Source organism: Indicator indicator, chromosome 13, assembly GCF_027791375.1.
Source record: "Indicator indicator isolate 239-I01 chromosome 13, UM_Iind_1.1, whole genome shotgun sequence".
Taxonomy (NCBI): domain Eukaryota; kingdom Metazoa; phylum Chordata; class Aves; order Piciformes; family Indicatoridae; genus Indicator; species Indicator indicator.
The window spans coordinates 7,491,114-7,561,241 of NC_072022.1; the positions used below are offsets into that span (position 1 = coordinate 7,491,114).

The 70,128-nt window shown below is 43.7% G+C and overlaps 3 protein-coding genes across 5 annotated transcripts in view; all 3 read left to right on the forward strand.

Moving 5' to 3' along the window:
* Positions 1–5,253: 5,253 nt before the first annotated feature.
* ATP13A3 (ATPase 13A3) lies at positions 5,254–45,363 on the forward strand. 3 transcript variants are annotated; one of them, XM_054385700.1, is made up of 32 exons: positions 5,254–5,304; positions 6,804–6,977; positions 7,998–8,180; positions 9,030–9,100; positions 14,729–14,809; positions 16,280–16,349; positions 17,154–17,288; positions 17,988–18,060; positions 18,770–18,901; positions 20,203–20,382; positions 23,562–23,719; positions 24,593–24,781; positions 25,597–25,658; positions 26,238–26,388; positions 26,860–26,976; positions 27,879–27,896; positions 27,988–28,141; positions 28,229–28,349; positions 29,785–29,909; positions 31,272–31,450; positions 32,245–32,367; positions 32,451–32,530; positions 33,201–33,243; positions 33,340–33,449; positions 34,453–34,549; positions 35,504–35,576; positions 36,393–36,570; positions 37,139–37,326; positions 38,369–38,457; positions 39,326–39,406; positions 43,582–43,671; positions 45,166–45,363. In XM_054385700.1, exons 1-32 carry the CDS (start codon positions 5,254–5,256, stop codon positions 45,361–45,363), a joined length of 3,774 nt encoding a protein of 1,257 aa, XP_054241675.1. The 3 variants fall into 3 exon arrangements, with proteins under 3 accessions (XP_054241675.1, XP_054241677.1, XP_054241676.1); XM_054385702.1 differs by lacking the exon at positions 43,582–43,671; XM_054385701.1 differs by lacking the exon at positions 14,729–14,809.
* Positions 45,364–53,894: 8,531 nt separating this feature from the next.
* GP5 (glycoprotein V platelet) lies at positions 53,895–55,829 on the forward strand. The gene has a single exon (XM_054386237.1). It carries the CDS (start codon positions 53,910–53,912, stop codon positions 55,827–55,829), a length of 1,920 nt encoding a protein of 639 aa, XP_054242212.1. The 5' UTR covers positions 53,895–53,909.
* Positions 55,830–68,133: 12,304 nt separating this feature from the next.
* Positions 68,134–70,128, forward strand: part of LRRC15 (leucine rich repeat containing 15) — a 6,891-nt gene continuing 4,896 nt past the window's right edge. The window contains exon 1 of the mRNA XM_054386186.1: positions 68,134–69,695. Within this exon, the coding sequence (XP_054242161.1) occupies positions 68,134–69,695 (1,562 nt within the window). The remainder of the gene's footprint in view (positions 69,696–70,128) is intronic.

Sequence of the window (70,128 nt, forward strand, 5' to 3'; positions counted from 1 at the left end):
ATTTAATGCCAGTGATTATGTAGGGAGCTGAGGAAGATTGACTTCTATTAATGTCTGCACGGAAGTGGTTTTAAAATTGAGCCTGTCTCTCACTTTTTCTGCCTGCTTTGCTGGATCTTTTCATGAGCCCTTCGTGTTCTTACCAAAGCGGTGCCAGTTGATCCTTGTTTTGTACAGCAAAGGAACTTTTTTTCTGCATTGTTTGGGCAGTGACCAGTTTACCTGTTGCAGCTTTATAGCACTTGATCTCAAAGGCAGTATGCGGTTGCTCTGTGAGAAACTGTTAATTGCTGAGAGTGAAAGATGAAATTCTTACCTGCTGCCCTTTCTCATCCATAAGCTCCTCAAAGTCAGTGTCACTGTCTTCATTCACCACAGCTGTAAATACGAGGAAGGGTTTGGTCAGAAGGTTGTGTGGCAGATAGTATCAGAACTTGTGCATAGACCTGGAACTGTCTGCAGGCTCCTGGTGAGGCTTTTGGGGGTTGAATAGCAGGAGCTGGACCAGGCGGCTGATGCCTGGAAGCGCAGCCTCCGGCCAGCCCGGCCACAGTCCTGCAATTGTTTGGCCACACTGGAGGGAAGAGGGAAAAAAAAAAAAGGCATTCCAAGCAGTGCCAAATTTTCTTTGATATGTTAATCTTTTGATAACAGTTTGAAAAGCCCTTGGAGACTTTTTTTAGGTTTCAGACAAAATAGTTCATTTGTCAGGACTTCCCTTGTAGATAGGGTCTCAGTTATTAAGAACTGCCTCGCTAACTCATGATAACAAAAGCAAGTGCAGAGGACAGCTGCTGGACTGCTTGTTGGTAAGAGAAACTCTTTCAGTTATCTCAGGATTTTTACAAATCTGAAAAGAGTAAACCAGGGAATGTTTCATGCAGAAGTTTGTAAGTTTATTTACTTGGGTATTTTAAGCAGACAAAGAATGACAGGGCATAAGCATATATAACAACTTGCTGTTTTTAAAATGCATGAACATAGGTGAATTTTACTAAAGACTTGGGCTGTCAAATTTACATCTGAGAAACTTGGTGTCTAAATTACCCAGCGACTTCAGGAGGTATCAGAAGTTTTCTTCATTTGTAGCTGTAGTATTTCTAGACCTTGGAATTTTTCTCTTGAAATTATGAAACTTCAGTTCAAACTTAGAAAACTGGAAGAAGAGAGTAATGGCAACAATGTGTGCATGCTATAGCAGAATTACTTTGTAAGGGTTATGATGTAGTTGGGGGGAAAAAGTGCTGAGAACAGAGGGAAGTTTTCTCTGCTTCCCACCTCCAAAATCAAAATTAAAGGGTAAAATTTGTGCTGAAGTAGTGTGCTAATTACACAAGCTATTAGAAAACTGACTTCGGATGAGCTGGTAGTTGAGAAGTGAGGCTTGCAGAACTCTTCAGGCTTACTGTAGCTCTTTAACAACATTTTCCTTAGTAAATATGCTGTGGGTTCTCTTGCAGCTTTCATACCTTTGTTACAATTGTTTATTGCCTGTAAATATTTTGGTAGAACTGCTTGATATCCTCAGTCAGGATAGTTCAACAAGTAAATATTGTTGTAGTAATTCACAAAAGGTGCAACGTTTTCTTCACCTTGAAGAGGATGCTTGTCATTTTAAGGTCTGTAGACTGCTCTAATTTCTCCAGGGATCAAATTTGTGATCTACTTCAGCTCTAAAATAACGTCAGCTTGTATCTGAAACTGCAGGTGCTGTCCTACTGATAATAAACACTTCAGGACAGAAGCAAATAGCAAATGGAGTTTAACTTAATTTTAGGGGGGCAAAGTTTTAGATTTATTGTTTAAACTTGATTCAAATGTGTGTGTTTAGAGGGACACAAGTCCAGGCACTTCAGCATTTGGCTGCACTCTTTGTTAAATCTATACCTATGTTCTAAACTTTCGCAGGAGATTTCATTCTTAGTGGCAAAAAGCATTTCCTTTACAGACCCTTTTGATACTTTCTACCTTTATACCTCTAGAATATGCTTAGCTGTACAGCAGTAGTTTAATGAGTAAAAATACTTTTAAGTGGAGCAACAGTAACTTTCAGAATTTCCTTTGGTTTTGGCTCCTTTCTTTAAAAGGAACAAATAGTGCTTTTTGGTTGCTATGTTCAGTTATTTAAAGGAAGGAAAGGACTTTTCTAGCTATTCACTTGTGCTGGAGCAAGGCTGAGTAGCAGCCCTTGCATCAAAGGCACTTTGAGTATTTCTGAGTCCACGTTGCTTCTTGTGAGTGGGTTTCAACCTCACTTCCATCTGAGTACTAATAAAATGCCATACTCTATTGTAGGCTGAAAAGTCAAGGGTTGTATTTGAATATTATAGAAGGAAGTAAAGATCAAATGCAGATTGCTTAAAGTCTCTTCTGAATTGGTGAGAGGCTGTTTCTTTCCTTCAGTCTGACCCAGCAATCTGAAGTCACCTCCAAAGAGGGCAGCTGTAGAGACCATGGTAGTGGTGTTCAACCTCAACTTTCAGCAGGGCAGTGAGAAACAAACCCACAGCAGTTATGCATTTGAACTCTTGATAATGAACTTGGGCTGATGATGTGCCCAAAAGGAAAATATTGGAGAAAGAGTGCTGGTTTTTGTTGCTCAAGAGTAATGATTTTTCATGAACCATTGAATAAGAACAGTTCTCTAATATTTTCCGAGTTTAGAGATTTGAGTTTAATATGGAAAATTACAGGCAGCACATTGAAATCCTGAGAAATGTGTATGTGTGTTAGTTGAAGGTTGTTCAGTAAATGAATCTGTATAAAGTAATGCAGATGGAGCTAATGATTCGAGTCGAAAATAGTCATCCAGTGCTCCTCGTGTATTCCCCTTGTGATTCTACCCAGCTGTTCAAAGAACTCATTCAATCATAGGAATTATTGCTGGTGCTCTGTGCTGAGATTTCCCTTCATGCTTCTTCAGACCAACAGCTTGACACTCCTTCCCAGCAGTGCAACAACCCTACATTGAAGAATTGCTCTTCTTCCTCCCCCTGCTGCAGTGTCCCATAAGGTGCCTGTTCTGACCTGTTTGCCACGTGGAAATCTCAGTTGAGAATTTTACTGATCTTGAGGCTGGCTGCATTTGTTTTGCCTCCTGGTGCTTTGCAGTATCAAGTGCAGCTGTTTCTAGGTATGTTCATCAAGGTTGGAGTTTTGCCTCCAGGCACTGTTTTGGATGTTGCAGTATGCTGTAGTGGGGAGATGCAAGTTTGTTTGAGAGCAGGCTAGTTCAAGTATAATAAATCTAACAGTCCTCTCATGAGGCTGTGAACTCTTATTAGAAGTATAAATCTGTAAATGCACAAAACTTTTCCTGGCTGTATGATTCCTTGATTGAAAATAGGGTTTGTGTGGTGTACATAGAGTTGTTTGGTGTTAATAATTTGAAGATTGTTCTCAGGAGCTTTCTTAGCAATCCTGTGTAGCTTTAGGACAAATTATAAATTATATAAATATAAGAATAAACAATCACATGTGTATACACACACATATATATATATAAAAAAATATATGCAAATATAAATTTTCCCCCCCTCAGTATAAAAAGCTGTTTAGTGAAGAAAAGTAGCAATCCACATAAAAATATGTTTTAGAACTTGCATGACTTGTGGAACAGATAAGGCTTAATTCCCAAGTTCATCTACAGTAACAAAAGCATTCAAGCTTTCAAATGTGCTTCTTCCTCTAGGACATTATTCAGCAGTGGGAATAGCTTCCTGAGGAGACTCAGGTTTGGTCAGCAACAGAAATCTTCTCTGTTGAGTTTGTGCTTGATTTGTTGGCTTGGCTGGAAAGGAGGTGGTAGCTTGCAGAAAACACGTGAGGATGTGATGATGCTGATAAACTGCAGGAGTTGGGAGGAAGGACCTTTTGAAGTTGGCATTGCTGCTGAATATAAGTGCATGGATCCAGGGGCTGGCTTTGAGAGGAGCTGACTTGGAGTTTGGTGATTTGATTTGTAAAAATCTTGGGGAGTTAGACAGCAAAAAGCTTGGTAATGGTTTTGCTTTTATCATGAAGTATTTTAATTAGTGGCATCCTAGTCTTCAATGAATGGCTGAGTTGAAGTGGATATCACCTGTGTGGTTTTGGGTTTTATTCTTTTACCAGCTTTCTGTCTGAAAAATTGTAATTACAGTAACTGCTATGACAGCAAATACTTAATACTTGAGGACTTCTTATATGCTGTGGCAGTAAGTGCTGTCTCCTGAGAGATTTATAGGTGCAGTAAATAAAGTTAAAGGCTCTGTAATGTCAGTGCAGGGGAAGACAGTCAATCCATTTCTTGGCAGGCAAGTGCTGGCTATTCAATGGGTCCTCTGGAAATAAATTGTGAATAATTTATAATTAATGAAGGTTAGATGCAGTTCGAATTTCAAAAATGTAACTGTTTGACTTGGTGTCCTTTATTTTTCTTTGTTTATGTGATGTTGAAACTTCTAATGGAGCTCATAGTACATTGTAGCCTTTTGTTTGTAGTAATTCCCTATTGAAACAGACAGCTTGGTATTATTTCATGCCTCTTCCCATTCCTGTAACTTGTGATCATAATCTGTCCTCCAAGCACCTCTCAAAATTTGCAGCTGTGAGTGATTTATAGTAACAAACGAGTCCATTGTTGCAGATTGAATGGTGAAAGAATTAGAAAGAAAAAGCTAAGTGACTGTTAAACTGTCTTGATTTAGAAATATTAAACTGGGGACTAAACTTTTTTAGGATAAAGTTCTTTGCTCAGATGACAAATGCACTTTTCAGGGGTACAATGTGCTTCCTTTTGAAAGATAGCCTGGCTTCTGAAAGCATCTGGCTTGAGCTATTATGTATAGAATGGTAAAAATGTGCAATCTTGACCTGCTTTGAAACTTTTTTTACAGGTTTAATTTATGTTTCCATTGTGAAGTTTGTAGAGTGTACCAAAAAATGCTTGCTGCACATAGAATATAACCAAGTTAAATTGCTGCAAGCCCCTTTCCCTCCTTTAAAGCCTGCTGCCTCTGCAATATTTCACTTGTGTTCATGCAGTGTTCAGTCTTAAGGCTCTTCTAGAACAACTTGGGTTGTTCCTACTGGAAAGTGGTAACAGTGCTATTTTAAGATCTGTATTGTCAGTGTGTTTCTTCTTCTGTGAGTGCATACAGATAACTGAAACCAACCTAATACTCACATCAGTAAAGTTGCCTCAGTTTTCAATTCTTTTGTTCTTAAAGGTCTTCCATATCTCAAGTTGAGAAGCTCCATATCATACTAAAAATGGAGAAAGAAGAAAAGAAATTCGTCAATAAAGCTGAGGAAGATGAGATGGTAATGAGCACTGTTCATCTGTTTTTATACAGTGGAAAAAAAGCACATTTTCATGGTGTTGGGTTTTTTTTTTTTTCCCTCTAAATGGGACATACTACATCAGGAAGTGGACTTTCTCAGTTTAAAGCAATTTATCACTTTCATAAGGTTATCTTTGATAATATTTGGCATTAAGTGATCTGGTCTTGGGATAGGGAATGTTTTTGTTGAAAGCCTTTTCAAAGATGCTGGTTTGCCCCCAAAGAAGCACTAACTTCTCCCACTGTCTTTCATCCACCAGTTTTTATTGGTAAGGAGTGAATACTGGCTCCAGTGTTTTGGGGATAACAGAGAATGGGGTTTGTGTCTGCTTCTTGTCAGCTGAGAAGGCTGCAAAGCAAACTTGTTGACAAGCCTTTTCTTAGGAAAGGAGTTTAAACAGTTTCTTATACTGTTCAATGAAAAGCACAAAAAAAATTTGCAAGATGTTGATGTCAATATGAACAATGTGGGTGGGACTCAATGGGAAACTTCATTGCCATTTTGCAGCAGGAAATATAATCTAATGATGTAATGTGAAACTCAGGAATGTAACACACAATGTAGTAAGTCACTGAATTATTTTCTGTTCCTGGCTGTCATCAGGTTAAGTTGGTACTTGCCATTGACCAAGGGACATTTAACACTTTGTGGATTTTTTTTAATTGGAGAAGAGGATTTTTTTCCACCCAGTGCAAATTACAGAACCCTTGGCTATGTGGCTTGTGGTTTCTGATGTTTCACAGTAGCATTCTTGCTAAATGGCAGGCAAAATAAGTCATTTTCTCTACTAAAATGTAGTGTTTGATAAATGTATTTACAGGCTTGTTTAGAAAGCATGAATAGGCTGCCCAGGGGGGTGGTTGAGTCACCAACACTGGATGTGTTTAAAGGTCACTGAGATGTGGTGCTTTGGGATGTGATTTAAGGCTGAGCTTTGCAGAGTAGGGTTGGTGGTTGAGCTTGATGATCCCAAGGGTTTTTTCCAACCTGAGTGATTCTGTGATTTTGCTAGCATCAGTAATTCAAAACTATGCATGCTAGCTAATCAAATGCTAATGTGGCAAAATCAGCATGTGATAAACCCACATCTGCTTTTGCTCATCAATGCTGTGCTGTGTCACAGTCAAAAATTTGGGTGTTCACTGAGGATTAAGACAGGTTGTGTGGCAACCTCAGTTTGTAAGGATCAGTGCAGAGGGGAGGCAGGCCTTTCACTGAAGTGTTTTAAACAGTACAGATCTTCTGCCTTTGTCAGCCTTCTACTGATGTTTGTATTTCTGACTGAGCAAAGCCGTGCTCCTTTTTGTTGCCACTCTATCCTATGTTAAGTTTGTAAAATCTTCTCTTCCCTCAGAAAACAAAATTTGACATTTGATTAGCTTTAAAGGCCATACCTTGTGAAAAATGAATGTTGACTTCCTGAGCCAGAGTAATGAAGAATGTCATTGTTTGGAATTCGTTGCTTTGTTCCCACGCAGGAGATCTATGGCTATGATCTGTGCCGCTGGAAGTTGGTGCTAGTTACTGTGGGAGTGATCTGCTCTGGTGGCTTCCTCCTCCTCCTCCTCTACTGGATGCCTCAGTGGCGTGTGAAAGCAACATGCAAAAGGACTACGCTTAAAGACTGTGAAGTGGTTCTGCTGAGAACAACTGTAAGTCTGTGTGAGGATGTGCTGCTCACTTGGCAGTGGTGTCTCTTGCTGCTTGCTGAAATACACAAATCCTCGCCTGCAATGTAGACATGACTGATCTACAGCACTGTGGAGCTCTGCTCCTTGGTACTGCACACATGGGAAAGGTGACAGTGTTTGCAGAGGACATGGCATTTGCTTGTCAGGAGGACGGAGCCAGGCTCTTCTCAGAGATGCCCAGTGATAAGATAAGGAGCAATGGGTGCAAGCTGGAGCAGAGGAGCTCCGTTCCATGTGAATATAAGGAAGAACTTTTTCACTGTGAGGGTGACAAAACACTGGAATAGGCTGCTCAGGGAGGTTGTGGAGTCTCCTCTGGAGATGTTCAAAACCTGCCTGGATGTGTTCCTGTGTGACCTGCCCTGGCAGGGAAGGTTGGACTGGATGATCTTTGAGGTCCCTTCCAACCCTTAATGTTCTGTGCTTCTGCAAATTTTAAGAATTACATGAATGCTGTTGTCACCAAAAGTTACAGAACAAATACCTTGTTCAGACAACCTGAGAACATGGTTTTCAGGTTTTCTCTCCCTTGTCCAGCAAAGATGCATTTGTTGACTCAAGGTGTAACTGTGCACCCAACTGTAGTTCAATTTCAAGTGATTTTTCTTCTTCCACAATTGCTGTGTGCAGTCCCTGGTTATGATCTCCTAGTAATTAACTTGAAGTTGCAGAGTGGATGTAGCTGAATGCATAACAATCCCATAGTTCCTTCTAGTACATAACAGCTCTATTAAATTATGAAGGGCTGAAGATGGCAACATTCAGGAGCCAAGACTCATGGTTAAAAATCCCCCAGACTTCTAGTGCAAAAAATATGCCTTCAGAATGTATTCTTAAGGCAGCTGATAGTAACTTTTGGTATCTTTTGTAGCTGTGTGTGGGCTCTGCTACTCTGTTGTGAACACGTTTTACTAAAGCTTGTGAAATGCTGTTTCAGTGCTGTTTCAACCAACTAATTTTTTTTCGCCTCCCTTTTTAAAGGATGAATTTAAGATATGGTTTTGTGCAAAGGTTCGTGTTATGCCTTCTTTGGGAGCAAATCCATTGCAGAACCCTAACCCTGTTGGACACAAGGCTTCAAATGGCCATGCTGTTCATTTCTGTGAATCTGCTGCAGAAGAGAATAAAAATGATCTGAAAAAATATCTGCCTGTAAGTAAACCTGCTGATTGTCCCAAGTGTCTCAAGTAGTATCTGGAGTAAACACACACAATATGGTACATGTGAGCTGTTACTTTTGCCTCAAAGTCTTACTCATTTTTTGGGTGGAGCACAAATCTTTCCCTCAGTAACCTGTTACTGGAGACTGAGAAGTGCTTTTGTGATGGTTTTAAGACTGTCTTTTTAATTTTTCATCACAAAGTTCGAGCAGAGAAAGTGAAAGAATGTAAATAAGTCACTATTGGGTGTAAGAGAGCAAAATACTGATTATTCTAAACATGTCCATTGGAGAGATAGAAATGTTTAAGTATCTCTACTCAAAACAAGGTTGGGGAGTTGGGCAGTCTCAGCTTGCTCAGCTTCTGTCTGCTGCTTCTTTTCTGGCTGAAGATAACACACTGACCTTGACAAGCTAAGCTAACAGCCTCTCTGCTTCTTCACTCTCTGTCTTCTGCCAGGAGAGTCTGGGGGGGGGGAGTACTTCTGGCTGGGGGTGAGGTCCCTTGGGGGAAGCAAAGAGGGCTTGGTTGTGCTTTTCTGTTGATTGTACCTATTTGTGAATGTTGTGGCTAGTGTCTATTTGTACAGATTCATTGCATTTCATCACAGATTGTAGATCTGCTTGTAAATACAGCTTGCATTTGCTTCCAGACTGAGCCAGCCTGGTCATTGTTGGTGTGGGAGGGGGATTTCAGCTCTCACACTGTTACAGCTTTAAAGATGATTTTGAAAGAAAAGTGTTCGTTTTTGAGTCAAGTGGGTTTTTCTTCCTAAATTCACTTCCTTGCTGCTTGCAATGGAGTCAGAAGGGAGGTGTTAAGCTTTTACTCTCTCTGTCTGTTGACCTTGCAGATTCGTTATTTCACACATCACAGCGTGAAGTATTTCTGGAATGATTCACTTCAAAGTTTTGATGTTGTACGGTAAGGATAGATTTATTTTTTTCCTTCTTTTGTGTGATGCTTCAAACTGTATTTTTAAAGACAATAAAGCAGCAGACCTAAGAACATGGTGGAAATTGGTATCATTTTCTGACCATCTGTTTTCAGCTCATGGAGATTTTGTGTGAACTGCAGGGAGATTTTAATTCAGTCTGACTTTGGAAGGAAAGTATTTGTTTAATCTACCTTTAGCAAGTGTGCTTTGTGTAGGGTGACAGGTTGCAGGCCTCTGCAGGCTTTTTTTGCCTGTTCTTGGAGTGTTATTTGAGAATCAGAGCACCTGTTTATAGAGAATAGTTCTCCTATAAATGCTTAAACTTCTCAGGGAATAATTTAGGTTTTTTTGCGTTGCTGCTGAGCTAGACTCAAAAGGACTATCTAGGAAGAGGGGAATTCAGAGAGCATCTTATTGCTCACCTTGGTGTAGTTCTGCTGCTACATTGTACTACAGTTGAAATGAATTTAATTCCTTTTGTTACTTTTCAGTAACAAACCATTCTGTGATTTTAAGATCAGGTGTCTTGCATTGCCCTTGAGGCCAAGAAGGCCAGTGCTCTCCTGGGGTGTATTAGAAGGGGTGTGGTGAGTAGATCAAGAGAGGTTCTCCTTCCCCTCTACTCCGCCTTGGTGAGGCCACATCTGGAATATTGTGTCTTGTTCTGGGCCCATCAGTTTAAGAAGGACCTCAGGGAACTGCTTGAAAGAGTCCAGCATAGAGCCACAGAGATGCTGAAGGCAGTGGAACATCTCCCTGCTGAGGAAAGGCTGAGGGAGCTGGGGCTCTTTCGCTGGGAGCAGGGGAGCCTGAGGGGTGACCTCATTCATGGTTATAAATGTGAAGGGTGAGTGTCAGGAGGATGGAGCCAGGCTCTGCTCAGGGATGCTCAGTGATAGGACAAGGAGCAGTGGGTGCAAGCTGGAGTGGAGGAGTTTCTACATGAACATAAGGAAAAACATTTTTACTGTGAGGGTGACAGAGCCCTGGAGCAGGCTGCCCAGAGAGGTTGTGGGCTCTCCTTCTCTGCAGGCATTCCAAACCCAGATGGACACGTTCCTGTGTGACCTGCCCTAGGTGATGCTGCTCTGGCACGGGGGTTGGACTTGATCTCTCGAGGTCCCTTCCAAACCCTAACGTTCTGTGATTCTGTTTTTCAGAGGACAGTACTAGCTACACTTACAGAATGTGATGCTCTGTCTTATTCTTTAATCCAGCAGCACTGTTGCATGGTGTTAGGGTTGAAGAAAATTCTTTTTTTTTTTTTTTTTCTGATGCTACTGGTAAGGCCTAGAGCTAACAAGCTAAATGAATGCAAAGCTTCTCCGTTTTTGAAAACTGCTTGTCAAAATAAGAAGCTCAGATCAGAAACACAACCCCTTTTCAACTTACATCAGTGTTCATTACATTGAACCATCACGTGGAAAAGTCCAAGCACCACATATAAAAAAAAACAAAGAAAAATACTCAATTTCTCTAAGAGGAAAGATACTCTGCAAATGTTTCTTCTGTTTGCAGAAAATGTGTGTGCAAATGGAATGGGAAGTTACCAGCAATGACAACAATTTAAAGGAATGATCATAATAGAAGAAGGTAGAAAACTGAGCACTGCTTCACTGGGAGGTTGGAAGTGTCTCAGTTCATGTGTTAAATAATGAAAAGCTTTGTGTATGCATCTTTCCTGTTAAGCCTCCCATGAATTATAGGGATGCAGATAGCAAAGCTTGTCATTTTGTTTTACAGGGTTGTTTTCATGTCTATAGCCTTTCTAATTTAAATTGGTTAAAGGGAATCTTTTCCCCAGTTGAGATTAAAAAAACACTCAGGACTATACTTTTATGCTAAGAACAGGTATGGGAAAAAAAACATGGGACTCCGTGTGCTTAGGAAAGATGTTGTTCCTTAACATTTAAGCAGTAACTTGAAACTTGGCATTTGTTGGCTGTTTGACTGTGCCTTTTGATGTTCTTGTGATAACTCAGCCAATTGATAAGCCTTGGAAAAATCTCAGATATGCCTGTGAAGTTATGTGAGCATTTATTCAATCACATTCTTGCTGATATGCCAAACTTTCATTTGTTTGGTGTATTAGCAGTGACTGAGCCTGAGGGGGTTCTCCTCCCCGCTACTCTGCCCTGGTGAGACCTCACCTGGAATATTGTGTCCAGTTCTGGGCTCCCTGGTTCAGGAGGGATAGGGATCTACCTGAGAAAGCCAAATGGAGGGCTATGAGGATGATGAAGGGACTGGAGCACTGCCTTGTGAGGAGAGGCTGAGAGACCTGGGGCTGTCTAGTCTGGAGAAGAGAAGACTGAGAGAGAATCTAATAAATGTCTATAAATATCTGAGGGCTGGAGGTCAAGAGGGAGGGGGGACAGGCTCTGCTCAGTTGCACCCTGGGATAGGACAAGGGGTAATGGATAGAAACTACAGCACAGGAGTTTCCACCTCAACAGGAGAAGGAACTTCTTCATTGTAAGGGTCACAGAGCACTGGAACAGGCTGCGCAGAGAGATTGTGGAGTTGGAGACTTTCAAGCCCTGTCTGGATGTGTTCCTGTGTGACCTGTGCTGGATTCTATGGTCCTGCTCTATCAGGGGGATTGGACTTGATGATCTCCAGAGGTCCATTCCAACCCCTAACATCCTTTGATTCTGGGTGATCTGTGACCACTTGTTTGGTCAGGTACTGTGGCTGAGCTGGACACCTTTATTTAGCAATTGTATAACAGAGGAGAAACATCTGGATCTGACCCAATACTGGCAGAGTACTAAGTCACTTTTGCACAAGATCAAATAGAGACCTGAGTTTGCTCTAATATTTCTCCAAGGTGAATTAGGGATGATTATGTAGTGGACTGCTAAATACCACCTGCCAAATAAATAGCTGAACTTAAAAATGAGAAATAAGCCAAAAAGAAGTCTTTAAAAAATGGCCTTCATTTCTTAATCTACTCTTTGGTTTTTTGCAAAACCCAGGAATTGGTGTTACCTAATAACATGGTAGAGAACCAAGTTAATATTTGTAAAGAGTTGGTACAGGAGTCTGAGGGCTTGACAGTAAAATCCACCAGGCAAGCAGCCCAGCTGTAGTGATCCAAGCACTGTATTGTGAAGATAGGTTCACTCTGTGCAGGTTATTGGGAAAGATGGAACAGTTTGATCACATACACTTAGCATGACACAGAAGGGAGACAAATGAAGACATCTTGAGCAACTCCTTTGGTTGTGAGAGCCTGAGTTTCATATCATTGTTCTTTTTATAATAGCCTAATATTAAGATCACTGTTTAAACACAGGAAACACAAGTGTAATTATTCTTCAGCTAAATCAGACTTGGTCACACAGCCAGAGAGGATGCAACTTTGACCTTGTATGTCTGTTTTGTTTTAGCTAGTGTCAACTGAACCTCTGAGTGAGCTGATGAGTGCTTTATGTAATAAACTATGTGCACACAGGGGTTTTTAAATAATGCCCTGGGAATTCAGTGCTATAAAAAGCAGCCAACATCCTGCTGGAAGCTTTGCATGGACATTGCACACATAGATTTGTGTATTTGCATATGAGGCACTTAGTTTTAGAGACCCAATCTTAAACCCACTGTTACATTCCTTTTTGTGCAGGAAAAGAAAAAAGGAATAATTTGGGATAGAATGGGAGGAAAGGCACAGTTATTAACTTAAAGGATTTGTAGATGATCATACAGTTATTTTTAAATAAAAAAAAAGTTAGGGAAGCCTTGTAAGTGTGTGGCCAGATGAACATGTTAACACTTCCACCTGTTTTTTCACAGTTAGTTGGCAGAAACATGATTCTAGCCTTTGCATTAGTGGGGATGTTTAAAGCCTTCCCTATCCTCTAGAGAATAGAAATAATTGTTATATGCAAGTCGTGTGAGGAGCAGCTGAGGGGGAGCTGGGGTTGTTTAGCCTAGAGAAGAGGAGGCTGAGGGGAGACCTCATTGCTCTCTACAGCTCCCTGAAAGGAAGGTTGCAGCCACATGGGGGTTGGTCTCTTCTCCCAGGCAACCAGTGACAGAAGCAGAGGACACAGTCTCAAGCTGCACCATGGGAGGTTTAGGCTGATGTTAGGAAAAAATTCTTCACAGAAAAAGAGATTGGCCATTGGAATGGGCTGCCCAGGGAGGTGGTGGAGTCACCATTCCTGGAAGTGTTTAAAAAGAGGCTGGATGAGGCACTTAGTGCCATGGTTTAGTTGATTAGATGGTGTTGGGTGATAGGTTGGGCTTGATCTCGAAGGTCTTTTCCAGCCTGGTTGATTCTGTGATTCTGTGATATGCACAATAAAGAGTTTTTCTTCTTCAGTGGGACAACTCTGAATCCTTTTAGTAGATAACTTAATAGATATCCAATATAAAAAAAGATTTGTGTTTGAACAGTGCTGTTTGTCACGTCATCTCCGAAAGCTTTTTGGAAGGTGATGATATTTTCCTGTGTGTTTGCTAGAAAATGCCTAGATACTGGGCAGGATGTGTCTGATTTATTAGAGTTCAGTACTTGAGATGATCCCACAGCTGTAAACAGAAGGATGGTTCAGGTGTGCTTGCTTATCTGCAGATCTTCTAAATGACATCATTTGCTTTCACAGTGCATATGTGAGATGTGTCTTCCAGTAATAAGGAAGCACTTAAAATGTAGGCTGTACTTTACCGTGGATAAAAGTTTGATATCAAGATGCTGCAGAGTAGCTTCAGTATAGATTTGATAAATTGTTAGTTGTTTCTAAAATTCCCATTACTACTTAGAGACAAATGAAGGTGATTTGAAGAAATATTAACCATTTTGATCTTTTTCATATAATGTTCTATAAAACTTGCTGACCTTTCCTTTAGAGGGCTTCGAATACTACCCATGATAGTATTTGACTTAATTGTTTTAAGTATATCTTGATTTTGATTGAAATGGAGCATTTCCCTTATGAGGAGTGGACCATCTCCCTTGTGAGGAGAGACTGAGGGAGCTGGGTCTCTTTAGCTTGGAGAAGGGGAGACTAAGTGGTGACCTCATTCGTGTTTGGTGACCTCATTCGTGTTTGGTGACCTCATTCGTGTTTAGAAAGATGTGAAGGGTGAGTGCCTAGAGGATGGAGCCAGGCTCTTCTTGGTGATGCCCAATGACAGAGCAAGGGGCATTGGTGGAAGTTGAGGCATAGGAAGTTCCTTGGAAACATGAAGTAGAATTTTTTTCACAGTGAGGGTGACAGAACACTGGAACAGGCTGCCCAGGGCTGGTTGTGGAGTCTCCCTCTAAAAGCTGCCTGGTATGTTTCTGTGTGATCTGGTATAGGTGATCTTGCTCTTGCAGGGGTTGGACTGGATGAGCTTTAGAGGTCCCTTCCAACCCCTAACATTCTGTGATTCTGTGAAATAGATACAATTGTCCTGCAAAGCAAGACATGTTAACTAGGGGACTGCTTTTTCAGTATCTCATTGGTGTCTGTGGTTGTGACAACAGCTAGGACATAGGGAATCCATAGACTTTGTTCTTTTACAATGCAGAGTAACTCTTGGCAGAGACCTAGCTCTTGAGCTACTGAACACTTACTTAAGGAACCTGATTATTTAAAATTAACTCCCTGACTTTTCCCTTTACACAGAGGTCTAGATGAATCTACATTCTGCTCTTCAATCCATAATGAACACAGCACAGGACTGACAAAGGGAATGCATGATTACAGGTAATACTACAGCATGTGAGAGAAGATTTGGGTGTGTTCTGTTACCTGGGTTCAAATTGTTAACAAAACTAGAAGGTGATTTAGTGATTGGTGTTTACAGGCAGGCTCTTACACTTGCTTCAGAGAAGGCTGTTAGATGTATGAAATTCTTTGTTTGCCTATACTTGAATAGGAACTAGGCTCTGGTATGTTGTGGCTTACTTTTCTCAAACTTTATTGATCATGAGAATTGGAAATACAGCTTGGAGTAATTGGCAAATTTCTGATATCAGTTTTACTACTTAATTTTGAAATAAAATGAGCATACAAAAAGAATAGCAAGTAGTTAAAGGGAAATTTGGCAGCTGATGTAAAACAAAGTAGTTATTTTTCCCACTTAATAGACCTTTAAGTGACATCAATGTTACCAAAATGTAGTGTCATTGTTAGGGGGCCTGTATGGGTTCAGAGACAAATAGACTAATTCCCAGTGGAAAAAAACATCAGGAATTCTTTAGGTGTAAAGATGCTCCATTTGTCTCTAGCTGTAAATTGTTGAAGGCTTGATGGGAGCACTGTGGGTGATTTGCTGCTGCTTGTTTTCTTTCTCATCCTTGTCTGGTGGTCATTGTGAAAGAGGGGTTAGTGTAGAAGATGGCAAATATAGATTATTGCATGCCAAGAAGTAGCAAACCTGGCCTAAGCTGTAACTGATTTCTTGTTTTGGGAAGATCAGTCTGAGACTTTCCAGGTCTCAGGACATTAGCTTTAATTTTAAAGGTTAGTTAATGTTGTAGGTGTGTCCCATAGCTCACATGAATCCACCTCTGGGTGGTTGGGGTTAAATACATTCTTCACTTTTAATTCTGGTTGGCAAGAAATAGCTAGGGGAAAAAAACCAGTATTTTTTTAACATGCTATTTTAGACTAACAGTGTAATTTATGCTTCTCAGGGGACAGCTGAGCTACATAGGTAGAGAAAAACTTAGTCTAGAGAACACCTTTAACTTTAATGGTACATACTTCAGGGATTTTTTTGTTTTTAGTTCTCAAATGTGAACAAGAATCTTGAATATATATTGTGAAAATGTAGATAATGTACTTGGGTATTGGTGGTATGATTTTTTGATACATTAACTAAACTAGAATAATTAGGGTTCTGTTGCATTCTTGGCTATTGTTTTTCCCCCAAACATTCTTAAAGTTTAAATTATGGAATATATTCCTTAAGAAGATCTTTTAAGGGCTTCTTTATGTCAATGTCATTTAAACAGTTCAGGTCCCACCCAAGGTTAGTTTCTTCTCTCACCTTTCATGATTTGCCTTTCTTTGTGCTCAGAATAAGATACAGAACTATGATAAATATAAGGGGCCACAGATCCAATAGTGTTTTATACTTAGACATATTAAAGGAATTCTTTTGAAGTGAATAATGTTTCTAATAAACAAATTTACTTTCTTTTGAATTTTTTTTTATTTCTTTTAATGCAGAAAGGCATTCTATGGAGTGAATGAAATTGCTGTGAAAGTGCCTTCCATTTTTAAGCTTCTGATTAAGGAGGTAAGATGTTTTCTTTGACAAATGAAAAAAAAGAAAAAAATGAAAAAGTACTTTAAGTACAGTGACTATTGGACTGGTCTTCAAATATTAATGCAAACTGAAACCTGCCTTCAGAGCCCAGCACTGTCTAAAAATATGGACCTTTATTTTTGAGCTCCTTTAATTTGATAGAGGCCTTGGCTGTAAGCACTTCAGAACCTGGTACCTCAGCAAGGCCATTAGAAGTGTGTCAGGATTCTGTGAGAGGATGTGCATCTTACTTGTTTCTTGCTGCTGATTTCAAAGATAAAATGACTGATTGTGTCATTATCAGCCCAGGGATTATACATTGCAACATAGGCATTGAATCAAGCATGTTCTTGCATATACTTTTGTTGGATTTATTTCATTTGCTTTTTGAATAATGGCTTTGTTACCCATTTGCATGAAAGAAACTTCTGAACAAAGAAATGTGCCAACCTGAATGGAGCAAAAGCTTGAGGTTGCAATGCATTTATTAATAAACAGATAATAACACAAATGAATTTAAGAATTGTAACTTAAGGTCCATCAGATGTTCCTATGACTTTTGCCTTGATGTGCAGGGGAAAATACATCCAGTCTTAAGTATGTTTGTGTAATTTTTTGTGCTTTTGAGGGCTTGAGGAAGTAGTGAAAAAGAGGGTTGACTTGGGCAGAACAGACAAGAAACACAAATAAAGAACTGAAAAGTTTATCTCCTCCATGGAGGAGGAGGAAGATGTTTTTGCTGATAAACTGCATGTGACCTCTTGGTGTAACTTTAATGTTCTGTCACTCTTCTAGGTTCTCAACCCTTTTTACATTTTTCAGTTGTTCAGTGTGATATTGTGGATCACTGATGAATATCACTACTATGCATTAGCAATTGTGATCATGTCTGTAATATCCATTGTTAGCTCCCTCTACACCATTAGAAAGGTAAGTTGAAAGAACACAGATCCATCTTTTCAGATTTTTACTGATCGGTGTATTTTGATGTGGAATTGCCAATGGTTCTCTTTGAGACCCTTCTCTGCTGGCTTGCCATATAACAGAAACACTGAAACTCACTGAAATGAAACCCTGACACACAGACTTATGTCCCAAGTTGTGTTGACAGTAGTGATTCCATCTTGCAATGTTTCTTTGTTTGAAACAGAGTCCAGTGCAACTGAGCACCAGCCAAGTGGATTGATTGTTAAATTGGTGATGCATTTTTATCTGTAGCCTTGGCTGTAGCTCTTGAAAATCAAAATAGGAATTATCCTTAAATTGCAATCTCTGAGTTCAGACCAGAGACAGCCCCCTCGTCCCCTCCTTACCTTAATCCAAGTTCACACAAATACTGCAGTTTCTACTTCTGTATGTTAGCTTCCAAATGTTTTCATAACATTTTGTGTGACACTGTGTATCTGCTTCCAGAATGCTGTTAGAAGTAGGAACCTTTACAGGTCGATAAACTCAAACTTTATTTGCCCATTAGTTTCCTAAATTATGTTCAAGAGAAGGTTTTGAGTAACATTTTGTTGTAAAAGGATATTAGTGAAGAATCTCATTACTTGTAGAGATAGAATGTGCATTTAGAGGAAGACAAACTGTGCTTTTAAATAATGAAAAACTCTTTTCTCCCTTTTGCAGCAATATGTTATGTTACATGACATGGTAGCAGCTCACAGCATTGTCAGGGTTTCTGTCTGCAGAGGAAACCAAGGTAAATTTCATAGGCAATTGAAAAGAACAGTTTGAAGTTGATGTGTGTTTTTCTTTGATCAGCTTGAAACACTTGTATTTGTTAGCAAAACTGCATGACAAAAGAAGCTGCAAAGTGGAATTTAGATAGGATTGTCTTTCTAGATAGTATCAGGTTTGTTCTAGATTTGGTGCTTGTCCTATCCCTGTTTCCCATTGTGAACCACTCCACATATAACTCTTTCTTGGCTTAAAGACCTGCATGCCTTGGGTTTGCATTAGAATTGATACCCAGGGGCTGCAAATTCATTTTGGACTTGTGCTCATTTGGATACCACAGTAGTCAAAGGCTGTTAGATTGTGGTGTGTGATAGACTGTTTTGTAAAACAGGCATTTGTGTTGGACTTGGGTGTTTACACTAGAGTTGTACTGTAGTCAATTGTTGATAGCTTTTGCACAAGGTTGACTTCTTTCATTTGTTAAGATGAGCTGTGTCCATGTCCTCTAGAGTTCACTCTATGTCAATGTCCTCTCGAGTTCACTCTGTGATGGAATTCGGTTTTACCAGTGGGTTTTTCCTGTATCCTTCAAAACGCTTTTCATAATGCCACAAATAAAACGGAGTTTGATCTTAACTGTCGCCACCTGGAGCTTGGCTGTGAGGTTCTTTATCAGGTTTTGGAGGTGGTGGTTTATTTTCAGGTAAACTTGTCTGTGTTTAAACACTCAGAAATAGAAGAAATCCTTTCCACCGACCTTGTGCCTGGAGATATCATGCTGATTCCATCGAATGGGACAATTATGCCCTGTGATGCAGTACTTCTCAGTGGTACCTGCATTGTAAATGAAAGCATGCTAACAGGTAAAAGAAACTTCATGCAGTGTTCTGTGGCTAAAAATACTAGTTTATACCTGTGTACATGCTTAACTTGCAGAATGTTCTAGCAAGAGTGGCTATGATGAATTTTGCTTGAGATATGAATGTTCTTGCAATTACATCTGCTTCAAAGTACTTCTGTATTTGTGTCCTGGTTAGCTGCACAGCTATCTGGTACTGCTAGGCAACTCCAAAAATGAGTCATGGTTTCTTGTTTGAAAAACTTTCTTCTTGATAGTTTGTCTTCCTGCCTCTTGACTTTGGTGCTCTCAGTACAGATTGAGTTCTGCAGTACATTGCTTCTGAAGTTTTTTTTCATGAACTTTTTTAGCTTCTTCCAAGAATGAAGGTAGTGCACAGAATATTCTGCTGTATTTAAAATGGCCTTTTGGAAAAGGTTTGACATACTCATTGGACTGGGTGGGTGGTGAGGAACTGCTTAGTTCAGCAGAATTCAGGAATTATCTCAAGTTGTGCCTGCATACTTTGAAACCAGGGACCTGATGTATTTGGAGGATAGCTTCAGCAAGTGGGATGGACTTGTTGTTACTCCTAGAATACTCTGTCCAAACTGGCAGCATTTAGGAAGTTGCAGTTCAGAGATTGTTTTAATCATGTTCAATTCTTTGGATATTCTTCAGCCTCTTGCTGCTGCTAGTACCTGATAAAAATTGATTGCAGCCCTGGCTTGAGTGTACTCAATTACCAAAGGAGCTGAGGATAATTTTTTTGGTTTCTACTTTTTCCTGAGTGAAGATGGATGGAGAGGGTCCAGAGGAGGGCCATGAAAATGATCAGGAGGTTGGAGGACCTCTGCTACAAGGAAAGGCTGAGGGAGCTGGGGGTGTGCAGCCTGGAGAAGGGGAGGCTCCGGGGAGACCTAATAGCAGCCTGCCAGTACCTGAAGGGAGCTACAGGAAGGCTGGGGAGAGACTGTTTGCAAAGGCCTGCAGGGACAGGACCAGGGTCAGTGGCTTCAAACCAGAGAAGGGCAGATTCAGATTGAATATCAGGAAGAAGTTCTTCACTATGAGGATGGTGGAACACTGAACAGGTTGCCCAGGGAGGTGGTTGAGGCCCCTTCCCTGGAGATATTCAAGGTAAGACTTGACAAGGCCATGGGCAACCTGATCTAGTTGAGGATGTCCCTGCTGACTGCAGGGAGGTTGGACTGGATGACCTTTGGAGGTCTCTTCCAGCTTAGACCATTCTATGATTCTGTGCTGACAAGTGAGACTGTGGAGTAAAAACATGTCTTGGTGAGAAACTCTTTTTTTCCATTCAAGGTGAAAGTGTTCCTGTCACAAAGATAAATCTCCCAAATCCTTCAGAATATCCAAAAGCAGGGGGAGATGAAATATACAGCCCAGAGGTGCATAAACGGCATACTTTGTTCTGTGGAACCAACGTCATCCAAACCCGTTTTTATACTGGAGAATTGGTCAAAGCCCTAGTAGTGAGAACAGGTACCAATTAATTTTTTTTTTTTTAAATCACTTATTCACATGCTACTTGCTTTTGTAGATGTCATCTGATACTTTGGAGTATTGCATTGTATGTTGCTAAGCATGGTTCAATTGAGTATACCCCAAAGAATTTGATAAATGTCCTTAAGCATAATGGACCTGGATGGTGTCCTGGAGAGTAGCGGTTGGCAAGCAAGAATTGAATCAATTAACATCCATTTGAAACTTATCTGAATGTATTTTCAAGTCTTTTAGCTCTTGGTGGAACTGCATGCACCTACCTCTTGGAAAAGATTTGATGTCCCATTGGACTGGGTGGGTAGTATGGAACAGCTTAGTTAAGCAGAGTCGTTGGCAGTGTCATGTATTTGTCTTTGCCTGTGGTTTTATCAAAGCATGTCTTTGGTCAAGCCCCTTCTACAGAAGTGGTTATTCATAGTTAAGAGTTTGGTTTTAAATAACACAGATGTTCTGTTAAAAAAACATTGCTCAGAATGGCATAGGATGTATGGTAGTCTACACCAGTACACAGACTAATGTAGTTGTGGGATTCTGCTTGGCAAAGATGATCTTAAGAAAACCACCACAAAACAGATGAATGTAAGCTGGAGAGGAGAAGGCTCCCAGGAGACCTTCTTGTGGCCTTCAAGTATCTTAATGGGGGTCTACAAGAAAGCTGGTGGGGGACTTCTGAGGGTGTTGGGTAGTGAGAGGACTAGAGGAAATGGAGCAAAACTAGATGCGGGTACATTCAGATTGGATGTCAGGAAGAAGCTCTTCACCATGAGGGTGGTGAGAGACTGGAACAGGTTGCCCAAGGAAGTGATAGAAGCCTCATCCCTGGAGGTTTTTAAGGCCAGGCTGGATGTGGCTCTGAGCAACCTGATCTATTGTGAGGTGTCCCTGCCCATGGCAGGGACATTGGAACTAGATGATCTTTGAGGTCCCTTCCAACCCTGACAATTCTATGCTTCTATAAGCTATAATCCAAGCTATAGCAGAATTGAATAGAATAAATTTGACTACTTTTGACCAGAATACTATTTAAAGCAAGTTTTCCAACAAATATCTTCATCCAGTTTTCTCTTCACCTTGTGTTAGTCTGTTTTAACAGTAAATGTTCCTTTTTTTTATCAAATTGTTTTCCTAGTCTGTTTTTTTTTTTTTCCCGAAGAGAAAAATATTTCCCTTTCCTTGAACACATCCCCCCCTTCATTAGTATCCATCTCAAATTGTTTCTCTAATAAATTTTAAGTACCCAGCCTCACGTGTGCATACAGATGCATGGTTCAAAACAGCAACAGAAACAAACTGCTGAAGACTTATTTCTTCTTTATCTGCAGGCAAGATAATGTGGCACTTTTTTAGAGTCTGAAACTGTGGTTTGGAACTCTGACAAGAAGAATTGTAATTGTTTCCAACACACTTGAGTCTTACTGCCCTGACATCTGAAGCAATTTCTTTAATCTGCTCTTTGCCCATGACAGATCAGTTAGCTCCTATGTTGTAAACAGGATGAGTTTAACTCTGTGGACCTTGTTCAGTTTTTATGTATGGCCAAGTATGCTTTTCCTGCTGTGACTCTACATGAGACAGCAGCAGAAGGATCTAAAACCCTCTCTGTTCTCCTGCCTGCTTTACAGGGATGGCTTTTAGGCAAGTAGAGAATTTACCACTCCACAGAACTGGATAGATGTCACAGTGCTTGTAGCTTCTTGCTCCTAAGGTGTCCAGTAGTAAGAACTAAAGAAACTCTTATCCAGTGAGATCCAAGTGAAAATCCCTTTATCTGAGGGAGGGGGGTGCCACAAAATTGAAGATACTAGAGAATTTAGTCCTTAAAAGGATATGACTGGGGACTGTACCCACTGTACTCTTCAGGAGTTAAGCCTTTAACTTGCAATGTTTGTTATTGCAGTGGAAAAATGCATAACATACTGAGGAACTGAATGTATTCTTGTTTTCTGTTCCTGAAACTCAGTTCATAGACACATTAGTGTGTGTGTCATTGTGGTTCACATTATGATTGTAATAAATTAAAAAATGGTAGGTTTGTTTTTTTCAGAGGACAGAAGGTATCTGCACATCCAGTATGTTCTCAAGAAACCACAGGAGGTTTTCATGTACTCTTTAACCTTGGTGTGTCCTATGTGGCTGCAGAATCTTCAGCAAAGCCATTAAAAAATATTCAAAAGTAGTTTTTTGACTGCTGTGTTGAATTACAAAGCATTCATGACTCAAGTACATACTGACGTGCTGAACTTCTCAGAACAGGCCCATGGTTTGTATTCTGCAGTAGCACATTTAAAGCCTGGAGGCTTCGTGCCTTGTTCTTCTTGTGATGAACTCATCCTCTTTTAAGACTTGATGCAAGAGCTGCTTCGTTCTGATAGGGTCTTGTATGCCAAATGCCAGTGTGGAGGGCTTAGCTTTTGCTGGGAGGGCTTAGCCTTTGCTGTCATGACTTGTCCACTGAGGAACTGTCAGGGAACTGTCACTAATGCCTGCAGACCTGATGTGGACACTGAGACTCTGGTAACAGACTTTGAAGCCTAAACAGATACAAAATGTTTGAGCATACAAAACTGGGCACTGGTATTGCCCCTCTTCACACGTTAAAGCAAAGGTTCAAGGAGGATCTCAGGATATCTAGTGGTTGTTTGACTCCCAAGAGCCTTAGAAGAAGAATAAGCCTTAGAACTCTCCCTAGTTTAGGTGTCAAATTGCAGTCAAGAAGTTGGTTTCTTCAAACCCACTCTGTACACTGCAGGTTTTTCCTGAGTCTTTCTGCCTGGCAAGGGATCTTACAGAGACTTGCCACTGAAGTATTTAAGGTTGGACTCTATGAGTAACTTAATTTGGGTTTTGCAATGACTGTCTTAATTAGACAGCTAATAAATATAGCCACCATCTCTACACTGAGGGACAAAATGCAGTACAGCACTCCTCCAGGCCAAACCATTTGCATCAGCAGCACGTCCTTGCCATGGGAGAGAAGCATTTTATCTGATGTGCACTTACATTTTTTTGAAGCACCTTAATTACAGCATTGCAAAACATCTGTTACTGCATATTAAGAAACAGCCTTAATGAAATTAGTAGCTTAAGGGTTTCATTGAGGTTTTGTGGTATATTTGAATGTCTTACCTCTTTAAATAACTTACTCCTTTTAATTCTAGGCTTTAGTACTGCTAAAGGCCAGCTTGTTCGTTCCATACTGTATCCAAAGCCAACAGATTTTAAACTCTACAGAGATGCCTACTTGTTTCTCCTGTCTCTGGTAGTGGTGGCAGGCATTGGATTTCTTTACACGGTGGTCAATAGCATCTTAAACGAGGTATGTTTTCATTTCTGGTCCAGAACTGCCTTAAGAAAGAGTTGATGATGATTTCTGTCACACTTCAGGTTATGAGGATCAATTTAATTTGAAGTGACAATGTCTTTGCTTTATTTGTATGTCAGTGAAATGAGAGACACGAGCTTATTGAGGACAAAATTCATCAGAGAAACAGTTTAAATGTATGGTAGTGAAATTTGAGTTTACCTCTGTTTCTACTGACCCAATTACTACATTTTCATCTTCATTATATGTGAGATTACCATCTTAATCATATACAGGTGAAAGAACTAGGATACAGCATGGCTAAAGATTTTAGACTGGATGTTAGGAACAAGTTCTTTGCCATGAGGGTGATGGAACACTGGAACAGGTTGCCCAGGGAGGTGGTTGAGGCCCCAGCCTTGGGCATATCCAAGGTGAGGTTTGACAGGGCTCTGGGAAACCTGATCTAGTTGAGGATGTCCCTGCTTACTGTAGAGGGGGGCTGGACTAGATGACCTTTGGAGGTCCCTTCCATCCCAAACTATTCTATGATTCTAAAGCATATGCTGCATGCAAAAAATCCTTACCCAAGGAACTGATAACTGATAACCCATAAGTGTTTTTTTTCTCTCAAATTTGTGCATTATTCAATTATAGTCCTAAAGTAGTATATTTGCATGGGGAAAAGTGAAAACTTGAAGTTAGGGGTTGTGGATAATTTAGGGATGGCTGATGGTGGGGGCTAGGTTTATGGGCAGTCCACAACATGCACTAGTGGGGAAAGCAATGTGTAGATTTTGCTTTTGGTAACACTAATGTAACACTTAAATGGGGTAGTACATCTTTAAGTGGTGAGTTCTTGTTTGTTAGCTCTGACCTTTATTGCAGGTTCCAGCTCATACCATCATCATAGAGTCTCTTGACATCATCACCATCACGGTGCCTCCAGCGCTCCCTGCTGCCATGACTGCTGGCATCGTTTATGCACAGAGAAGGCTGAAAAAAATTGGCATTTTCTGCATCAGCCCACAAAGGATAAATATTTGTGGCCAGCTGAATCTTGTGTGTTTTGATAAGGTTAGATGAGTTTTGAGACTTTGTGTTGCCACAGGAATTTGTGCAGACTAGCAGCTATGGGCAAATTCATTACTTTCTTGTAAGTTAGATAATTTTTATCCTGTTAGCTTCCAGGTATTATGTGTTCCCCACCTGTTAACTCAATTTAGTCCCAGAAGCTGTTATAATACAGAGCTGCTTTCTTATCTCAAGACTCTCAAGTCCTAAGTTTTTACTGGTACCTTAGAAGTGTGAGAGTTGGGGTCTTTTAAGAGGTCTTAAGTTTTCTTTAAGAGAAACATGAGTGAAGGGCAGTAATGCCATTGGCCAGAATCCTTTGCTTTTAGCTAGTTTTTAGATTTTTTTTTTTCCCTCCTTAGACCTTTCTAAAAAATACTAAGTTCTAACTCTGAATTCATTATTTCCCTGGTAAATATATTGCAATAAGTTAGTGTTTGAGAAAGTAGTGCTAAGGGTTTAGTAGCTATTTTCTGTTACCCCCAACCCCTGAATATAGAGATGTTTGGTTTCTTTAAACTACTTGGATTTTAAGGGTCTGTTTCATTTGTCCTGTTTCTATGGAGAGGCATGACTGCTTTGAATGTTTTTTTTTTTCAAGTTTTTTTTTTAACAGAGTTGGTACTTAGCTGCTATCAAAAAGCAAGGAATATACTGTCTTTCCTGTCCTGAAGACTTGGTTTTTAGTGTGAACCAAATTAAAATATATTGTTCAGGTGTTATTTGGTTAACTATCAGTTTATTTTAGCTTTACCTGAAGATAACCTGCTTCTGAAGATTTTTTTTCTTCTTGCCATGCCCCTTGGTTTATTTTGCAGACTGGCACACTTACTGAGGATGGCTTGGATCTTTGGGGAATTCAACGGGTGGAAAACGCTCGGTAAGGATAAGCTCAGAGCTGCTAGCAGATCTGATACTTAGCTGTGCTTTAACAGCTCCAGCAGGACAGAACAGAAAATTCAGTGTGAACACATTGAGCTCAAACTGAGCTGTAAGAATGCAACTGAAAATATGGTTGAGCTGTAGTGAAAGTTGTAAGTCTCTTACAAAGCTGAGGTGGAATTTAATTTGTTAGTCTGAGACCTCATTAGGTTCATACTGCAGAAATTATACAGTAGAAGTATTGCATGTTTCTTTAATCCTGACCTTCTAAGTGATGGCTTTTTGGGCTGCTAAAATTAATTAGCTTAGTTAATTGAGTTTAGTACAAAGTGACAAGAAGCCTCTGTATGAGGAATCAAACCAGTCAGGGAATTAACACCATCTTTGAAGGAGACAGAGGCTGTGACTGTTTCTGAAGATTCCAGCTGAGACTCTTAATCTGTTTTCTGTGATGTGTGAAAATAAAAGTGAAGAGACTTGTATAGTCCATTTTCTTCTCTTAATCTAAACAAGCCTTTTGAATTGGCTCATAATAAATAATTATAGTGCTAAGTATATTGTTACTTCATTGTTTTAGTTTCCTCTTGCCGGAAGAGAGGGCTTGCAGTGAGAGCTTGCTGAAGTCCGAGTTTGTTGCTTGCATGGCAACTTGTCACTCCCTTACAAAAATCGAAGGGGTACTTTCTGGGGATCCACTTGATCTGAAGATGTTTGAAGCAATAGGATGGGTAAGTGCCTGCTTGTTTCAAGAGAAGCAGTGTTGTTAAGATGAGTGATCTGAAATTTGCTATGCTCTTAGGTATTAGATAAGCCATCATATGCTGTTCGAAGCTCTAACTGTAAAAATGATGGGCTTTTGGCAATAACTTTTGGTGCCAAAGGAAGTCTTAATATGAAAATATTCCTAACCTGTGAATGCAACAATTTGTAGAATTGAAAGGATGCAAAGAACTGATTTACTGCTTTCTGTGGCAAGGTTTCAATACGTGTAAGAGATGTGTAAAATAGCTAAGTGTGTCTTAACTGCTAAATCAAGACACTTAATTGTCACAGGAAATCTTGTTTAGAAAGATTATTGCACCTTGGGCTGATTTCCAAGTCTGATTTTTTTTTTTTTTTTCCAAACCACCCTCCCTCTCCCTTTATGAGCATGTCAGTGTTAATGAATGTGTAAATGTAGCTGATTATTTTTCATACAGATTTTAGAGGAAGCAACTGAAGAGGAAACAGCCCTCCATAATCGAATCATGCCAACAGTGGTTCGACCTTCAAAACAACTTTTCCCAGAATCCAAGCAAGCAACAAATCAAGAAATGGTATAAAAATTCAAAGCAATTCTTTGAGTTAAAATAATGTATTACATGATTTTTTTTTTATAAACTTAATCATGGCCTTATTCCAAAACACTGTCATAGTGTAGTCATTTACATAGGCTCAACAGAGAAATTGAACTGTGAATGGTCTTACAAGTTGTAATCAAGAAATCAAGCTATGAAGTTCTGTCTCATTTAAAGGATACTCAACAGATGCAGTATATTAATCACTTTTATTAAATCAATGACAAGTACAGGGGGACTTTATATTGAGAGTGAGAGTCTTTTAAAATTATTTTGATTCTCTTGGTGATGTTTTTTTTCTTTTGATTCTCCTGATGTTTTTTTTTTTCTTTTGATTTTCTTGGTGATTTTTTTCTTTTGATTCTTTTGGTGTGGTTTTTTTTTTTTTTCATTCTCTGGGGTTTTTTATTCTCTTGGTGTTTTTTCTGTTCTCGTGGTGGATTTTTTTGCTTTCGATTCTGTTAATGGATTTTTTTCTTTTGATTCTCTTGGTGGATTTTTTTGCTTTCGATTCTCTTAATGGATTTTTTTCTTTTGATTCTCTTGGTGATTTTTTTCTTTGATTCTCTTGATGGGTTTTTTTTTCTTTTGATTCTCTTGATGGATTTTTTTCTTTTGCTTCTCTTGGAGTTTTTGCTTTTGATTCTCCTGGTGGATTTTTTTTTTTTTTTTTTGCTTTCAATTCACTGGGTGATTTTTTTTTTTTTTTGCTTTGGATTCTCATGGTGGATTTTTTTGCTCTCGATTCACTGGGTGATTTTTTTGCTTTGGATACTCTTGGTGGATTTTTTTGCTTTTGATTCTCATGGTGATTTAAGTGGAAATAGTTTGTAACTGAGCAAATAATAACGAACTTAAGTGTATTTTTCTTTTCTTTTTAGGAGTTGTTTGAGCTCTCGGTAAGTACACTTTTTCAATTAAGCTTGTACCTCTTGTCTTGGAAGGTGTGTGGATGTAACCCTTTTCTCCCTTCCTTCCTGTATGACACAGAGCAGTTATGAGATTGGAATTGTGCGCCAGTTTCCATTTTCTTCAGTTTTGCAGCGCATGTGTGTAATAGCCAGAGTTCTAGGGGAGAAGAGAATGGATGCTTACATGAAAGGTGCCCCTGAAGTGATTGCCAGCTTGTGTAAGCAGGAAACAGGTAAAGGAACAAACTATTTTTGGTTCTTGTATACCTTAGCTGTAATATGACTAATTTTAATAACTCTAAACTTGGCCTTTTTTAAAGTTCCTGTTGACTTTGAGTGTGTCCTGGAGGAATACACTAAGCAGGGCTTCCGAGTTATTGCTCTTGCTCACAGAAAATTGGAGTCTAAGCTTACATGGCACAAAGTCCAGACTATTAATAGGTAAGAGTGACTTCACTTTTTTTTTAATAAGCAACAAGCTGTAGAAGCTGCATGCTTTGAATTAATTATGTAGTGTTTATATTTGTTTAAAGCAGTTACTACTCTTTAGCTTTCTTCTATCCTGACACGTGTAGTTCTGTGTATTCTTTATTTGTACCCTGGACAATACTAACATAGAAAAGTTTTTCTGTAATAAAATTAATTATGAGGATCATCTTTAAGCCTGAAAGGAGCTGTAGCTGCTTATGCTAACATGACAGAAAACCTTATCTAATTTCTATGTTACTTGAACATGCTTCTGTCTCTTAAAGATTAAGACACGTCGTAAAAAGACCTCATGTGTACGTCTGATTTAATTTCTTCACCAACTGCAGGCAGAATGTCCATTTCTCTAATTCCAAAGCCTATCAGAAAGGTTTGGAAGGTAGAAAGGTTTCTTTCTTCTAAAAAGTAGTATTTCCCATTAACTGCTTTGCAGGTGGTCCTAATTTTGTGGATAATGCTTTCTTATTCCATTGTGTTTGAAAGCATAGCATCGCTATGAAGGTGACTGCTTCGGCTTTGTTGTTTCCTGTCAGCTCTGTGAACTTTTTGAAAAGCAGCACAAAGCAGAGAAATGTTTTTTGTTTGGGTTTTTTTTTTTGTCAGTTTCAGGTGTGAAAATCTAGTAGCAGTGTAATACTCAAAACCTGCAAATACACTGACTTTCGTGTTACTCTCAAAGTTAATTAGTTGCTGTCTTTAATTAGCTGATGCCTGTTAATCTTACTGGGCATGGTAAGATGATTGTATGTTAAAGTTCAGCTAATTTTGAAATTTAGAGATGTACATTCTAAACAAATCTTAAATTTTGGCTGTGGGCACAGCTTTGGGGCACTTTTTCTAGTGGTAACCTTTTTGAGAGTGTAATTTAGAGTTCTCATGGAAGAAACTAAAAATCATTCACGAGAAGAAACCACGTTTTTTCCTACTGGTTTTCAGCTACAAAGGAACCAAGTCAGAAAACTTAATCATAGAATGGTCTGGGTTGGAAGGGACCTTCAAAGGTCATCTAGTCCAAATCTAAATCTAAAAATCTAAAAATGGTATTTTGTAATCATTCATTTATCACTGCTGGACTGAGAGTGAGGGCTGTAGAAAGAGGCCTTGAGCAACCTGGTCCAGTGGAAGGTGTCCCAGCCCATGGCAGGGGGGTTGGAAATAGATGATCTGCGAGGGTCCCTTGCAAGCTGAACCATTCTGTGAATCTGGGAAATAAGTATAACTGATTTTTGTGCTGAAATCTTTCAGGTCACTTTATAAAAAGTAAATCCTTCACTTTTCACAGTTACAAATTAACATTGCCCTTTACTTTGACAAACAGAAAATCAGGCTCTTGAAGCTATATCTAATAATTGTAAGTCTAATGTTCTCATCTTTGCCTCCTTTTCTACAGAGATGCTATTGAAAGCAACATGGATTTTATGGGGTTAATTATAATGCAAAACAAGCTAAAGCAAGAAACCCCTGCTGTACTTGAAGATTTGCATAAAGCCAACATTCGCACTGTCATGGTCACAGGTTAGCGTGGCAGCCTTCATACTCAGACAAAAATCCATCTCTTTTGCTCTTACTCTAATTACTGTGCATGAAGTAAAATTTTAGTGTCATTAGGCTAGGATTATGCTGTGTTTATAGCAAGACATTTAGAAAGGATTGTGAGACTATTCAGACACTGATCTGTTTCTTTTTGGGGGATGAAAGGGTGGCTTCAGTAAGTCAGGTCAGAAACCAGCATAGGGATTAATTCTGCTGCGTAGTTTTCTCTCCCTAGCTTCATGCACTTACTTTGTGCTAAACTGAAGGGTGAAAAACCTTACAGGTCTTCTAGATTAGACTAGGTGAAAAGCACTGGGAACTGCTTGAGAGTCCAGCACAGAGCCACAAAGATGCTGAAGGCAGTGGAACATCTCCCTGCTGAGGAAGGGCTGAGGGAGCTGGGGCTCTGCAGCTTGGAGCGGAGGAGCCTGAGAGGTGACCTCATTCATGGTTATAAATATGTGAGGGGCAGTGTCAGGAGGATAGAGCCAGGCTCTGCTCAGCAATGTAAAGTCATAGGACAAGGGGCAATGGGTGTAAGCTGGAGCAGAGGAGGTTCCATGTGAACATAAGGGAAAGCTTTTTTTCACTGTGGGGAGACAAAACACTGGAGCAGGCTCCTCAGAGAGGTTGTGGAGTTTCCTTCTCTGGAGATAATTCAAAACCCACCTGGACATGTTCCTGTGTGACCTACTCTAAGTGATGGTGCTCTGTCGGGGGGGTTGGACTGGATGATCTTTTGAGGTCCCTTCCCAACCTTAATGTTCTGTGATTCAGTGTGAAAACCTTGTCTAATCTTATGACAGAAAGTTGAACTTGATGACCTCCTGAGGGTCTCTACCATTTTGAATTATACTCTAAGACAGTTTGTATTGGGTTTATTATTTGATTTTCTGTAAGAGTGACTTGTATCCTCATATATGGGCTGGGTATCTGTGCACAGTGTTTTCCATGCACTGTGTGTGTTTGCCTTTTTAAATCAGAGGTATTGCAACTTTGGAATAATGTTTTGATGGGCCAGCAATCCAACTCAGTGTTTCTCTGACCCTGTTTAAAAAAATTATATTTTAAATGACTGCAGTTTTCTGCCTGATTTACAATATATACAAAAATTTGGTTAGTGGGAGTTCTTCCTGGCTGAAGGAAGCAGACAAAAACCTCTAATGAGGTTAGTGCTGTAGAGGGACTTGCCAAGCTAGGCTTTGAGTTTTGTTTGTAGGCTTGTTTTGCCCTCCTGTCGTCACTCCTGTGTTAGGCCAGTTTAAAACTGACTTTGTTAGCTTTTTTCTTACGTGGACTACCAGTAGATGTTATTAACCCTTTCTAACTGAAACCTTTTCCCAGGGGATAACATGTTAACTGCTATCTCTGTGGCCAGAGACTGTGGAATGATTCTACCTCAGGATAAGGTCATTATTGCTGAAGCACTACCTCCAAAGGATGGGCAGGCTGCCAGGATCAACTGGCATTATGCAGATACCCTTGCAAAATGCACTAGTTCATCACCAGCCATAAACTCAGAGGTAAGTTGAGGATTGCCCTTAGAGTATAAGCAGTTAAGTTTTACTGTTCAGTGAGTTTCTTTTCATCTTTCTCTCTTAAATAGCAAATCTGCTGCCAAGTGTCAAATCAAAATTGATGTTCTAGTTAACTTTCAGGTCTTAAAATACCAAAATAGTAAAACAGCTGGGGGAGCCAGTTTTATAACTGTGATATGGCATTTAATATTTTAGTTGTGCAGGAGCCAGGTTTTTTCTGCATTTCGTTCTGTTAAGACTGTTCTAGCTGCTTGTAGTTGAAATGCTAATCCATGTTTTCCTATTATTAAAGTGTTTTCATTGTATAAAGTTTTCTTTCAAGCAGCATTCTTAGTAACCTCCCCTAGTATTGACTGTGTTAGTAATTACCCCTCTGAGTATGTTAGGAATTACAAGGTGTATAATGTAAATACACTACAGCTAGAGTATTAAACTACTTCTGGCCTTCCAGTATCTGAAGGGTGCTACAAGAAAGCTGGAGAGGGACTTTTTAGGGTGTCAGGTAGTGATAGGACTGGGGGGAATGGAGTAAAACTAGAAGTAGGCAGATTCAGATTGGATGTTATGAAGAAATTCTTCACTATGGGGGTGGTGAGACACTAGAAGAGGTTGCCCAGGGAAGTGGTGGAAGCCTCATCCCTGGAGGTTTTTAAGGCCAGGCTGGATGTGGCTGTGAGCAACCTGATGTAGTGTGAGGTGTCCCTGGCCCTGACAGAGGGGTTGGAACTGGATGATCCTTGAGGTCCCTTCCAACCTTGACAATTCTATGATTCTGGTAGGATATTCCAGTTAAATTGGTCCATGAAAGCCTTGAGGATCTCCAGATGACCAAGTACCATTTTGCAATGAATGGGAAGTCATTTGCAGTGATTTTGGAGCACTTTCAGGACCTGGTACCCAAGGTAAGCATTTTACTTAAGCATGGACACTTTAGATAGTGAAGAGATTTTTCCCTCTGAGCATTAAGGAATCTTCCGTCTTCCAGCTCGTGTTGCATGGCACCGTGTTTGCTCGCATGGCACCCGATCAGAAAACTCAGCTGGTGGAAGCTTTGCAAAACGTAGAGTAAGTATTTGCTTAAGCTTAGAAAGCAGAAGGGTTGACAAGAGTTTGGTGTGATAGGATTAAACAATTACATCTACTGCTAGATGTCTTGCCACATGAAAGAGGCTGTGTGCTAATCTAATTTCCTTGAGTCAGTAAATCAGCCTATTAGCTGAGTAAGAATGAGAGTAGTACCATCTGCTGGCTGGTTGTGAAAGTTCCAGGCTTTTCATGAAGTTATAAAAGATGAATAACTAAACTGACAAACACGTTTTATAGACCTGGTCGCTTGGCTTAGCAAACAACTTCCTCAAATGTCTTCTGTGTATGGAAGTAGTCTGAGCGGGTGACTTCTGTTCAGATCATGGTCAGTGTACTGCTGTCTACTGGTGTCAGTATACAAAATACTACAAAGATCTCTCTCTGCATAGAGTAAAGATGCTTTAGACCACCTTGGAATGATAGAGGGCTGATAAGTATTATTGGCTTGATCTGACTAAGTTTTGTGATTTTTCTATCTACTCCTTGTATGTGTAGTGGCAACAGTATTCACTTTCAGTATTACTGATCACTCATTATGATGCAAACTCTGAACAAGTCAAATAGCAAAGAAGTATATAATGAAATAAGCTAAACCAGTGGTGATTAGGGAATGGTGCAGAATACTGACATCTGTTTTTGGTTTTTATAGTTATTATGTGGGCATGTGTGGAGATGGAGCAAATGACTGTGGTGTAAGTATTGTTTTATTTTCCATACAGAATTGTTCAGTTGAATTTTACAGCTGAGAGCAAGTTTCAGTTGTTCTCTCTTTCAACATTAACTGGCAGGCACTGAAGAGGGCACATGGTGGTATATCTTTGTCTGAACTCGAAGCTTCTGTGGCATCACCATTCACTTCCAGGACACCTAGTATTTCCTGTGTGCCAAAGCTGATCAGGTAATGCCACATACTGTAACTTCTCCTATCTTAATATATTATTTGATGCTGTAGGAAGCCAGTTGGAATTAAAGAACAAGCCATTCATTTTTAGTAGTTGTGTTTCCTTACTGAAAGTACTCTGAGCAAAGGTTTGCCATAGCATGATGTAGTGTTTTTGTCCTTTTAAAGTTGGGGGTTTTGAGTGTGAGTGAGCTTTTACATGTTAGTATGTAATTTATCTTTGTGACTGTGTTAGTTTCCATAAAGGCTGTGTGTGATATCTTGAAGAAGGTAATTGCTTGCAAACTGCTCAGCCTTATATTAAGTAGAAAACAAATTTTCTAAATAGAATGTGTCCAGTTTTTGATTCTAGAATTGGAAATTAGGTAATAATTTTGGATAAAGGTCATCCAGAGAAGAATCTTGTTAAGTCTTGTGTGGAACTAATGAAGTAATGTGTAATCAGAAGCATTTCTAAAGTCAGCAGCTCTGTGGCTGACTGCATGTTCAATCAATCTGTGTAGTAAACTAGCGCTTCACAAGAAGCTTTTGCAAGCAGACCTTCATTTTAAAACCTCTAACCACATAGAGTCCAAGGAGCACTGAAGTAAGGTGGTGGCTCAGTTCATAGGGCATGCTTGCAACTCTGATGCACTTGAAAAAGTGCAAGGAACACTGAAGTAAGGTGGTTGCCCATAAAGCATGCTTGCAACTCTGATGTACTTGAAAAAGTGCAAGGAACACTGAAGTAAGGTGGTGGCTCATAAAGCATGCTTGCAACTCTGATGCACTTGAAAAAGTGCAAGGAACACTGAAGTAAGGTGGTGGCTCATTAAGCATGCTTGCAACTCTGATGCACTTGAAAGTGTATCATTCTGACCCCTCTTTCTCTGTGTATGTTCACCTTCATGTCCCTCACAGGGTTTGCTGATGTATTTGATTGCAGTAACGTTTTGCTAAACAGAGTTTAACTGCTTGTGCAGGAAGCTTTCTAGTGACACGATTGCATTTGTTTTGACAGGGAAGGCCGTGCTGCTTTAGTAACTTCCTTCTGTGTATTTAAGTTCATGGCATTGTACAGCATTATCCAGTACATCAGTGTTACTCTGCTATATTCTGTAAGTATTCTCTAAGTGCTTAAAGCAGTGCCAACATAATCCAGAGATTTGAAATTTCATAGATATTTAATATAAATTGTTGCAAGTGTCTCTGAGTACATAACACCTGCATTCTAAAAACTGCTGTTGAACTAAAAGTATTGACAGTGTGTTTTGCTTTGTTGTCTTTTTTTTAATAGTAACTGTATGAAAAACATTAGAATCATTGAATTGTTTGGGTTGGAAAAGACCTCTAAGATCACTGAGTCCAACCATCAAGCTAAGACCACCATGACCATTAAACCATATCCTGAAATGCCATGGCCATATGTTTCTTATGCCTGTGAACAGGAAGTCTTTACAGTGGGAAGTCCAAATAAGCATATGAACTTATACTTGTCAGCATTTTAAAATAGGTTGACTTGATTTAAAGGCCAATACATTTCTTTTAGGTGAGGATTGGAAGAGAGCAGCTTGCAAGTAGGAAGTTAGGAGGGGGGAAAAGCAAAGTGGAATATTTCCTATTTAACATGATTTGATTCACAATGTGGCTTGTGATAGAAATCCTGTATTTTAGTGTGTTTTCTGGGTAAATTAAACTTGCAAAGTATTAAAAGACCTTTGGGGTGGAAATTCTGACAACTGTATGACTGCATAGTAAGGTTATGGTGTGTTCAGAACTGTGGGCTTAAGCTATTATTTCACTGGTTTGTAAAATTCAGTAATAAAAGTCTGATTACAGATTTCAGTTAAACATAGCTTGCTTATCTTGAAACTGAAATTATTTCATACTTCAGGAATTGATCTGTGAAATGTAGGGTAGTCAAGACTCCTGCAGTTAAAGCAAACCAGTTTGGCAAGAGGCTGTCTTGTTCGTAGAGTGAAGTGTAAAGAATTAATGCCACAGGAGTGTCACTGTAAGATGTCTCCGGGTGTGAAGAAATTACCAATGTTTCAGCTGTGATTTCTGTCTAGATCCTGAGCAATCTGGGAGATTTCCAGTTTCTCTTCATTGATTTGGCAATCATTTTGGTGGTTGTCTTTACTAGTAAGTATCCCTCTGAAGCACTTCTTCTGGTTTCTATGTAGCAGTTTCCACTTGGTCAGATTTTCTTCAATATCTAATGCCATGCTATTTGGAGTAAGCACTCTTATATTTAAGATGCTACAGCTACTACAGTTAATATGTATTAAAAAATCCAAATCACTGTCTACTGAGTTAGATTCACTTGAAGTTTGTGAAAAGTTATCATATGAAAAGCCAGTTGTGGCTATGAAAAGTAGTTCTTTCTTCACAGTACAGGAAGTCATAAATATCTACTGACATGAGGAAACTGATTTTGGATCAAAGCAGACATTGTTCCAGTGTCATCTTTCTCAAATGGTTTGGTTTCTTGCATGCTTAGTGGAACTTCTGTCCACAAAATGCTATACTTGGAAGCTTATTCCACACATGAGCCAGGCACTCAGATGTAGTGGCCTAACAGGAGAAATCTGTTTGCAAGTTTAATAGAAGTTGCTTCTTTGGAGCAATGGCAGACCAAAACTGAGGAGATGAGCTGTAAGTCCTTGTGCCAGACAGAGGGAATCTGGCCAGACACCACTCATTCCTTAAGTCTCATGGCTTTTATTATTGTCCCTTGCCATCCTGTGCTGCTGAGGGTAACCAGCCAGTAGAAGGCACTGTGGCATTATTCTCTTGTGCAGTATAATCTTTTCAGAGCGGCTTCACGCTTGCAGTTCTGGACTAGTTTTTAAAGTGATGTCATGAGCAAGCCATTCTAATTCCACAGAATGTGAACAAGGGTACTCTGGAAAACCATAATGATGTAATGCATAATTTGGGTTTCCTTTCTCTTTGCAGTGAGTCTGAACCCTGCTTGGAAGGAGCTTGTTGCGCGAAGGCCTCCATCAGGTCTCATCTCAGGTCCACTTCTCTGTTCCGTTTTGTCTCAGATCATCATCTGCCTTGCTTTCCAAACCTTTGGGTTTTTTTGGGTCAAACAGCAGTCTTGGTATGAGCCTTGGACACCAGAATCTGAGTAAGTGTTTCAGTGGCTCCAGGAAGGATACAGTAACGATTGGAAAGCTGCTACAGGCAATAATGTGCTCTCTTCTTTTATCGATCCCCTTGGGGAACTTTGGTAAATAAAGCTTCTATATGGCAGCTTCTTAGTCTGCTAGCAAATACTTTGTGTGCAAACATATATATAGGAGTTAGACAGTGGTCAGAGACAGACTGCAGGGTCTGAACATTTCTCAATTTTGGACAGTTGAGATTGAAATTTGAAATGAATGGTTCAGACCTATTTTAACTCCGTTATAAAGTTTTGTTTTCTTGCCAGTGTTCCACTAAATAATTTTCAGAAATATTAATTTGAAGATGTGTTTTAATATTTTATTGGGTTTGGTTTTTTTGAGATTGCAGCGTTTTCTTACCAGTCTTCAAAGTGTATCTGCAGTGATAGCTTCTAGACAGTTCATTTAGCAAATGTACAAGCTGGAAGCATGAAAGAACCTGAAGTTCAGAATTCACAAAAATTGCTATCTCCTTACCACAGTTTTGAACTGCTTCTTACTACCTGTTTGGGTTTTTTTTTAATCTTGTAGTGCCTGTAATGTGTTGGATGCCACAAACACCAGCTCTGCACACCACGAGAATGAGACTTTTCATGATGAACATTACATTAAAAATTATGAAAACACAACTTTGTTTTTTATATCCAGCTTTCAGTACCTCATAGTGGCAATTGTCTTTTCTAAAGGAAAACCCTTTAGACAGCCATGCTACAAAAATTGTAAGTCCTTTCCTACTATACACTGTTCTGAGTAAAACTCCCAAGTGACTGTGTCTTGTTTAGCCATGTCTTGCTTGCAGTTGTGTTGTGCCACTTCAGCTGTAATAGTGTTGCTGGGAGAACCATAGTACAGTTACCTTCTGGTATGCTTGTACCAGTGTATACTTGCAGCCCAGAAAGCCAACTGTATTCTGGGCTGCATCAAGAGAAGTGTGGCCAGCAGGTTGAGAGGGGTGATTCTCCCCCTCTACACTGCTCTGATGAGAACCCATCTGGAGCCCCTATGACAAGAAGGATATGGACATGCTGGAACATGTCCAGAGAGGAGCCATGGGGATGATCAGTGGGTTGGAGCTCCTCTGCTATGGAGACAGACTGAGAGAGTTGGTTCAGTTTGGAGAAGAGAAGGCTCTGAGGAGACCTTCTTGTGGCTTTCCAGTATCTGAAGGGGGCTGCAAGAAAGCTGGGAAGGGACTTTTTAGGATGTCAGGTAGTGATAGGACTAGGGGGCAATGGGGCAAAACTAGAAGTAGGTAGATTCAGATTGGATGTTAGGAAGAAATTCTTCCCCATGAGGGTGGTGAGACACTGGAAGAGGTTGCCCAGGGAGGCAGTAGTAGCTCCATCTCTGGAAGTTTTTAAGGCCAGGCTGGATGTGGCTCTGAGCAACCTGATCTAGTGGGAGGTGTCCCTGCCCATGGCAGAGGGGTTGGAACTGGATGATCCTTGAGGTCCCTTCCAACCCTGACAGTACTTTGATTCTGTGGATTCAGAGATGGAAGCAGGGAAGTATTAAATGCAGAAAGTTGTTTTAATAGTTGCTTTGTTTGTGGAAGTTTATGTGTGTGTGTTTCAGCTCTGCCAGTGAGAAATTTGGTCTGACCTGCTGTCTCTTTATGGCTATCAGCACAGCTTGTGTTATGCAAATCCACCTGGCAGTGGTTTAGAGGGAGGAAAGAGGTGGTTTCCAGGAAGTAATGAACCTATGATACATGAAAAAAACTGTAAAACTCTGATTAATTCTTTTTTTCTTCTTTTACAGTTCTGTTTGTTATATCTGTGATAATTCTTTATGTCTTCATATTTTTCATCATGTTGCATCCTGTCGAATCTATTGATGCATTTCTTGAGGTAAGATTCAGCAGAGATATTCAGATGTCCGTGCTCCTTAGGATAACTCATTGGCTGCCTTTTGGGCAGGCTTTGACCCATTCAGAGCTTTAACTTTTGGAGAAGGATCTGGGAATCCTGGTGGATAACAAGTTATCCATGGGTCAGCAATGTGACCTTCTTGCCAAGAGGGCCAATTTGATCTTGGGGTGCATTAAGAGGAGTGTGTCCAGCAGATCCAGGGAGGTTCTCCTCCCTCTCTAGTCTGCCCTGGTGAGACCTCACCTGGAATATTGCATCCAGTTCTGGGCTCCCCAGTTCAAGAGGGACAGAGATTTGCTGGAGAAAGTCCAACGGAGGGTTACAAGGATGATTAAGGGGTGGAGCCTTACGAGGAGAGGCTGAGAGACTTGGGGCTGTTTAGTCTGGAGAGAAGACTTGAGGGGGGATCTAAAAGATGTCTATAAATATCTAAGGGTTGGGGGTCAGAAAGGAAGGGAAAGCCTCTGCTCACTTGTACCCTGTGATAGGACAAGGGGCAATGGATGGCAAGTACAGCACAGGAAATTCCACCTCAACGTGAGGAGGAACTTCTTCACTGTAAGGGTCGCAGAGCACTGGCACAGGCTGCCCAGAGAGGTTGTGGAGTCTCCTTCTCTGGAGACTTTCAAGCCCTGTCTGGATGTGTTCCTGTGTGACCTGTGCTGGATTCTATGGTCCTGCTCTGGCAGGAGGGGTGGACTGGGAGATCTCCAGAGGTCCCTTCCAACCCCTAACATCCTGTGAGCCTGTGATCTTTAGGTGGGAGGGAGGAAGAATGTCTAGCTGAGCTTGTTTTGAGATGTTTACCTCATATGTGTTGTTAACATCTGCCAACATTCTCTCCCAGCTGGTGTGTGTGCCATACGAGTGGCGCCTAAGAATTCTCGTCGTTGTTGTTCTCAATGCAATTGTGTCTGTGCTGACTGAGGTAAGAAACTCAAATGGAACAAAAGGCTTCTCTCCTAAGTGTTGGGGTTTTTTTTCTTTAGAAAGCATGTTTGTCTTTTGTGTAGAAAGTCTCTTCACAGCATGCCACTGTTTTCTTGCTAAACTTGCAGACTCCCCTTATTACATTTGTATTCCTGAAAACATCCTTGTAGACTACATTGAAGGTGTCAAAGTCTTCTTTTTTAAAAGCATACTTCTTAAACCCTTTTTATTAACAATAGGAAGGAAGGGGGAAATTTGAAAGGCTTATTTCAGCTGTCTCATAGAACAATGCTCTCCTGACTTATTTGCTGCATTAATTGTTTAAGAATAACATAACATAGTAAAGAACTATATCAAATCCTTAGGGGAGTCCCACCTTCATTCAGTTACATATCCATCATCATATGCATAGCTTATTGGTCAGAATAATACAAGTCCATATAACTTGTTCATCTAATCTGATCCATGTCATAGAATCATAGAATGATCTGGGTTGGACGGAATCTCTCTAAGGTCATCCAGTCCAACCCCCTCTGCGGTCAGCAGGGACATCCTCAACTAGATCAGGTTGCCCAGAGCCCTGTCGAGCCTCACCTTGAATATCTCCAGGGATGAGGCCTCAACTGTCTTCCTGAGCAACCTTTTCCTTTTCCAGTGTGCCACCACCCTCATGGTAAAGAACTGCTTTGTGAGTCGAGAAGTAGAGATGTTCATGCAGATCTTCTTTTTCCAGCCCTGAGCTTGTCCAAAGTCAGTCACTGTAGACTGACCTCTTCTGCTGTATAATTCCAAACTTAATATGGGCAGAAACATGCCCTACCTTTCATCCAGGTACCCTATGTTGACAGATACTTCCAAAAGGAGTCTGGATAGAAAGTCAGATATTTATTCTTATAGTAAATCTTCTCCCTGTTACATTGATGCCTTCTTTCCAACCTGAATACATCTGAGTTTTGGTTGCAGCCATTAGTCACTTTTTTCCCCTGCCAAACGAAGAAGCCTTTCAACCTTGCATGCTATAATTAACTGGTTTTAGAGTATAACACTTTCTGCAGAATCCAGTCAGTATTTCCATTACTATGTGAAGGGTTGCTTAGCAAGGTAACCAACATAATGTTTGCTTGGATCATACCATTTTGCCGTTTGAAGATTACTACAGCATCAATATTCTTTCCAATTAACTATTTTTCCCTTTTATTCCTGACTTAAGACTAAAGCCAACCAAAGTTTGCTTGTTTTTAGATATTTGAATCAAAATCATCAAGGTTTTGTGTTCAAAATAGAATTTACCATGTGTGCTGCTTGTTGGAATGTGTTTTTTAGTGTTTTCACATGACAGGTGATAGATAAACATGTCTCTTCCAAAACATGGTAGTACATATTAATTTCGTGGCCTTTGTCTTGTTATTAATAAGTTCATCCTCTCTGAACCTTCTATGCCTTTCTCAGATTGTCTTATATTTTCTCTAACCCTGCTTGTGACATTTTCCTTTCTTTCTTTGACTTTTTTACTACTAAACTCATAATAGCTTTCTTTTTTGGCCTCCTTTTTATTTGTTACAGGTTGCATTTTATTTATATTGCTGTCTTTGCTATAGAAACAAAATAGTTACTCTGAAGCTGCAGAATCATGGCTTTCTTTTGTCTTCCAGTAAATTTAAACCAAACTTCCTAGATGGAAATATTTTTTTTCCTGTTTACTGGAGTTTTTGTTTGTTTGGATTTTTTTTAGTCAGTTTTCATGTTTTTATTACCATCCCTGGGAAATCAGGTCTTTTGATGCCCTGAGATTATTCCTTGTGTTGATACATGGGAGTATAAACATTTGGTGATGGTTACAATTTTCAGTCCAGGGAAAAGTGTTACTGAGAGAAATTTACCTTCTGCTGGAAAAATTACTTTGCTCTGCAGGTGATCTTTAACTTTTGCACACTCTGGTGATGTTTCTGTGTCAATCCATGTACCAGCACATGCCCTTCTCAAACAAATGGTTCTCCTCTGTCTTAAATGTTTGTAAGGTTCCTCTTCCGGGCCTTGTTAGCTGCAACATCAATCTATAAATTTCTGAATTTCTACTAAGCAGAATCTCAGCAATCCAATTACTGTAAAGCTCTTGCTTTCAGCCTCTTCTTTAAACCCCACCCTCCTCTTTTTCCTCTGCAGGTTTGAGTTAGCATCTGTGAACCCTTTAGTCACATAAATGTCATTGCCAAAGCTGACAGGATGATTTGTCATGTTCCTTTCAAACAGGCTTTCCTGTTTATCTTGTTACCCATACTCGAATAGCACAACAGAAGTACCTATAGACTTTAGTTTTATTGACCTGAATTGCTTGGGATCTCCTACTTTGTCTTGAAACCTGTTTCTTCCAGTTTCACTGTTAGCTGAATGTTTTATTCAGAGAGTAAATTGTCTTACTGCACAGCAGCTGTCCAGCAGTGATCCTCAAGCCCTAAACTTTGGTTTATGATATTCACTTCACCTTCCATAACTTGCTTTTGTCCCAGTTTTGAACTGTATTTGTTCAACTCCAGAAGTATGACTCTGGGCTCCCTGTAATGCTTCCATGTGGTGCTGATTGACAGATTGCATCAGGTTGGAAGAGACCCTCAAAGGTCATCTTGTCCAACCTCCCTCCAGCGAGCAGGGACACCTCCAACTAGATCATCCTGTCCAGAGACACATCAAAACTGATCTTGAACTTCTCCAAGGACATGGCCTCAACCCTATCCCTGGGCAACCTGTTCCAGTATTTTACCACTCTCATTATAAAGACCTTCCCCTTTATGTCCAACCCAAATCTATCCCACTCCAGTTTAACAGCATCGCCCCAGTTTAAAACTCAGTAGGTCCAATGTGTTGTGTAGAAGTTTCTTTCACTTCTACTGTAGCTTGTTGGCTTTATGTCCTTCTCTGCCTGGCTGGACTTTCTGCTTGCCAAACCATTCACTACAGAGCTACTGGGTACCACAGATTGTATTCTGAGTGTCTAGGAAAAGCTGCTGGTGCTATCTCCTTATTTTACCAAGGTTATCTGTATGTGTATCACCTAGAGTTTGTTCTGCTGAGACTTGAAGTGTCTCATAATGATGAAACACGTGAGGGACTGGGTATATCTTCTTTTGTCACACTTGCCAGTTTGACACCATTGTGTCTCCCACTATGATCATACACCTTTTTTTCATTACTTCAACAACAGGGAAGGTTTCTGGCTGTGGTTGTCCTTCCATGTGGGTGCCAGACTAGATTCCCAAAGCAGGCATGTTCTTTCTACCAGATGATAGAAACTATTGCACAACAAAGGCAGATCCTAGCAGATGTTCCTCCTTACCCTTTGTGCCTGGTACAGACATGCTTAAACCAGATTGGCTTAAAGAATGAACATGTAACAAGCTGAGTATTTGTTGGCAAGTCCTTTATAAAAGCATTATAAAATTCTGGTATACAATAAAATCCAGCTAATCAGGTCCACTTCTCAATGGCCAAAATCACTCAGGTGTTAGAAATGGAACTTGTCCAAAGATCAGAGATGTAGGCTTAAGGCCATGGAAGATGGAAGAGGTTCACACCTCTGCTCCATTTGTTGAGGGCTCTCAAGTCAGCCCTCACAACTGTCTGAAGATAAGCAGATGTTCTGAACATACTGTGCAGCTTCTGCCCTCTGTTCCAAAGTGTGGAATGGCTCTTACAGAATTCCTGCCAGACTTCCTGCTGATGGTTCAGCTTTCTCACTCCACTGAAGCTTGTCTGGGAATGCCACTGGTTTAAAGCAGACTACAAACAAAGCATAGCTCCAGCATGAAGCACTCTATAACGTCAAAGATGATTCAAGGGGCAACTGCTTTAAGCCCCTCATGTCCGATGCTTCGCAGGTGTTTTGGAGGATGGAAATGCATTAAGAATGTGTATTTATGTTACCTGTGTTGATGTATGCAGTTTTTGGTCCTTGTTGCTGTTGATTTCAAGTACATGTTTGTGTCCTTAAATGTCATGTGAGCACTCTAAGAATGAAAATGTTGAGCACTGAAGTACTGACAAGTAACGTGAACTCTCCGTTTCACCTGGGTTAGTTCTGCCTAACATGCTGTTTCGGGTTTTGTTTGTGATGTGCACACTAACAACAAATGATCATTAGTTTCTCTAATTCTTCCCACTCACTGCAATGTCTCACAGAATGTCCTCCTTGATATGATCCTTTGGAAGGTTGTGTTCAATCGAGACAAACAAGGAGAATACCGCCTCACCATACCCCAGCCGCCTCAGGTTGGAGACCTAGTATTTTGCTGTCATGATTTGAGTGCATGCAGATTAATCAGTTTTGCCTTTTCGTGCTCTGTTAAGTGCCTGTTGCCTTACTTTCAGCTTAAGATTGCTTAAATTAGATTTCCATAACTAGAATATTAAAAGGAAAAGGCTTCTGGATTTACCTTTTTCTCTCTTGTTGACACTCAATGTTAGCTCTGCATACAAGAACTGCAAAGCGCAAACCCAGAGGGTTGCTTTTTGGGCCTCTCTTGCTTTATCTTCAGTTTGCACATTGGCAAATTTTATCTGTGTTGTCACAAGTTAGCGTGCTGGAACTGGGAACGTCTTGATTTGCTTGGAAGCAAAATTGCTGATGCTGAGTCTAATCCAGTTCTTTATTAAATGAGTTTGGGTTAGAGTTTTGGATCGTTTTCTGAAAGCACCAATTTACAGCACATACAAATTAAATGAACGAAAATGCCAAAGGAAAGGATGCAATTGCTACTGCAAGATGGTTGAGGAGATTGAAGGGTTTAGCTTCTGCTTTTCAGGTGACCATGAATCTTGCTCTGGCCTGTTACTGCTACATAAGGAAATCCATATGAATCCCATACAGACTAGCTTTTTCTTTAAGCCTGTTGGCTGGTCTTACATTCATTCTTGCTAGAAGGATCCTGGTTTATTTCTCAGCACTAAATTTTATTCAATGTATTCACTTCAGATTTACATTTGCCCTTTTGAGGCTGTTCAAGAACAAATCACTTTGTGTTCATGGAAGACTAGAACTTTTGCTTAAAGCTCACATTTGGTTCAGTTCCCCAGTTGACAGAAATGTAGAGCATGGAAAACACCATAGAATGCATCTCCAATAGAATGTCAGCCCTGCACAATATAGGCTGAGATGTGAGAGGGATCCAGACCTAAGAGTGAGAAATGGTGTTTCTCTTCTCCAGATAGTTAGGTTATGTATATTTAGGCCTGGGAGAGGAAAAATAGGAAGGAAGACTTTGAGTTCAGTAAGTTATTTCTGTTTTAATAACCATTAATACCTGTAGGACGTAGCTTTCACAGTGTCAGCAAGTTAAAGTCTGCCACTTTTGGCTGCCTGCCTGCCTGCCTTAAGTTAAACAATTCTGCTTAAAGTGTTTTGAACTCTGGGAATTTTACACCAGGCTTTTGTTCTTCAGCAGTAATGTCATTTAATGATACCTGTCATGCCTGTGTTTCTTGAAACTATTAGAAAATAGGCTTAAAAGCTGTTGATGACCTCAGAGGTGGTGTGATAATGCAGAGTACCTGACTGTACTTCATGCTCTTTTAAATGTCATTGCTGCCGTAGTACAGAAGAGATGACACAACAAAAAAGTTCCTGTACTGTGCTTTCTAGGTTCAATATGACAATGAAATAGCAAATTGGAAACTGAAATGATAGATTTTCCTTTAGCAATTTACTGTATAGGGATTTTTTTTTTCTTATGGTAATCCAGTTTTCAAATTGGTTCTTTTCTGCAGGAGGCTGTGGATCGCTGTGGAGTCTGTTTCCTTTCTTCCCTGTTTGGTTGTAGAGAGAAGACCCCAAAAGCCAAGTATATGCATCTAGCTCAGGAACTGTTGGTTGATCCAGAATGGCCACCAAAACCCAGAACAACAACAGAAGCAAAAGTACCATCCCAAGAAAATGGTTCCTATCAAATCATCACTGTAACATAGCAGCAGAGCTTTGTGGCATGTCTCTTCACTAGCCTTCAGAATGTAATTTTAAGGCTTTATTTGAAATGGCAGTCTACTAAATATCAGATTCTAATGCAGATATTTCCAACTGGTTGTTTTTTTGGTTTTTTTTTTTTTTGGTCTCTCTGAATCCAGAGTTCAGAGCCAGACATGTTATGGCTATACATTTTAAAAATGTAGGTTCTCTCGGGCAGAACAACAAAAAAAAAAGATTGTTTCCTTCCACCACCTTTCAAATTTCCTAATTCCTAGAAGAGATGCATTTGAAGGTTTAAACTGCAGGGCAGTTAAAACAGATTCACTTTATTAGCCTGGAGTATCTCAAGCATTGTTCTAACCTGCTTACCCAGGCACCTGTTGATGTAAACCTTATGATGTAATGGTTTCATGGTCGTACCAGAAGCACATAACTGTGTTATGGTTTTTTGGGTTGTTTTGTTTTGGTTTGTGTTATTTTGATGTTCACTGGTGAAAAGCTTTGTGCCTCAGAACGGTTCTAAAGTTTTGATGTGTGTACCTCTAAGTTTGTCCCTACTAGTAAGGAGTGTTTCTAGGTGCAATGTTTTGATTTTTAAGTTCAATTCTTTAGTCTGCTGCAGCAGGAATTGGGAATGCTAGAGGGGCAATATGCTCTGTCCTTAAGAAGAAAGCACATTGCTTTCTGGTGGCTTCTTAGCTTCTTTTCTATCTAGTCTCAAGGAAGGGTTTAGGTGGCCTCCAGGAGAAGAAGCTTTTGGCTATACTCTGAACTTTTTGGAGAAGGAAAGCTGGAGAATCTTACCACATTTTTCCGTCTCAAGTTCTATCACATTTAGCTATGCATTTCTCCACAGACCTTGCTTTTTTTCAGCAAAAGGGGTGGATTATCCCTTTGTGGACCATGTTTGATTTGTAAATCTGAAGATAATTTTCCTATATACCTTGAAGTAGTAAGGCCAGAGTTACTGCTGCAAGGGAAATGGGAGTGGGAGGGAGGAATTTTCACATGCCCATGTTTGGGGTTTGTGCATGTTAAGAACATGATGCATTTCAAGGAGTCTGCCAGTATCTTAAGCACTATATGTAGCTATATGAAACAATTAAGAGAAAAATAGATGAGCTAAAATCTGTCTTGCTGCAGAACTATGAAGCTTATGTGGATTTTATTTATTAAAAAAGAAAAAGGAGAAGAACAAAAGGAACAAGATAAAAGCTTGTGTTGTCAGTAATGCTGCATAAGCACTAGGGGTAGTGGTACATCATTTTGCCATCAGGCAGTGTCAAAACACAAGACCACTAGAAAAATAGGTGTGCAAAGATGTAGGCAGACACAGTCTTCACCTGCAAAGCTTAAAACCTTTTCTTCTTTTTTTTCCTTCCTTTTTTTATTTTTTTTCCTCCTTATTTAAATCACCAATTGCTAATCTCCAAGCCATCTTCAAATTGCTAACCTTCTTTGGGGTCTTTTGGAAGGTGATAAATTATCGACTCTTGATCAGTCTGCTCTGACCAGATGCAACTGACTGGTTCAGAAGCCTGCAAACTTTGGTAGGGCATCTGGAGAAGTCACAATTCTGTAGAGAAGCACTGGAAGGAGGGCCCCAGACTTGCTGGCTGGCTGGGATCACATTGAAGTGTGTGTAGCCTGATGATGGAATCCGAGGTTTGGGGTTTTTGTTTTAAATTCCTGTGGAGACAATTCCCTTCCAGCATTGTTTCCAAAAGGGAAATTTTTCAGGTTGGACCTAATTCCTTTGTGCTGTTCTGGAAGGCAGTGTGGATGGTGTCCCCCAGCTGCTCCTCTTATGGTGTTCACACTGTTGAACACACGGTGCCAATGGGCAATTTAAAAGTGGTGCTAAGTGGTTCCGAAGACTTTTTCCTAGAATTCGGGAGTTTAAGTTGTTAGGACTTGCTCCTCATAAATAGTATGTGTATGGTGTACTATCCTCCAGTCCAGCTGTCAACTCTTTTCCTGATTTTTGCTGTTGTTTTTTTTTGTTTGTTTTGTTTTTAAGGAGCACGAGCACTTCCCCTTTCGGAAGTGGTTTTCTTAGCATTCATTCAGCAGAGCAACGTAAAAGTCTCACTATCCTGGCTTCTGATGGTCCCAAACAGTCAACAACATCAGTAGCCTTTATAAGGGGTCTGCAGCTGTGGACTTGGATAAATTCATTGATCATGAACAGGAGTCACTTGGCTAATTTCTGTCAGTGCTGATTTTTACAAAGTCTTTGTAGCATGGAATAATTGATGAAGAGTAATTCTCAGCTGCGTAAGTAGTATTCAAATTTAAAGAAACCCCTCCTCCCCCCAGTATTTTAGCTGGAAAATGATGTGAAGCTATGCATCTTGGACCTGGGAGCTGTGACTTACCCTCACACACCTAAGCTTTTGCTTTCCATTTCGTTGAGCGTTTTAGCTTGGCTGTTCCATCAAAAGTGAAAGAAAATATTTGTATTTTACATGCTTTGGCTTACTATTTCCTCCAGACTGCTGATTTCTCTTGGCTTCTCTTGTTTCTGAAGCTAGTGTCTTTCTTATTCTAGTTTCTTAGCCTTATCTAACAAATGAAAAGAAACAGCTTATTAAGATGGGCTTGTCTTTGGAGAGTGTTTTAGGGAGCTCTCACTAAGACTGAAGTTGCCAAGCACTACCACTTGATCGAATGACTGATGGGTCATGAGCCCATTAGACTTGAATATTTGCAAGTGGGAGCTGGTTTCCTCAAGGTATGTGCTCAGAGTCAGTAAGTGCTCTTGAGGTTGCATGCTCAAGATCTGACCTATTTACTTCTGACTTTTAGTCAAGAATAACAAATTAGCTTCTCTGAGAATCTTCCTGCTTGTTGCAAGTTCAGCCACAAAATAAGCTTTTGCTTCTTCTGCTGTTATTAGGATTTATGCCTTCCTACCCAAGAGCTGAGTTTGGCCACCTATAATTATTTTTTTTCTCATTTTGAGCAGTTTTAGGGTTTGGGTTTTTTTGTTTTGTTTTTTTCCTGGTTTTCAGAAATGCATCAAACTAGATCTGTACTAATAGTGTATTCAGTTCCTTCTTTGAAGACGAAATTCATTTCACAGTGAAAAGAATCTCTCCTAACGTTCATCTTGGAACTCTGCCTTCAGGTGAACGGACCAATTTAGTGAGCTCCACTTAGATCCTTTCCATTTAGATCCTTGGTAGACATTTTTTATTTTTATTTTTCCTTCCTGCTGTATATTTTGGCCTTACATTGAGGAGTTTGATTTTTATTATTAAATTATTTGCGTACGCAGACTTTAATCTGTACGTCTTTTACTTTTGGATGTGTTTAGGATTTGTAAATATGACTGATTTTTAAAATATTATTTATGCACATACTTAAAGGACTGGTCTATCCAGGGAGGAAAAAAAAAAGGAGAAAAAAAAAAGCAATTGCTGAATAATAAATGTTACTTTTTAGAAATAAACTTGCAAGATCATTAAATTGTATATCCCTCAGGGTTATTTTTAAAGGTTGGGGGTTGGTTTATTTTTTGTTTCTTCTTCCCTTCAGATTCAATTAGCAGTAGCTAGTTTCATGTACTATAGAGCTAAATCTACTGTAAAATAAAAAAGAAAATGCTGCAAGTAATGCTTGAATAGAAGCAGCTAAAGCACCCACAGAATTGCCTGTCCATCTTCATTGTAACTTTAAATCAGAAACTCTTCCTGTTGCACTTTTGAAGTTGTTGGATTTTTAGTTTTATTTATTATTTTTGTTGATTTCTTCATGAAGGTTTTGCTGAACAGTCATCCCAAATTGGGTAGATGACCCTGTACTGTATATGTCTATACAGTATAGCAGTAAGCAGATGTGGAGTCCTTTTTATGCTGCAGGTTTCTGATGCTTGTGGTGGTCATCACAAAAGGAGAGAGCCGAAGTTCTGTAGGATTTCTCCCATGAAATTCTGAACTGCAAACTTCGTGTGTCCAAGGGAAAGCTGTGGGGTTTTGGCAATTTTTAGAGCCTCAAAATACATTGATTTTATACAGTCAAGCTTCAGGTTTTTAAAGCTATTTTCAACAAACTGCAGCTTGTTTGATAATGATGTGAAGCAGAAACTACTCACTTTGTCATGGATCCCTCGAGCCTAACCCAGATTAAAAGGTGCATCATTACAGTGCTCTCTAGAAGCTCAGCTGCTTCTTTTTATTTTTAGGTCTGAAATGATACTACATCTTTGTATTTAAAATATGTACTGCTGCTCTAGAATGGTACCCTGTTGTCAAGAGGCATACATAAATAACTGTACAATAGATTGTAAATAGACTTGTAAATCATTTTTGTGACTGAAGCTCTTTGAGAATAAAATGAAAATGAACAGATATTTTAATTCTTCTCATTAGTTTCATGAAATTGTTTTTAATTTCTCTTTTATACAGTTAGGTCCAGAGCTTGCTGAAGAATACAGACTTGCTGCCACTGATGTGATGTGTATCTTTTTCAGTGCCTCTGTGTTTTTTGAAGGGGGGATGGAGACACGTGCATGCTGTGCGTTAGCGCTGCTGACGGTGCTTCTGCCCGCTGCCGGAGGAGAGCCGTTTGAAACCCAGACCTTTTACAGGTGATGACAACTTGTATCCACCTTCTGGTATCTAGATGTCCACTTTGTTCTTTGACACATGGGAAGCATTGTCTTAAAGACTCCCAGGCAGATGCTCTTGGTTGTGAGCTGTCACTGTTGTTGCAGTCGTCCTCAGAAGTACACATGGAAATGAAGGCATCGTTGCTGTCCTGCGCCTTGCCTTCCGTTTCAACGTGAATCTGCAGAGCCCTTTCTTTTAAACTTGACAGCAAGGTACTTGAAAGGCCTGGTTGCTTAATTACAAAAACTTCATCTGTCAGTTTTGAGCAAATATTTTGATAATGTGAAGCTGTCCTCTCTTCAGAAGCTTTCAGGCTTTAGGTTTGGTTGGCCTGTGACTTCAGAAGACTCGGAAGAAAGGCAGAAGGCAAATGTGTCAACTGTGGATCACTTAGCCAAAGCATTACATAAAACTAAAACCCCTCTTCCTTCCTTACTCAAATTGCTTTGTCTCCAGATCTCCAAGAAAATGAAAGTCAGAGTACATACCAGTTGCTTGGTGGTTTAAAGTAGATGTGTTTGCTGCTTCAAAGCGAAATGGCCCTTGTATAGCAGACTGTGACAAAGCTGTCTTAACATTTCAGTTTCCTCACCCCAAGTCATGTTGAAATGTAGATTTCTCACACTACCCAGATTTGCATTGGGTTGCTTGCTATTCCCAATAGCACTGCTGAAGAAGCTACAAGTGGTTTTTGTGCTGTTGCACATGTGACTTCACACTTTCTACTGTGTTTTTGGGTGGTCTCAAATTCTGCTTTTGGAGTTGCACACAGCCTGTGGAAGCTAGTTGCTTACACAAGTAAATGTAGGCAAAATCTGCTCTGAAACTTAAAATACTCATGGGCCTTTTGCAGTTGTTCTGCAGATATGTGTTGCCAGTGTTATCTAGAGGATGCGTTTTGCTCTTTGACTTCCCATGTTAAGTGCAGAATCATGGTGAGGCTTGATTGCCTGCTGTGCTCCTAGTTAAGTTCCTCTAAGAAGCAGAGAAGACTCTAAGGTACAGTTCAAAATTCCTTTTTCATGCTTATGAGTTTAGAAAGTTGCAAGAAAGTGAAGAAGTTAAGCATCACAGTGAATGCTTCAGCACCTTAATGTCCTGGAGTGAGGAGCTCAGAACTGAACACACTTTGAGGGGTGGCCTCACCAGTGCTGAGCCATAGGTTTGTGACCTTAATTTCATGCACAGAATGGTTATGAAAATGTACATCATCTAGCATTTCTTTAGCTTGTTGAATCCTCTCTTACCTTTTGCTATGAGACTGGCACAATGGACACCCCTGTTCTACAGCCTGGAGTTAGCCTGTTTCTTATTTAGCAGACTGTGGCCTGCAGTCAGGCCCTCTGAAGGACCTGCAGTTGCAGTCTCTAGCTTAACCATTTGAAGATTTGTTTGTTTCTTTGTTTCCCTACAGCCTTATTTCTCACATCTCACTGAATCCTGTAGGTTTAAACTGGACATCAGGAAAATTTTTTTCACGGCAAGAGTGGTCAGACATTGGAACAGGCTGCCCAGGGAGGTGGTTGAGTCACTACCCTGGATGTGTTTTAAGGTAATTTAGATGTGGTGCTTGGGGATATGGTTCAGGGGTGAACTTTGTAGACTAGGGTTAATGGTTGGACTTCATGATCCCAAGGGTCTTTTCCAACCTGAATGATTCTGTGATTCTGCCATGGCTCAGCTGGTGCAGGTTGAGATGCCAGTCAGGGTTTGAAACTATTTTCTTGGTGTATTTCTGCCCAGTGTGGAGAGTTGTGCTCCTGTACCACCCAGAGACACCTCACCAGCTGCCTGTGCTGTGGGCTGTAAGCTGAACAGGGATGTGCTCAGCAGCAGCATGCTGAGGTGGGGTTAGCCAGGGTCAGGCTGGCTTAGCTTATTGAGATGAAGTCATCTGGTTTGTGAGAGATGATCTTCAGATGGCAGAGATCACCAGGAGCATGAGAGTCCATGGAAGATTCTTGTGTGCCATGGAGGCGTCCTTTGGGAGGATGAAATCTCATGGTCTTTTTTGGTGGCTTGCAGTCTCATTCAGTTGTAGGAAGCCTGCCAAGAGCTTGCTTTGCACTGTGTTGCTGGTGGTTGTTACCGCTAGATGCCGTGTTCCTTCCCTTCCTCAGGGAGGGATGCAGATTTTACTGAGTTTTCAGTACTCTGACCCTAACCAAGAAATTTTTTTTAAGTACTCCCTTTGCCTTTTTTAATGCAGCAGCAGTTTTTGATCCATGGTGGTAATGTTCTTGTTACCGGTACCAGCATGTGAGAAGCTCTACCATCCTGCCTGATTCCTTTTTAAGTGATGAGGTTTGTACCCATGTCTGTTTGAAGGGTTGGTGTGGGAGAGCTTCATTCTTGCCCCTCAAAAAGGGTATGCTGGGATGGAGCTCTTCTGTCCCCTGGTGTTCTCAGTGCTGAAGACTGACATGGCGTTGGAGCTTCCAGTTATGTGTGCAGAGCTTGTCCAGTTATTCTAGCAGTTCCAGCTGCTGCTTCTACTCATCAGCCAGATGCTTCACTTCCAGGTTTCTGCTACACCTGGACTTGTTGATTTCACTAAGGAAGTGTTTCTAAACCGTGGCTTTCTGTCTGACTTGCTCTTTTAAATATTACCATTATAGCTACAATGGAGCTTTCCTGCTCCTCCTTGTGTTTTGTTTGGAAATCTGGATAACTTAGAATCACAGAACTGTTAGGGTTGGAAGGGACCTCAAGGATCATCCATTTCTAACCCCCCTGCCATGGGCAGGGACACCTCCCACTAGATCAGGTTGCTCACAGCCACATCCAGCCTGGCCTTAAAAAAGCTTCCAGAGATGAGGCTTCTACCACCTCCCTGGGTAACCTCTTCCAGTGTCTCACCACCCCCACAGTGAAGAATTTCTTTCTAACATCCAATCTGAATCTACCTATTTCTAGTTTTACTCAATTCCCCCTAGTCCTTTCACTCCCTGACATCCTAAAAAGTCCCTTCCCAGCTTTCTTGTAGCCCCCTTCAGATACTGGAAGGTCACAATAAGGTCTCCTGGGAGCCTTCTCTTCTCCAGACTGAACAACCTCAACTCTCTGTCTGTCTTCACAGGAGAGGTGCTCCAGCCCTCTGATCGTCCTGATTCTCTGGTTTCATTCAGCTCTGTCTTTACTGCTACAGCTTTCTAGCTAACTTCATGCCGCTTCTTCCCTCTGCTCTTATCGTCCCTTAAGTACTGCTGATGACTTTGTGTTGTGTTAAGCTGCTGAAGTGAGCCTTGCTGGCTGCAGGAGGCTGACACTGCCCTGTGCTACGTGAGCTCTTGCCTGCTATTTCAGGCTCTGTCAGAAATAGCCTCTGGCTTCTGGTGTGTTCTTGGACTCTTCCAAGAAATGAGCCCTTGCAAACGCCGAGAGATGACTCGACAGAACTGCCTGCTGTGTTTTGCTTTTGGCCTCTTAAAATACAGGACACCCTTTTCACCTCCCTTATCTATTTGTGCAGGCTAAACTTTATTTTTAAACCTCAAGTAACCTACAATAAGAAAAAAAAAAGTACTGTGGGTGCAGGACCCTTTGCTAATTATTTTTTTGAAGGCTTTCTATGTGTAACTTTAGTAGGATGCTTTTCTGTTCAAATAAATGCAGGCCTTGTGACTATCTAAGAGTTTCATCACAATATTTTATATGCATTCATTATACTTGGCGAGTTCACAAATATAAACAAGGAACGGTTGGTTTACAGAAGAGCTTTATCTGTACTTCTCAGTGTGAGCTGGATATTTGCAGTCAACAGTAATAGGGATTTGGAAGTTTGTTTTCAAGCCAAGGGAGGTTTCCTGCACGCTTTTGCGGGTTTTATGGTACCTTCCCACGACTTTATCAGCTGCTAAATTATTAACTGCCTGTGATCAGACCCTGACTCTCTCTTATCTCTTGTAACAGCTAATGTTTCTGACAAAACAAGGATGTTGCTGCTTTATTTGTCAGTGATGATCAAGCTTTTCTTCCAGTTGGATGCATCTATTTGTCCTGAAAAGTGTGACTGTCCTTCAAAAAATGCAATTCACTGCTCTGGCCCCCAGATAAAAGACCTGGAATCGCTGCAGCTGCCTTGCAATGTGACAGAGGTTCACATCACAGGCACTAACGTAACACACTTGCAGGATGCTTTCTCTGGGATGGGGGAACTGCAGCGTCTCATCTTGCCTTCCAACAACATCTCTCTGATTTCGCCACTGGCTTTCAAAGGCTTGAGAAGCCTGAAAGCCCTCAAACTGCTAGATAATAAGCTAGTTGAACTGCCCCTGGGAGTGTTTGACGACATGGTGCAGCTTCAGCAACTGATCATGGAAAATAACAAATTGAAATCCATTGCAGAAAGCCTGTTTGACAAGCTGGCTGGTTTGGAAGAGCTTTTCTTGAACAAAAACCAACTAACAGCACTTCCTAGTGGTGTGCTGAAGAAGTTTGCCAAACTCAAATTGCTCAACTTGTCAAGAAACTATTTGGCAGCACTACCTAGAGGTCTGTTCAGTGCCTTAACCAGGCTTGAGAAGCTGATGCTGTATTTTAACAGGCTGCCTTCCATAGAGCCTGGTATGTTTGATAACCTGAAGGAGCTGCAGCAGCTCTTCCTGCATTGCAATAACATCCAGTCCATTGCCCTTGATGCATTTCATTGTCTTCATAAACTGAGAATCCTAACACTCTCCAGAAACAAGCTTGAGGTTTTGCCTCCTGGGCTCTTTCTGCACTTGCACGAGCTGTCTAAACTGACCTTGTACAAGAACCCACTGAAGTCTCTTCCAGGAGTGTTGTTTGGAGAAATGAAGCACCTGGGTAGCTTGTGGCTGTATCACACAAAGCTCTCAACGGTACCGGATTTTGTGTTCAGTAACTTGACAAACTTGGAGCTGCTGGTGCTGAGCTTTAATCCTGAATTTAGCATTCTTCCTAAGCATGCATTCAGTGGCCTGAGTGCGCTGCGAGGCCTTTCTCTGCACACAAACAATATTTCCAGTTTGCCAGAGGGCATCTTCCTGAGCCTTCAGAAACTGCAGAACGTTTCCCTCTTTGATAAGAGGCTTGGGGTAGTTCCTCGAAATCTCTTTCGTAATCTCAAGCACCTTCAGAAAGTTTACCTGAATGGCAGTCAACTGCAGTCTCTTCCTGGAGACTTCTTCACTGGTTTGCCTGAGCTGCAAGAAGTCTTCCTTGATGACAACCCCTGGAAATGCGATTGCCAAATTCTTGGCTTGCGAGAGTGGATCCAGCAAAGCGTGGAGATAGTTAAAAACGTGCCCTCTCTAACGTGTCACAGCCCACTGGCACTGCAGAATATTTCCCTGGTGGCTCTAACAGCTGATCACCTGAAGTGCCAGCCAACCACAGCCATCACATACCAGGCCTTCAGCTCAACTTACTCACAGACTTCAACTTCTCTTGGGACAGAGCACTTACCCTCTTGGAAGACTGCTGTGACAACCATGGCAGAGGTGGATGCCAGCACACCCACAGCAGTTCCTCTTGTGACTCCAGGTGTTACCTACTCACGTGTTGAAGCTGTTGGACAGCCTGGGTTTCATTTCTCAGGTGTTCCAACTCAAGCTTCTCCCAGTGCCATAGTACAAACTGACAGAGTCAGTGGAACAGATTTAACAACTCCTCCCTGGTGGGGTGAGTTGCCAGCCCAGAGGGGAGCTAAACCTTATTTTAATGCCAGAGTTGCTTATTGTCAGCAGCTCTTGTGCCTTCACAGTCTGACTTTAGCACTGCAGGCTCTAACCATTGTGCTGAGTCTGTATGTGATGGGTAAAACCAGGCAACTCTTGCACTCCAGAAATCCTGCTCAGCCTGTAGTTCTAATCAAATTTTTAAGAAGATGAAAGATTAGCAACCAAAGGGAGGATTACAGCTATTGTTTTCACAGAGCTACAAAATGTTAGGGGTATGAAGGCACCTCGAAAGATCGAGTCCAACCCTCCACTCAGAGCAGGGTCACCCAGGGCAGGTCACACAGGAACACAGCCAGGTGGGTTTTGAATGTCTCCAGAGAAGGAGACTCTACAACCTCTCTGGGCAGACTGTTCCAGTGTTTTGTCACCCTCCCAGTGAAAAAGCTTTCCCTTATGTTCACGTGGTACCTTCTGTGCTCCAGCTTACACATGTTGCCCCTTGTTCTATCACTGGACATCACTGAGCAGAGCCTGGCTCCATCCTCCTGACACTGCTTTACTTTATCAACATGAATGAGGTCACCCCTCAGGCTCCTCTGCTCCAAGCTGCAGAGCCCCAGCTCCCTCAGCCTTTCCTCAGCAGGGAGATGTTCCACTGCCTTCAGTATCTTTGTGGCTCTGTGCTGGATTTGTTCAAGCAGTTCCCTGAGGTCCTTCTTGAACTGAAGGGCCCAGAACTGGACACAATATTCCAGATGTGGTCTCACCAGAGCAGAGTAGAAGGGGAGGAAAACCTCTTGACCACACCCCAGATTGCCCTTGGCCTTCTTGGCCACAATGGCACATTGCTGGCTCATGGTCATTCTTTTATCCACCAGGACCCCACGTCTGCCTCCTCTATGCTGCTCTCCAACAGGTCAGTCCCCAACCTATACTGGCACATGGGGTTGTTCTTTCCTAGATGCAAGACTCTACACTTGCCCTTGGATGCATTTCAAGCATTTGGGCAGTTGACCCTTGATTCAGATACAGATTACAAATCTTTGTAGCAGGAACCATGAAGGCTCTGTCTTCACAGCATAATGAAAACGAGCTTTTATGTACCTCGCAGTGTTTGCCATCAGTGATTGTAATCACAATATATTGCTACAGCACTTGGTGCATGATCCCACAGGTGGAGCTGAAAGAAAATCTGTGGTCATAGAATATGTTTGATTGGAAGAGACCTGCAAGATCATCAAGTCCAACTTTTGGCCCAGCACAGCAGGGTCAACATGAAACTATGTCCCTAAGTGCCAGGTCCACTTGTCCTTTAAACCTTTAAAAAAAGTGGTGGCTCCACCACTGCCCTGGGCAGACCATGCCAATGTTTGAGAACCCTTCTAGTGAAGAATATTTCCTAATATCCTGCTTAAACCTTCCCTGGTCACTTCCATGCGTGTGCTACTAGTTCCTTGCTTTGGTCTGCAGCCCTGCCCCTGCAGGCCCACTGCCTGCTGTCGTGCTCTTAGTACCCAGATGAAAGCAGCATCAACATAACGGGGTCTACACAAGAGAATGACTTTAACCCTGCTTTAAAATTTGCCCACTGTACTCCAGATGCTGTTCTTGTGCCTTATAGTGCCTACAATGTTTTGTCTCCTTAGTGGGAAAACCAATTTTGGGGAGCAGATGCTGGAAAAGACCTTTTAAAAATGGTGGGGGTGTGAAGAATGCTTTGGTGCAAGTGTTTCAGTTTTTTCTTTCTGTTGTTTTCCCCTTTCCATGGCAGGAGGAAGTGGTACAGCATTTAAAGCTAACAGTGCTTTCTTCTAGCTTAACCAGAGGAAGTTAAGCAAGATGCTGGGCTAGGAAATATAATCTTGATCTATTTTTGTTGTTTTGAAATGTTGTAATGTTGCTATAACTCTGCATTTTAAGTAAACGCTTTTATCCTTAAACTTTGAGCAGTAGTCTGAAAAGCAACATGTTACTGGCTGCATGAGGCAGTGAATCTTGGAACCAGAGGACCAGGTTGATGCCCAGGACTGAGGCTTGGCACCACAGGAGCATAGTTGATTTGAAAGCTGGTTTTGACAGATGGAACCAGAAGACCAGGGAGTTGCCCAGGAATGAGGCTTGGCACCACAGGATTTGAAAGCTGGTCTTGACCTTGGAGAGAAAAAGGGTGGTCTCTCCTGGGCTGGACTAGCAAACATAAGCCTGCAGCAGAGTGGCAGGGAGCCTGCCTGGACTGAAGGCCACAAGTGTCACCACCTCCTTTGAAAGTGGCTGGGGAGCGTCTGCATCTCCAAAGGCAGCAAGCAGTAGCGTCTTCAGCCTCGGTATGTTTTGCCTTTTCTTATGACACAGCACTGCTCCTGACCTGCAGCTCCTTCAAGTGTTGCTGTGCAGAGTCAGCTGTGAGACAGTAGTGTGGGGTTTGGTCCTCATGGTGAAATGTTTATTAATATTTTGAGTTGTATGAATATTTCAGCCTCTAAGTAGTTTGGTAGCTGTCAGACTGCATTTGCTTGGTAGCTCTTGGATTTAACCATTAGCTTTTATCTTAATAATGTGACTTAGCTTGTTCTTGAAAGCTCTGATGTGTTCAAAAGCCTCTGGATATGGCTTCCTGGCTCCTTGGGCAGGCGTCACTGTGCTCTAGGAGTCTTTTTGCAAACTTGCTGACTTCCATAACTACTGAGGTCTTTCCTGGGTCTTGAAATGGCATGTTGCAAGCTGGCCACGAAGAGAGCTTTCATTTGCTGCATGTTTGTGACTTGTTCCCTGCTGTGTGCAACCCCAGTTGATCAGAATAAGTTATGGACTGCTCTGCTGCTGGACTTGAATTTCTCTTGTAGGCTGTGAAAAGAAAAAAATATGCTTCTGTGGTGTCAAATAATCATTGCCTTGCTGTTGAGGCTTAACGAAATTGAGCAAGCCTGGCTAAGTAGTAGTTAGAGCTGTCTGTAAAGGAGAAATAACAAGTTCCTACAGCTGCTGCAAAGCAAACTGGGAGTGGATTTGTTAACACAAGCTCCAAAATCTTTATTGAAGTATCACTATTGCAATATCATTCAGTGAGATTTAGACAGACTGAGAGCTGGGCAAAGACAAACCTAATGAGGTTCAGCAAGGACAAGAGCAGAGTCCTGCACCTGGGAAGGAAGAATAAACTGCACTAGTACAGGTTAGGAGGTGATCTGTTGGAGAGCAGCCCTGCATGGGTCAGCAATGTGCCCTGGTCGCCAAGAATACAATGGGGTCCTGGTTCATTCAGAGGAGTGTGTCCAGCAGATCCAGGGAGGTTCTCCTCCCTCTCTAGTCTGCTCTGGTGAGACCTCACCTGGAATATTGCATCCAGTTCTGGGCTCCCCAGTTCAAGAAGGACAGGGATCTGCTGGAGAGAGTCCAAGGAAGGGCTACAAGGATGATTAAGGGAGTGGAGCACTGCCTTATGAGGAGAGGCTGAGAGACCTGGGGCTGTTTAGTCTGGAAAGAATACTGAGAGGGGATCTAAAAAATGTCTGTAAATATCTGAGGGCTGTGGGTGTCAGGAAGGAAGGGACAGCCTCTGTTCACTTGTGACCTGTGACAAGGGTCAGTGGATGGAAACTACAGCACAGGAAGTTCTACCTCAAGGAAGAACTTTTTTACTGTAAGGGTCACAGAGCACTGGCACAGGCTGCCCAGAGTCTCCTTCTCTGGAGACTTTCCAGCCCTGTCTGGATGTGTTCTTGTGCAACCTGCACTGGATTCTATGGTCCTGCTCTGGCAGGAGGGTTGGACTCAGTCTCCAGAGGTCCCTTCCAACCCCTAACATCCCGTGATATCTTAAGAGAAGCACAAAACCACCCTGAAGCTTTCATGGTGGTGGTTCTGGGTGGTTGCAAGCTAGTGCTTAAAGGGAGGGTTGGTACAAATTTAGGTTCTTGGTTAGAAAACTGTAATGAGCTCTTAGTGCTGTGCTAGCTCCAGTGCTGCTGTAGCACTGCCACGCAGGCATCTGCTGACAGCAAGCAGGAGATAAATATACAAATATCATCTGGATTAAAGAGGAAACTGTTCTGCAAACCATGCTGGTGGTTGTGTGCCTCGGTGAGGCATTGATGAAAGACACTCCTGCCTGCAGGCACTTGGGTGCACTCTGGCTGATTTCTAAGGAAAAGCAGCAGTTGAGTTGCCATGCAGGTGCAGGACACCCTGGTGTCCAACCTCTGCAAGAGCAGTGGGTTAGCAGCAGCTGCCCACTTTCTGAGCCCTCCTCTGGCTGCCTCAGTCCTGCAGTGGGGCCAGCTGGGGCTCCAGGCTGCTCCTTTGGCTCCTGTTGCACAGTGATGGAGCTCTGGTGCTTTGGCATAGGGCTGTGTACAGTCAAGTGCTGAGAGGAAGAGGATTCATCTTCACATGCTGTCATCAGGCTTTCCCCATGCTCAGCCAGACAGGGAAGTGAAGTCAGCAGACAACAAAAGGCTTGGAGCAGTGAGGGCCTGGAGTGTTTCAGTAACTCTTCCTCTGACGTGTCCTGTTTTGAGCTGCCTCTGATTCATTGCTTGCTGCCTGTCAGAGCTCAGCCCTTCCTGCACAGCTCCCTGGCATGGGAAATCTGAGGATATGCCTATTTGTAGCCTGTCTCTGTTTTGCCTGGATGAGGGAGAGTCTTCCAGGACAGCGTAATGGTGGCTGTGGCAGTTGGGGAGGCAGCAGGGCGGGCTCCTTGGGCAAAGTGTAGCTGCACCTCAGACCCCCTCTCTGGGCAGCATTGCCTTGCTGCTGTCTCAAGGTACTCATGGTTTGCTGTTACCAGTGTGCTGGAAAGATCTTTCCTGGTACCTGCAGCCCATGCCTCCATGACCTACTGCCCAGCCTTTGCCACCACGCTGGACTTGGGAGGACAGTGTTCTGGAAAAGGTTAGAGGTATCTACTCTGGATCCCTGCTGCGCTTAGTGGCTTAGGGAATCAGCTCCACACTCTTGGCTCCTGTATGGGGCTGCAGAGTCATGGTTAAGAGCCCTGCAAGTTAACCTCTGAGCCCAGGAGCTGCCTCCAGGGCCACATCCTAGTCAGGAGCACTTGGGGCACATCTCCAGTGCAGCCTAGGCAAGGGTCTTCTGTGACTCCTTCTGTTCCCCCAAACACTTCTTCCTGTGGTGGTTGCTCCTGCTCTCTGTGCTTTAGGGTATCCAGGAGCAGTGGGAGCTGTTCCCTCTCCATGTCAAGCCATAGGAGTGCACAGTGTTTCCAGCCTGATGTCACAGCATCTGCCATTCCTCTTTGCTTGTCAGGACTTGAATTCACAGAGTCTCTGAGGAGAGAGTGGTGAGGAGGGAATAAATTGCTGCCCTAAGTGCTGGCAGCTCTCTGGCTGCCAGCTGGGCTGCTGCAGGACCCTTACAAGCCACTGGCACCCATGTCCTGGGTTTGTGTCCCTGGTATCTCTGTCCTTTCACGCTCACCTCTGCTACTGGAGTGCCGTAGCTGCTGAAGGTCCCTTGTTGCTGCTTGCAGAGGGCAGTGAGCTCAGCTGGGTGCTTACTAAATGCAGCTCAGCCCTCCAGCATGCAGCAGCAAGATAAGAGCCTGCTTCTTGGATCTTCCCTCTCCCTGTGACAAAGAGAAGAAGAGTGATGGTAAAATGTGCTTGGAGGAGACCCAGCTGTGATACATGGTTCAGGAGTGTGTGCAACCACTGGCTGCGAGGCAGGAGCTCTGGAGCCTCTGCCTGGTGGTGTGGAGTATTGGCTGTGCCTCTTCCAGGCCTCCAAGCAGCACATCTAGCCTGGGGCTGCTGATTCAGCAGCTGCAATATTGGAGCAAGGCATTTCCTAGGCATTACAGAATAACTGGAAGGAGATGCAGCCAAAGGCATTATCCACAGGACAAGGCTGAGGCTGAAACTGTTTACAGACGCTCACAGTGATCAGGAGCTCTGAAGCTCCTGCTTTGCCCCTACTCTATCAAGAGATGGGCAAGCTATGGAGTTGTTAGGCCTCCATTTTCCTAGCCAAAGCCTGGGTTTGCATCCCGTTCCCTCCTGGGAACTCAAGGCTGAATAACTCCTGGCAAAACCTCTTGCTTGGGCCATGGTGGGTGAGTCCCTGTTCACTGTGGGGCAAGGGAGCTGCTGCTGCAGGAGCACTCGGAGACCTCCTGCCCCTGAGCTCAGCCTCTCTCGTGCAGTCGCTGCCGTGGGACTGTCAGTGTCTGTCCATGACCTGCCAGCCTTCCAGCTGTGCCTCTGTGTCTCCCGGGCGGGGACCCAGCCGTGTCTGGCAGCGGCTCGGCCGCCGACTGTGCGCCCCTCTGTGGGCTTCCCCTGGGGCTGGGGAGACATGGAGGCCCCTTTCCCCTTGGGCTGTTGGGGAAGGGCCACTCCCGGGTGCCAAATACGGCTTCACGGAGACGGAGAACAGGACACAACTGGCCAAGACAAACGCTTCACAGTGCATGAGCAGGGCAGCTCCCCATCGTCCTCTTGCCGCAGCCAGCCCTTCCCGCCTCTCGCAGCATCCATGGACCAGCTCCTTCCGCTTGGGATTATCTCTGCAGGCGGAGTTGGCTGCCAGCCCCGCATTCCTTCCGGCCCCGCGCTGCCCCGAGCCTGCCCCAGGCCCTGCCTACTTCTGCTACCGCTCGCGGCTCGGGCTGAGCCTGCAGGAGATGGTTCTGCCGGCCAGGAGAGCCCCACTCCTGCTTCAGTTCCCTTGAGCTTCAGGAGGGTTGTGGTGGGTCTTGTGCTGGTTCTTGGAGAGAGGTTAGCCTCATGGTGGTGCCTGCTGCCTGTCCTGGAGGCACCAGAGCTGCTGCTTTTTCCCAGAGCTGCTAGCCTGCACGTAGAGTTCCCCAGGGAAGATGGGACATGTCCCCATCCCTTGGGGCAGAAGCAGACAGGGCATCCTTTTGCTGTGAGCAGCAAGGCAGCCTTGGCCCTGCCTTCCTCAAGCAGGGAGCTGGAAACACCCTGGAGCTGGGTGCTGGTCCTGTGGAGGATCTCTCCGAGCTCTACAAGGGATTAGAGTGTGGGTGGTGGGGAAGGGGTTGCTGGTACCTGTGAATGGGGGGTGGGGCACTGCTCCCTGTCGGATTAACACACCTTCCTTCACCCCTCAGCTGTAGCTTGAGACTGTGTCCTGGTGCACAGCTCTGGCCTGGAGGTGTCCCCCAGCACTGAAGCAATGAGGGGACCCCCTCCCCTGGCCCCCAGCCCAGCCCTCCGCCCTCTTCTTCCGCCTCAGCAGAGCAGAGCTTGGCTCCATGCCCTGGACCAGCTGCTCTCTGCGAGCACAAGGGGCCACTGCTGGGGTTTCTCACAGCAGGGTGGGCGCTTTGCAGCATTGCAAAATAGCTGAGGGGGTCCCAGCCCTGCGGGGAGCAGTGAGGCCTGGGGACTTGCCGTGCATCCCGAGGACGCCAGTTCAGCTGGGAGGTGTGCAGGGAGCAGGAGCTGAGAGGAGAGCTGGGAGAGGTGCAGGGCTGTGTGGTGGCTCAGCATGGATCAGCGTGCTCAGCTGTTTGGCAGATGAGCAATGCTCTTTCCTGGCCAAGCCCACAAGCTGCTAATTTTAGCAATTACATGATTTTTTCCATGCAGTCTCGAGTCCCTTGGTGATTCAGAGCTGCTCAGCTTTGCTGCACCCACCGTTCTGGCCATGGGGGTGTGCTGGAGGCAGACCAGGGACTGTCCCACTGTCTGGGAGCAAGGTAAACCTCCCCAAACAGAGATGATGCTCCTGTTCTGGGGCTCCTAGAATCTCCCTGGCTGGTGGCCTTTTGGGGCTGAGCTCATCATGGGGAAGCACCAGAGCTTGCACAAGAGGTCATAGGACAGACGTGAGCCATGATGGGGCTGGGAACCCAGACTGTGTGAAATGTGAATGGCTTGGGAAGCATGGCTGAGGGTTGCCTGCTCTTGGCCCTGCTGGTCTCTGGGAGCCCCAGGCAGGGTTACAGCAAAGGGCAAGGTGCAATGCTAGCTTGGACCACTTGCACAGACCTCCAACCCTACTGTGGGTTCAGCAGCAGGTGAGGAAATGCCTGCAGACAGTTGTGGGGGCTCTCGGGTGCCAGGGGGCACCTCCAGCCTGGGCCATGGCTGCTGGAGTGCCTGGGCTGCAGAGCAGCACCACATGCTGCTGCATTTCCATGCACAGCAGCCTCTGGCCACCGCTTCTGTGAGGACTCCAAACTCTGCATTTGTGCAGGCAAGGAGGGCTGGGGGCTCTGGGAGCAGGAGCCACCCCCAGCACAGGTGTGACCACAGCTTTTGCTGCCCTTGGCCTCCATTGTCCAATCAGAGGCATAGAGACATGGCAGTGACTCCACACCAACCAAGACTTGATCTGGGGACTTTGGCCTTTCTCTGGCTGATGCAACTAGAGCTGGGGAAGGTCTCCAGAGTGCTGCTAGGCCCTGGGGCTTACCTGTGGTGTGAGGCTTACTCCCCTCCATCCAGCACCATGTGAGCTCCCAGCTCTGTGGAGAAGCCTCCTGCGAAATGCTTGTCTCACCCTCATAAACATCTACACAGGAGCTGCCTCTCCCCTCCGGATGTGCAGAACATGTCTGTGCTTCTGTCCCAGGCCCTCACACCCTCTTATCCTCTCCCTTATGCCTAGCCTGGAGCAAGCTCCTGTGTGCTCACCTCTGGGAGCAGCTCCCTCTCCACTGCGGGTGCGGTACACAAGCCTGTGCTGTTACTCAGCCTTACTTTATTTTTAGGGTGATGTTGAAAACAGATTCTTCCTTCCCAGCCAGAAGCCAGAGCCTGGGCAGAGGCAGCTGGGTTTTTGGCAGGGTTGTTACCTGGGCTACTGTGAAACTCTGGGTGGCTGTGGGGACTATCACCTGAGCACCCCCATCCTGGGGAGCAGGGTGTTTGAAGGTATCCACCACTGCATCCCCATTCCCCCAGGACAGTGCTGCTTGGAAGGATCCAAGTCTGACATTCCTCTGTGGTACTGGGCCTGAGGTGGTGATTTTTGGGAAGTTCTGGGGTTTTGTTTCTGTGTTGTCTTGCTGGAAAGCTGTGTGCTTCTGGGATGAGTCAGAGCCGGCAGGAACCCAGCAGTGCCGGCGCTGGTGACAGACAGACAGAGATGGTGATAAGGCTGTGATAAGGCCATGAGAGCCCTGCTCATGTGCTAGGGCTGCAGGGACTGGGCAGCTCTCAAGCCTGCTGCCTGACCTCCAGCTGCACCACTGTCAAGGAAGCAGGGAGGTTATTCTGGGAACCATGGTGCTGGGAAAATCTGCTGTGTCAACAGAGTGGGAGCTGTAGTACTTACGGGTGTTGTTTTCACAGTGCCTCTTCTCTGTGCCCAAATGCTAAGGCTTTGCCCCAGGAGCAGGCAGGAGCATGGCTAGGAGTGGCACCCTTGGCCAAGAAGGGTCTGTGGCCACCTGGCACGTCCCATGTCAGCCAGCCCTGCTGTGCAATCTGATGTCTTGGCAGGGGTTGCCTCCAACTGAGGTCCCATTCCTTACCCTCTTCCCACGATCCCTGGTCTTTGCAGCGACAGAGAGGGAAGTTTCCAGCCAGTCTCAATGTGATGTTTATCCTGGTCTGATTCCCTCTCCGAAAAGAGTCCCTGTCCCCTGCATGCTCCCACTCCTCACGGCACGGCAGGATGCGCTGTGGCATGGGGATGGATGCAGCCTCCCTCGCAGCCCTGTGCTCTTCCCAGCTGGAGCAGTTTGTTCCTGCTGGCTGGGACCTGAGCAGGGATTGCTGCTGCTGGTAGAACCACGGGTGGGCTGAGATGGCATTAGCTGTGGTCAGGAAACTTCCAGATGCCCTGTGGTTAGCACAGGAAGCCCAAAGAGGCCACAAGTTCTGGTTCTCCTTAACTGCCTTCTCCCACATGCCTCCCTGTTGGTGGCTGCTGGGCTGGGGCTGCCCAGGGAGGTGGATGAGCTGGGTAGCAGGGACCAAGGACACCTCTTTGCACCAGTGAGGGCTGGAAGAGGCAGGGGAGAGATGAAGGCAGGCACCCTGAACAAGTGGAGGGGACAGGCTTGTACCCTGCTTCCCAAATATCTCTGGGTGCTGGGCTGCATCACCTGTTTGCTGGAGCTGCTGAGGGTGAAGAGTAGCACATGGGCTACTGTGCAGCTGCAGCAGCCCCTGGCAGATGGCAGTGGGTGCTGCCTGTAAGAGGCACTGGGGGCTAGGATTCCTCAGCTCCCGGCAGGCACAGTAGTGCTGGTGGAAAGCACTCTAGCTAGCCGAGGCCTCTCTGAGGCATCCTGACCTCCGGCCAGCTCCAGCAATGCCCCTGACCCCTGATTGGTGTCTGCTTCTTGGCCGGGCTGGGCTGGACTGGGTGAGGAGCCAGCAGGGCAGAGTCCTTGAGTGGGTACTTGTGGGTTCCTGAACCCTTTGCCTCTCCAATTGGGGGTGGGTGGACAAGAGCTGTGGGTCTGGGCAGAGCTGGCATGCTGGGGGTGCTGCCTGCCCTGCTGGCCCTGGGCTGGGGCTTGGTTGGATGTCCCAACACTTGCAGGAGCAGTAGCTGGGCAGGATTGTGACCACAAGGGCCTGGCTTTGCCTTGCTTGCCCCCATGGGTTGGGGCACCCAGCTGTGTGCCACTATGGAGGGGGGGTGGTTCTGGGGTTGAGCTGCTACAAGGGGGCTGTTTGCTTGTCTTCAAACAAGAGCACTGGGGTTGAGGGGAGGTAACCCTAAAACTCCATCCTTGAAAGCATTGCTCTGTTTGCAGACGAAACAGGGGTTGGAAGCGGCTGTGCTCCAGCGCCTTCCCTAACCCCGGCGCTGCCCCTGTGCTGATTCATTGATTTGGAAGGGTTGTACTCTGGGAGGGGAAGCATGAACCACACTCAGCTCTCTTGCCAGCACAGAGCTGTGCTCATTCGGCTCTCGCAGCTGCAGGACTCTCGGGTAAGTCTCCTCTCAATTGCTGCCCCTCTGGGTGGCCCTGAGCCCGGGGGGCTCCTGGTGCAGCTCTGAGGGGTGGCAGCGGGATCTGCATGTTCAGCATCTTTTGATTTGATGGAGACGTTTGTCTGGTAAGGGTTCTCCAGAAAAGTGAGACCCCTCAGGCATTGTGGGAGCAGAAGGAGTTGCATGGGCAACGTATCTTAAATAATAATCAACAGAGAAAATTAAGGGGTGCTGAGGTTAGGAGCAGTGGGAAGCTGAGGGGGGCTATTCAGCCCCTGTAAGATCTTTTTTGTCCCTAGAAGGAAAAAAAAAGGAGGCAAATTGCTTTCAGCTGCTTTTCCTGAAGGACACTCCAGCATGGATGCTCTGAGCTGCCTTAGCAGGGAGTGACATGAACAGGGCTTTTGATGTGCAGAGCACTGGGGGAAGTTTATAAACGGCTCACTATAAACAAAGCTGTTCTTGGATGCAGATTGTTTCCATATGGGAAACATAAATTGTGCTGGCTCGTGGAGGGTTCCTCCCTCCCTGCTGGAGAGAAAGCATGGTCCCTGGAGAGAGCCTGGGGTGGAGGGCAGGGACTGTGCTCCAGCATCCCAGGGTGCTGTGCCAGCCAGGGCACCGTGCCCGCACCCCTGCGCTGCCAGACTTGCCCCTCTGGCTGAGCTGTACTCGTGGCTGGAGAAGCCACAGGTTTTCTCCCTCCCTTGTGCCACTGAGAGCTCTTGGCTGAGGGCTGCTCTATGCCACCCTTGCACAAGGCTGCTGTTTTAATCCACTGAGAGAGGAAGGTCCCATGCCAGAGGAGGGGGGAGAGAGTGTCCATGGTGCCTATGCTTGTGGGGTGATGGAGGACCTTGCTGTAAAGCTGTCACTACCCTCAGGCTCCAGGGCTCCCCTGGGCACCACCCCTGGGATCAGCTTGCATAGAGGTGCCCACACCAGAAATCTCATGGCCAAAACTGGCTAGGGCAGAGACCTTCTGCTGGAATGGGGTGCAGACAGGGTCACCCCATACCTGGCTTGGTCTAGGGAGCTGGCAGAGGGTTCCCTTGACCCAGATTCCTGCAGAACTAGAATTAAAGCATGCCCAGGCAGTGGGTGCTCACGCTGCTTTTGGCTCCACAGCAGAAGCCCAGATGCACTCAGTGCTGGGCAGAGCCAGGAGGGTGCTCTGGGTGACCACCTTTCATTCCTGCCCCACCAAGCAACCCTGAGACCCACCTGGCTGTGGGTGCCACAGGCTGGCTCTAATGAAGGGTGTGGGCTGTTCAGTGGTGCCCCGAGGCCAGTGCTGCTGGTAGGAGCTTGCCACGCTCACAGCAGAACAGGAGGCAGTGCTCCTGGCCACTGGAGTTGATGTCCCCCCCCAAGGGGGATGCCATTAATAGCTGTGGTGTGGCAGCCAGGCACCACAGCCCCTGGCTGTGTCCTGCTCTGCACTGTTGCCTGGGCTGTGCCCAGCCCTGCCTGCCCCCAGCTTTCCTCATTGGCTCTTCTCTGGGGACAGGATGGCTACAGCCTTCGTGGCCTTTTCCAGGGAGAAAGCAACACCCATCCCTGGCAGTGACCTTGGGAGCTGGGAAATTGAGGGGCTGAGTCCTTCTCCTTTGTTTTTGCCGTAGGCCCAATGGAGCAGAGAGGCTGGGAGTGGTGGCTGTTACTGCTGGTGGGCATCCACCTGGCTGGTGGCCAGTGCCCAGAGCAATGCCAGTGCGTCCGCACCGCCCAGGTAGAGTGCTCCGGTGCCGGCATCACAACGGTGCCCAGCCCCATCCCTGCGAACGCCATGACCCTACAGATCATCAACACGCACATCACCGAGCTGGGCGACGCCTCCTTCGGCAACGCCTCCCTGCTGATCGGGCTGCGCATCGAGAAGAACGACCTGGCGCGCATCAGCCCCGGCGCCTTCCAGCACCTGCCCGACCTGCGCTACCTCAGCCTGGCCAGCAACAAGCTGCAGGAGCTGCCCGTGCAGGTCTTTCAGCCACTGGGCAAGCTGGAGTCTCTGCTCCTTTCCAGCAACCAGATCTTCCGCATTGAGCCTTCCCACTTTGCCCACTTGAGCAACCTCAGGGAGCTGCAGCTGCACGGGAACAACCTGCAGGAGCTGAAGGAGGGGGTGTTTGACCAGCTCACTGGCCTGACCAAGCTCAACCTGGCCAGGAACAACTTGGAGCGGCTGCCGCCCAGGGCCTTCGAGCGGCTGGCGCGGCTGCAGGTGCTGCGGCTCTACGAGAACCGGCTCCGGCAGGTCCCGCCAGGCGCCTTCGACGGGCTGCCCGAGCTGCAGGAGCTGGGGCTGCACCAGAATCAGCTGCAGGCGCTTTCCTCGGACCTCTTCTTGCACAATGGAAACCTGCAGAAGCTCTACCTGTCCAACAACCTCCTCACAGCCCTGCCGAGCGGTGTCTTCGTGCCCCTGCGTGCCCTGGCCAGGATCACCCTGCATGCCAACCGCCTGCGGAGCGTCTCCCCCGGCGCCTTCGGGCCCGCGCCTGACCTGCGGGAGCTGTGGCTCTACGACAACGAGCTTCCCACCCTCCCTGCCGCCGTCTTCAGCAACCTCACCCAGCTGCAGCTTCTGGTGCTCAGCAAGAACCGGCTGCGCTCGGTGGCGCCGGGGGCGTTCCAGGGCTTGGGGGAGCTACTGGAGCTGTCGCTGCACTCCAACGCCCTGCGCCGCCTGGATGCCCAGGTGCTGGAGGGGCTGCCCAAGCTGCAGAACCTCTCCCTGCACCACAACCAGCTGCAGGCTCTGCCGCGGGGCCTCTTCAGGGCCACTCCAGGGCTGCAGCATGTGCAGCTGCACTCCAATGCCCTGGAGTACCTGCCCGCTGGCATCTTCTCCCCCTTGGCTGGCCTCCGAGAGGTGAAGCTGCACAACAACTCCTGGCGCTGTGATGAGGTCATTCTGCCCCTGCGAGGCTGGCTGGAGGACAACCCCCACAAGGTGGGCGAGACACCCCCTCTCTGTGCCCAGCCCCCTGCCCTGCGGGGCACCCCCATTGCCAGGCTGCCACAGGACCAGCTCCGCTCCACCCAGCCCCCCAGTGCCTCCTCCCACACCAGCACCCTGCTCCCTGCTCATCCCTCTGAGGCAGGATCACTAGAGGGTGCTTGGATGGAGCCCTCCACAGAGCTGCCAGTCTCCCCACAGGAGAAGGAGGAGGAAGAGGAGAGGGGGTGGTGGGGCCTGACACGCACACAGAGTTGGGTGGTGGTGGCGGTCATTGTGCTGGTGTGTGTGGCTCTGCTCACTGCCCTGGTGGCGCTGGTAGTCTATGGCTGTAGGAAGAAGAGCAACGTTGTGCTCATGAGGATGAAGGCACCCAATGAAGCTTGAGTACTCACCAGACCCTGGGGAGAATGGTGCTGGGCAGGACATCTGCTCCCTATGAGGCCAAGGGACACGGCAGTGGTTCTGCATCAGCTGTCCTTGCTGACTGGGATGGGCCAGCATCACCCTGTGTGCTGTGTGTCCCCCTGTCCTGCTTTGCTTTGACCCTGCCCTGCTCTGCAGCAGTGCATCCCCCTGGGTGACCTCCCGTGGCTGCCCTCTGCCCCCAGCCCCTCATGCCTCCAGCGCAGCCTCTGGGCTCGTTGCCTACACACAGGCCAG

What these genes read in the sequence shown, in the direction of transcription:
- GP5 (XM_054386237.1), top strand. Translation starts at nt 53,910, where the DNA reads ATGTTGCTGCTTTATTTGTCAGTGATGATCAAGCTTTTCTTCCAGTTG.
- ATP13A3 (XM_054385700.1), top strand. Translation starts at nt 5,254, where the DNA reads ATGGAGAAAGAAGAAAAGAAATTCGTCAATAAAGCTGAGGAAGATGAG. An exon ending in AAGCTGAGGAAGATGAGATG is followed by an intron (nt 5,305 to 6,803) that starts GTAATGAGCACT and finishes GTTCCCACGCAG; the next exon opens with GAGATCTATGGCTATGATCT. An exon ending in TGTGTGCCAAAGCTGATCAG is followed by an intron (nt 33,450 to 34,452) that starts GTAATGCCACAT and finishes TTGTTTTGACAG; the next exon opens with GGAAGGCCGTGCTGCTTTAG.